General features: G+C 48.8%; 3 protein-coding genes across 8 annotated transcripts; all 3 read right to left on the bottom strand.

Annotated features, from left to right (window-relative positions):
- Positions 1–12,554: 12,554 nt before the first annotated feature.
- LOC132387007 (oxidized low-density lipoprotein receptor 1-like) lies at positions 12,555–43,121 on the bottom strand. 4 transcript variants are annotated; one of them, XM_059959362.1, is made up of 10 exons: positions 42,922–43,121; positions 39,275–39,343; positions 37,808–37,927; positions 31,060–31,170; positions 28,541–28,654; positions 24,024–24,137; positions 22,440–22,811; positions 15,616–15,764; positions 14,071–14,132; positions 12,555–13,256 (listed from the first exon to the last, which is right to left on the bottom strand). In XM_059959362.1, the coding sequence occupies exons 1-10, from the start codon at positions 42,986–42,988 to the stop codon at positions 13,061–13,063; spliced, it is 1,374 nt and encodes a 457-aa protein (XP_059815345.1). In that variant the 5' UTR covers positions 42,989–43,121; the 3' UTR covers positions 12,555–13,060. The 4 variants fall into 4 exon arrangements, with proteins under 4 accessions (XP_059815345.1, XP_059815346.1, XP_059815347.1 ...); XM_059959363.1 differs by lacking the exon at positions 37,808–37,927; XM_059959364.1 differs by lacking the exons at positions 28,541–28,654; positions 31,060–31,170.
- Positions 43,122–47,756: 4,635 nt separating this feature from the next.
- On the bottom strand, positions 47,757–57,218 carry LOC132387006 (C-type lectin domain family 12 member A-like). The gene is made up of 6 exons (XM_059959361.1): positions 57,136–57,218; positions 53,815–53,919; positions 50,720–51,154; positions 49,800–49,942; positions 49,067–49,131; positions 47,757–47,946 (listed from the first exon to the last, which is right to left on the bottom strand). Exons 3-6 carry the CDS (start codon positions 51,081–51,083, stop codon positions 47,757–47,759), a joined length of 762 nt encoding a protein of 253 aa, XP_059815344.1. The 5' UTR covers positions 51,084–51,154; positions 53,815–53,919; positions 57,136–57,218.
- Positions 57,219–65,159: 7,941 nt separating this feature from the next.
- LOC132387008 (oxidized low-density lipoprotein receptor 1-like) lies at positions 65,160–70,377 on the bottom strand. Of its 3 annotated transcripts, none has more exons than XM_059959367.1 (5): positions 69,861–70,377; positions 68,985–69,134; positions 67,591–67,695; positions 66,048–66,190; positions 65,160–65,240 (listed from the first exon to the last, which is right to left on the bottom strand). In XM_059959367.1, exons 1-5 carry the CDS (start codon positions 69,880–69,882, stop codon positions 65,172–65,174), a joined length of 489 nt encoding a protein of 162 aa, XP_059815350.1. In that variant the 5' UTR covers positions 69,883–70,377; the 3' UTR covers positions 65,160–65,171. The 3 variants fall into 3 exon arrangements, with proteins under 3 accessions (XP_059815350.1, XP_059815351.1, XP_059815349.1); XM_059959368.1 differs by having other exon boundaries at positions 69,018–69,134; XM_059959366.1 differs by having other exon boundaries at positions 69,018–69,117.
- Positions 70,378–71,001: the final 624 nt, after the last annotated feature.

Below are 71,001 nucleotides of genomic sequence, written 5' to 3'. Positions count from 1 at the left end.
TCTCCAGTGCACCTATAAAAAGTTAGTGATAGTTTTAGGGGACTGGTCAAACTTCTTCAGCTTTCTCAGGAAGTAAAGGCGCTGGTGGGCCTTCTTGGCAGTCGATTCTGCTTGGTTAGAACAAGTCAGTCCATTTGTGATATTCACCCCGAAGAACTTAAAGCTTTTGACCGGTTCCACCTGCGCACTACCGATTTAGATGGCGTTGTGTGGTCCGCTACTCCTTCTGAAATCAACAACCAATTCGTTCGTCTTACTGACATTGAGGGAGAGGTTATTTTGAACCTAGCTTCCTGTATTCCCTCGTTATACATCCAACCCATGACAATGGTACCCACGAGGAACAGGGCATCACTTGCCCTGCCCTGGGCCTTGGACCTTCAGGACAATAGAAATGCTTACGTCACGCTGCGGTGTATTGGCAACAGCTCAGCGTTCAGCACAGTCATTTCCTCAGTTCTCATCAACAAGCTCCAAAACCTGGGCCTTTGCATCTCCCTCTGCAAAATAATGTTTGACTTCCGCATAGTGAAACCACAGTCCGTGCAGATCGGTCATAACATTTCCGATCTACAGGTAGTGTTGAAGTAGCAGAGAGGCTGCAGGCCTTATATAGATAGGGAAAATGCGAAATGTACTGGCAGATGGAATACAGTGCCTCGAAGTGTACGGTCATGCAATTTTCCAGAAGAAATAAAAGTGTGAACTATTTTCTTAAAAAAAAACAAAACTACCACGCAAAAGAATTTGGGAGTCCTGGTGGAGGATTCCCTCGAAGTTAACTTACTTGGAGTCGGTGGTGAGGAAGACAAATAAAGTGTTTGCATTTATTTCCAGATGACCAGAATATAAGAGAAAGGGTTTATTTTCTATGCTTTACAAGGCACTGGAGAGGTCACATTTGCTGTATTATGAGCAATGTTGGTCCCCTTAGAAAATAATGGATTTGCTGACGTTGGAGATGATACAACCAGATGACATTGCAAATCATAAGGCTATTCAGCCCATCAAATCTGATTTGTCATTCATGGCTAATCACGGATCACACTGAACCGACCATGTCGCCGTATTTTTGATGCCCTAACCAATCAGAAAACTGTCATATTCCGCCTAACTCAATTCACGGGCTTGGACTCCAGCATGGTTTGTGGCAGAGCGTTCCGCATATTCGCTTTCCTCTGACAACAGGTTCTCCTCTTTGCTTCCATTCTGAAAGGACGCCCCCTAATTCTGAGTAGGTTGCCTCATGTTCTGGGTATCCCCACAACAGGAAACATCCCCTCCACATCCACCGTCCCCAGCCCTTTCAACATTCGGTAGGTTCAACAATATCACAAGATTGTTCAAACAATCTATTAGAGTTTTTCGCGGAGGTTGCCAGGAAAGTAGATGAAGAGAAGGCAGTGGATGCTGTCTACATGGACCTCAGTTAGGCCTTTGACAAGGTCCTGCATGGGGGTTTAGTTAGGAAGATACAAGGGCTAGGTATACATGGTAAGGTAGAAAATTAGATTAGGAATTGGCTTATTGGAAGAAGCCAGAGTGTGGTAGTGGAGGATTGCTTCCCTGAGTGAAGGCCTGTGACAAGTGGTGGGCCACAGGGATCAGTGCTGTGCCATTGTTATTTGTCATCTATATTAATGATATGGAGATAATGCGGTAAACTGGATCAGCAGATTTGCTGATGATACAAATTTTGGAGATGAAGTGGACAGTGAGGAAGGTTTTCTAAGCTTAGAGATGGATGTGGATCAGATGGAAAAAGGGGCTGAAAATGCAAGATGGATATTAATACAGACATGTGTGAGGTATTGCACATTGGATGGAAAATCGAAGCTAGAACATACAAGGTAAATGGTAGGGTACTGAGGAGTGCAGTAGAACAGAGGGATATGGTAATACAGATACTGAATTTCCAAAAACTGGCGTCAAAGATAGATAGGGTAGTAAAGAGAGCTATTGGTGCATTGGCCTTTATAAATCAAAGTATTGAGTATAAGAGTTGGATTGTTTTAGGAAGGATATATTAGACAATGGTGAAGGCGAATTTGGAGTTTTGGACACCCAATTAAAGGAAGGATAGTAAAAAGAGTGTAGAGAAGGTTTACAAGGATGTTGCCGGGACTTGAGAAACTGAGTTACAGAGAAAGCTTGAATGGGTTAAGAATTTATTCCCTGGAGCGTAAAAGAATGAGGCGAGAATTGAAGAGCGATATATAATTATGATGGGTATAGATAGAGTGAATGCAAGCACCCTTTTTTTCACTGAGACGAGGGGATAGAAAAAGCACAAAGGACATAGGTTAAGGATGAAGGAGGAACAGTTTAAAGGAAATTTGGGAAGAGGTGTGGTTTCTTCACACAGTGAATGGTGGGAGTGTGGAATGAGCTGTGGGATGACGTAAATTCAGGCTCACTTATAAAAGTTAAGAAAAACTTGGACAGATACATGGATGAGAGATGTATGGAAAGATAAGATTCAGGTGCAGGTCAGCGGGACTAGGCAGAAAAATGGTTCAGCACAGCCAAGAAGGGCCGGAGGTCCTGTTTAGTGCTGTAATGTTCAATGGTTCTATCGTTCTATCACCACGCATTCTTCTAACTTCCAATGCGTACAGGCCCAAAGTTACCGAACGCTTCTCATAGGTTAACCCCTTCATTTCCAGTATTATCCTTGTGAACCTCGCCTGCACTCTCTCCAACGACAACATATCCTTTATGCGATATGGGGAACAGATCTGTTGCCAATACTCCAAGTGCGGCCTTTGTTGTTTCCTTATAAAGCATCAGCATTATATACTTGTTGTTCAGTATTATTATTATTATTATTATTATTATTATTATTATTATTATTATTATTATTATTATTATTATTATTATTATTATTATTATTATTATTATTATTATTTTCCCCTTAAAGTAAATGCCACCATCGCATTTGCCTTCTTAACCCAGACTCAGCCTGCAAATTAAACTTCTGGGATTCTTACTCCAGGGATCTACTCATCATCCTCTAACTTTTGGGAGACTTGAACAAGTGGTCCAATCTTATGCCTCTACACATCCCATTATTCCATTGAGATACTGATACATGTGACTTATGCTTCTCCCTCACAAATTGCAGAATTAATTTAATTATACCTCTTCAGTATACAGACTTCAGGCTTTTGACCCTCGCACTACCAAATACGAAGGATTCGGTTTGAGATATCCCGGACTCTGGCACGCCGAAGGCATCATGCCATCCGGGAATCTCATTCTGTCACAACAAGCCTCCAGTCTGTTAGCCTATCTAACGAATCCCCTATCACCACAGCGTATTTCTTCTTCCTTCTTCCCTTCTGAGTCAAGTGGCAGACTCACTGCAAAACAGCCGACCAATGGGACCCCTCTATTAGTTTGTTTGCACGACTGTATCTAAAGTGTTCTACATTCTACTAATGATGATGACCACAGGGCTACTCTGCACTGGTTCATTAACTGCTTTCCCCTGTCTCGCTGTCACCCAGTTTCCTGTGTCCTCTTCCTTTGGTGTAACTGCCTGCCTTTGTCACATCTGTCACCCGACAAGGCTCTCGTATTATTTGAATATCTCGGATGTTAGCGTCTCACAGGATCTACACAGGGCCCAGAACGTGGACCAGCTGTACTTTGTCACTCTCCACGATACGTCCACAGCGGGTGCAACCTCATTTGCTCTCCACTGGGCCTTGGACCATTGCACAACAGTAATGGTTACGCCAGGCTGCGGTTTATTGTCCGTAGCTCAGCGTTCAGCACAATCATTTCCTCAGTTCTTAAAAACAAGCTCCAAATTCTGGGCCAGGTATATAACGTAGAACGTAGAATGCACAGTACAAGCCCGTAGGCCCACAATGTTGTGTCGACATTTAATCCCTGCATTCTATATCACCCCCCCCCCCCCCAACTAAAATTCCTCAATATACCTGTCTAGTACTCTATTAAATTCCACTAGTGCAACTGCCTCCACCACTGACTCAGGTAGTGCATTCCACGCACCAACAAGTCTCTGAGTAAAAATAAACGTCCTCTCATCCCCCTTAAACTTCCCTCCCCTTAGCTTAAAGACATGTCCTCTTGTACTGTGCCCTGAGGAAGAGGTGCTGCCTGTCCACTTTATCTATTCCTCTTAATATCTTGTACACCTCTATCATATCTCCTGTCATCCTCCTTCTCTCCAGTGAGTAAGGCCCGAGCTCCCTTAATCTCTGACCATAATCCATACTCTCTAAACCAGGCAGCATCCTGGTAAATCTCCTCTGTACCCTTCCCAATGCTTTCGCATCCTTCCAATAGTGAGGCGACCAGAACTGGACACGGTATTCCAAGTGTGGCTGAACCAGAGTTTGATATGGCCGCATCATTACAACTTGAACCTTAAATTCTATCCTTCGTATAATGAAGCTAACACCCCGTGAACTTTCGTTACTGCCCTATCTACCTGTGAGACAAATTTCTGGGATCTGTGGACATCTACCCCCAGATATATCAGCTTCTCCATGGTACCAAGTATCCTGCCATTTACTTAGTACTCCTCCTTGGAGTTTGTCCTGTCAAAGTGCACACCTGACCCCTCTCAGGTTTGAACTCCATCTGCCACTTCTGAGCCCACTTCTGCAATCTTCGATAATCCTCAACACTACCCAAAACAACACAAACTTTGTGTCTCATGCAAACTTTCCAATCCTTCTACCCACACATCCAAGCCGTTAATAAAAATCGCGAAAAGCAGGGAGCCCAGGACCAACATGCTCCAGAATATCAACCTCACTCATATTGTCCTCACTGTCATCAAGTTCCCTCTCATTGGTAAATGCCGAAGAGAAGTATTCATTAAGGATCTCACACACTTCCACAGCCTGCAGGTACACATTCCCACCTTTATCTGTAATCGGTCCTACCTTCACCCCTATCATCCTTTTGCTCTTCACATCATTGAAAGAGGCCTTGGGGTTTTCCTTTACCCTTCTCGCCAAGGCTTTCTCATGCCCCCTACTTGCTCTCCTCAGCCCCTTCTGAACCTTCTTGCTTGCTACCCTATATTCCTTAATAGCTCCATCTGATCCTTGCTTCCTAAACCCCATGTATGCTGCCCTCTACCACCTGACTAGATGTCCACCTCACTTGTCAACCCTGGTTCCATCACCCTACCAGTCTTTATCTTCCTCATTGGGTCGAATTATCCCCAACATCCTGATCCCTAAATTTCGACCACATGTCCATAGTATATTTCACCCCAATTAACACCTGCAAGTTCTAGTCTTATATCTTCATAATTTCAATTTCCCCAATTAAAAATTCTCCTATTCTCTCTGATTCTATTCTTTTCCATGATAATTCCAAAGGCCAACAGAGGAGGTCACTGTCTCTCAGATGCTCACCCACTGAGAGATCTGTGATCTGACCCGGTTCCTTGTCTATTACTAGATTTAGTAGCATTCCCCCTATTCGGCCTGTCAACATACTGTGACAGGAAACCGTCCTGGACACACTAAAGACACTTTGCCCCGTCTAACCCAACGGACGGTTAAAGTGTTATCACCGTCTGCAACAGGATGTTTAATTTCTCATCAGGGAACCACAGTGAGTGCAGTCCAATAATAACATTACCGATCAAGAGGCAATTTTGAGGTAGAAGAGAGGCTGCAGAAGGACTTAAACACATTAGGAAAATGGACAAATGTGCAGCAGATAGAGTACAGTATGGGAGAGTGTATGGCCAGACACTGATAGAAAAATATGATAGTTGACCATTTTCTAAATGCAGAAATATTTACGGTACAAAGGGATCTCGTGCAGGATTCCTTTAAGATTTATTTGCAGGTTCAGTCGGAACTGAGGAAGGAAAATATGATGTTACTTTTTTTTATTGTGGAGGACTGAAATATATAAGCAAGGATGGAATTTTGTGACTTTATAAGGCACAGGTGCGGCTCAGTTTAAGTGTTGTGAGTATCTTGGGGCTCCTGATGGAGGAAAGGATGTCCATACTTTGGACAGGGTTCGCAACAGGTGCACAATACTTATTCTGTGATTGAAAGCCTTGGTATACGGGAAGCTTTCACGGCTCTGGGCCGGAATACACTGGAAATCAAAGGATAAGGGGTGCACAGAGGGCGCCTCTCTATTCTTAGATGTATCCTCTGGTCTTTCACTGCGGGGAAATCATCTCCACATCCACTCGAGCAAAGCCTTTCTCCATTTGAGAGGTTTCGATGAGGTCACAACTTATTGACTTAATCCTGGTGTAGGCCCAGAGTCTTCAAACGATTTTTTATGGAATCAACCTCTTGACTCTCTTTAGAACCCTCTTCAGCTTCAGTACATCCTTTACTAAATAAAAGGCCCACAACCGTTCACAGTACTCCACGAGAGGCCTCACCAATGCTTTGTAAATTCTCAGTATTACATCATTGCTTTTATGTTCCAGCCCTCTTGAAATGAATTCCGATTTTGCATTTACTTTCTTCAACCCGCAAAATAGAGGATCCCATTCATCCTTCGATATTTTTCCGAATTTTCTCTCCATTTAAAGAAGAGGCTCTGCGCTCTCGGCTTCCTGAAAACAGCCTGCCCCTCCACCCATCTTCAAATCCTCTGCAAACGTCGCAACTACGCAATCAGCTCCATCATCCAAATGATTGTCATACAAGGTAGAAAGTATTGCTCCCAACACAGGCCCCTGTGGAAAGTGATGAGCCACCGGCAGCCAAACAAAAAGTCTCCGCTCATTCCCACCCTTTGCCTCCTGTCACTGAAACACCGCTTTGTCCATTATACTCTGGACATTAGAATTCATCACCTCTATTCATCCAGTTCGATGGCGTCTACATTTTACGCTGCAACTCAACCAATTTACTGCGATGTTGCCTCCTCAATAGCCTCTCCTCAGTACACATTCACTCTGTTTGTAAGCCAGTTGCGTCATCTTCAGCACTATTTTCAGCCAAAGCAGTTTATTCTGCATTGAAATGTATACAGCCCAGGAAAATATCTGCACTGATCTCTACCAGCTGATTACCAATTTTACGTGAGTTACTATCACCATCCGCCTCCACAACCTCAGCAATAACTGTTCTGGAACTCTGTCGCCTACTTCTCAGTGGCTATCAGAAACCTCTGTGTGGAGATTGTATAATCTGGTTCTAGACTTGCTTGCACATGGCACTGGTAGCAATATTGGAGATCCTGCCCTTTAACCTAACACCCTGTGTCTTCTCCTCACTTAACCTTCCCATGCCATTGGTAGCCAAATGGAACACGATCAGAGAAGCTCCCCTGCTGGGCCTCGGACCATCTGGATAATTGCAATACCTACAGCAGCCTGCGGTTTACTGACGACAGCTCAGAGTTCAGCACAATCATTTCCTCATTTCTAATCAACAAGCTCCAAATCCCGGGCAGTGCAACTCCCTCTGCAACCGAATGTTTTACTTCATCATCGGGAAACCACAGTCAGTGTAGATCGGCCAAAATATTTCCGATCAACAAACAGTGTTTAAGTAGCAGGCAGGCCACAGAGGGGTTCATACAGATTAGGAAAAACGGGCAAGCTAGTGTCTGATGGGATAACGTGTTTGCAGGTACATGATCATGCAATTTGGTATCAGAAACAAAGGTGTAGACTATTTTCTAAATGTAGAGAAAATTCAGCAGTGTACGGAGAAAAGGGTTTGGGCATCCACGTGCAGGATTCCCTCAAAGTAAGTTACAGGTGCAGTAGTTGGTGAGGAAGGAAAATACACGTCAGCATTCATTTCCAGATGAGGAGAAGAGAAATCAACGATCAAAAACCGACTTAAATACACACTGAAACCTGGTCTCCTTCGGTCTGTGGTAGAGCATTCCACAGATTCACGTCTCGCTGGTTAAAGAAATAATTCCTCCCTACCCCTGTTCTGAGAGGGTGCTCCTCAATTCTGAGGCTGTGTAGTTTAGTTCTATACACCAACCCCAAAGGAAGAGACCTTCCCTATCCACCCTGTCTCTTCTTTCAGCATTGGTTAGGTTTCAATCAGACTTAGCCCACTCCCACTCCCGCTCTTCCGCATTCTTCTAAATTCCAGTGAGTGCAGTCCCCAAGCAGCTAAATGTTATTTAGAGTTTACCCCTTCATTTCCTTAATTACCCTTGATAACCTCCTCTGAACTCTCTTCAATCAGAACCCATCCTTTATTTACAATATGCAATAGATAATAGACAATAGGTGCAGAAGTAGACCATTTGTCCCTTCGAACCTGCACCGCCATTCTGAGATCATGGCTGATCATCTGCTAACAATACCAGGTTCCTGCCTTGTCCCTTCATCCCTTGATTCCCCTATCCATAAGATACCTATCTAGCTCCTACTTGAAAGCATACAGAGAATTGGCCTCCACTTCTTTCTGAGGCAGTGCATTCCATACACCCACAACTCTCTGGGAGAAGAAGTTTTTCCTTAACTCTGTCCAAAATGACCTACCCCTTATTCTCAAACCATGCCCTCTGGTACTGGACTCTCCCAGCATCTGAAACATATTTCCTGCCTCTATCTTGTCCAATCTCTTAATAATCTTATATGTTTCAATCAGATCCCATCTCAATCTCCTTAATTCCAGCGTGTACAAGCACAGACTCTTTACCCTCTCTGCGTAAGACAGTCCAGACATCCAAGAAAATAACCTCGTGTATCGACGCTGGATTTCCTCTACAGCCAGGATGTCCTTCCCTAACCCTGGAGACCAAAACTGTACCCAATACTCCAGGTATGGTCGCACCAGGGCTCTGTACAAATGCAGGATTCCCTTGCTCTTGTACTCAATTCCCTTTGTAATCAAGGCCAACATTCCATTAGCCATATATTATCCGTAGATATATCTCATATCTGGGATATGGGGCCCAGAACCGTTGCGAATACTCGTTTCTGCCTGGTTAGAGCGTTAAGAAGGCTCAGCATTATTGCCCTGTTTTCCCGTTTCATTCCCTTTCACATAAATGGTAACATTCACTTGCCTTCTTTACAACAGACCCAAACTGCAAATAAACTGTCTGGGAACCTTACACGAGGACTCCTAACTCACTCTGCACCTCTGATATTTGAAACTTCCTCCCAACTGATAATTGTCCGCCCTGTTGTGCCTTTTTCCAAAATTCATTTTCATACGTTTCGCAACATTACATTCGCTCTGCCATTTTGCCCATTCTTCCAATTTATCTCTAACCTGCTGTAATCGCATTGCTTCCTCAGCTCGACCTACCCCTTCACCGACCTTTTCATCATCCTCACACTTGGCCATGAATTTATCAATTCAATCTCCTAAATCGTTAACAAACATGGTAAAATTAACTGTCGCAATTCAGACCACTGAGGATCCCCAATAGACACCAACGGCCAATCCGAAAAGCAGCCTTTTATTACCACGCTCTTCCTTCTGCCTGTCAGCCATTCCGCGATCCATGCCAGAATCTCTCCTGTAACGCCATAGGATTTTCCCTTGTTCAGTTGCCTAAAGTGAGGCGCCTTGTCAAATGCCCTCCGAAAAACCACGAGAGTGACAACAACTGCCTGTCCTGCGTCCACTCGGTTTGTTACTCCCTCTGAGACTCTGACAGGCTTGTCCGGGAAGATTCGCACTCACAGACACTCACAGCGACATCCACTGTCCCCCTGTGTCCACTCGGTTTGTTACTCCCTCTGAGAACTCTAACAACTTGTCCGGCAAGATTCGCACTCACAGACACTCACAGTGACATCCACTGTCTCTCCTGTGTCCACTCGGTTTGTTACTCCCTCTGAGAACTCTAACAGGCTTGTCCGGGAAGATTTACACTCACAGACACTCACAGTGACATCCACTGTCCCCCTGGGTCCACTCGGTTTGTTACTCCCTCTGAGAACTCTAACAGGCTTGTCAGGGAAGATTCACACTCACAGACACTCACGTGACACCCACTGTCTCTCCTGTGTCCACTCGGTTTGTTACTCCCTCTGAGAACTCTAACAGGCTTGTCCGGGAAGATTCACACTCACAGACACTCACAGTGACATCCACTGACTCTCCTGTGTCCACTCGGTTTGTTACTCCCTCTGAGAACTCTAACAGGCTTGTCCGGGAAGATTCACACTCACAGACACTCACAGTGACATCCACTGTCTCTCCTGTGTCCACTCGGTTTGTTACTTCCTCTGAAACTCTAACAGGCTTGTCCGGGAAGATTCACACTCACAGACACTCACAGTGACATCCACTGACTCTCCTGTGTCCACTCGGTTTGTTACTCCCTCTGAGAACTCTAACAGGCTTGTCCGGGAAGATTCACACTCACAGACACACACAGTGACATCCACTGACTCTCCTGTGTCCAGTCGGATTGTTACTTCCTCTGAGAACTCTAAAAGGCTTGTCCGGGAAGATTCGCACTCACAGACACTCACAGTGACACCCACTGTCTCTCCTGTGCCCACTCGGTTTGTTACTCCCTCTGAGAACTCTAAAAGGCTTGTCCGGGAAGATTCGCACTCACAGACACTCACAGTGACACCCACTGTCTCTCCTGTGTCCACTCGGTTTGTTACTCCCTCTGAGAACTCTAACAGGCTTGTCCGGGAAGATTCACACTCACAGACACTCACAGTGACATCCACTGTCTCTCCTGTGTCCACTCGGTTTGTTACTCCCTCTGAGAACTCTAACAGGCTTGTCCGGGAAGATTCACACTTACAGACACTCACGTGACACCCACTGTCTCTCCTGTGTCCACTCGGTTTGTTACTTCCTCTGAGACTCTAACAGGCTTGTCCGGGAAGATTCACACTCACAGACACTCACAGTGACATCCACTGTCTCTCCTGTGTCCACTCGGTTTGTTACTCCCTCTGAGAACTCTAACAGGCTTGTCTTGGAAGATTCACACTCACAGACACTCACAGTGACATCCACTGTCTCTCCTGTGTCCACTCGGTTTGTTACTTCCTCTGAGAACTCTAACAGGCTTGTCCGGGAAGATTCACACTCACAGACACTCACAGTGACATCCACTGTCTCTCCTGTGTCCACTCGGTTTGTTACTCCCTCTGAGAACTCTAACAGGCTTGTCCGGCAGGATTCGCACTCACAGACACTCACAGTGACATCCACTGTCCCCCTGTGTCCACTCGGTTTGTTACTCGCTCTGAGACTCTGACAGGCTTGTCCGGCAGGATTCACACTCACAGACACTCACAGTGACATCCACTGTCTCTCCTGTGTCCACTCGGTTTGTTACTCCCTCTGAGAATTCTAACAGGCTTGCCCGGCAAGATTCACACCCACAGACATTCACAGTGTCATCCACTGTCTCTCCTGTGTCCACTCGGTTTGTTACTCCCTCTGAGAACTCTAACAGTCTTGTCCGGGAAGATCCGCACTCACAGACGCCATGCTGACGTTCACTTATTTTCTGATTCCTCTTAAAGGACGACAACCTTCTCCTGAGGAACTGAGACTGATTCTTCCGCAGCCAGTTGAGGCTGTTTTTTTTAAAAAAACTACTTCATCATCCGACTTCACACTCACTATTGCTAACTTACATTAAATTCCGTTGACTTTAATGTAGTCCTTATTATCTCTCGTCAGCCGCGGATGCCATATGAGAACTTCTCTATCTCTGGGGTATATCTATCCTGCGCCTTGTGAACTGTTCCTCGAAACTCTACCCAACACTGCTATGCCGTGGTCGCCCCCAGTAACCTCCTCCAATCCCCCTGGGCAAGCTCCTCTCTCATGCGTCTGTCATTCCCTTCATTCCATTGCGCGAGAAAAATAAAAAGCGTAAAAGTAAAAAGTAAGATTGGACTGAAGTGAAGCGAAGAAAATTCAAGTGTAACGAGAGAAAGATAACATGATTTTAAAAGCACAATGAGTGTTAAGTCACTTTGTCTGAATGCCCGTATTTTTCCAAATAAGTTCGGTGAACGTGTGGCACAAATCACTACAAAAGGGAATGATATAGTGGTCGTTATAGAGACGTGGTTGCAGGGTGCAGAGGATTGGGAATTTAATATCCAAGGATATCAGGCAATATTGAAAGATAAGCAGGAATGTCAAGGAGGTGGATTGGCGTTCGTAATTAAGGTCGAGATTAGACCGACACTGAGAGACAATATACGCTAAGACCTAGAGAGCAGAATGCTGAATCCATCTGGTTACACATAGCTCATTCATTCAAACACGGAGAAGGTGCCATGTTCCCGACTGAACATCCAGCTTTCCCCGAAGTGTGGTTCGCTGTCACTTTCCCTTGAAGGTTCAGACTGCTAATTATTGCCTGTCAGCAATCGTCCCCTCCACCGAGAACATGTTCAAGAAGAAATGCCTCGGGAAGACCACATTCATCACGGAGGAAATGCCGGTGAAATTCCCCGGACTCCCGCCGGGAAATACCCTGTGTTCATCGAAACCATCGGGGAAGGGTACAGGCGTCTTAAAACTCAACCATTTACGAACAGTTGCTTCCCCTCCGTCATCAGATTGCGAACGCTCCCTGAACACTTAAACACTCCATCGGTATTCAACTGTATGCAGTATTTATTAATTTTCCAAATTTATGTTAATTTTACAACTTTTCACCGTGCTGAGCTCACGTTGAAGTTGTACAAGGCGTCACTGAGGCCGCTTTTGGAGGGCGGTGTTCAGTTCCGGTCGCCCTCATGGAGGAAAGATGTCACTGAGCTGGAAAGAGTGTCTGCGGGAGAATTCCGAGGATGTTGCCGGGACTCGAGCGTCTGAGATATGGAGAGAAGACAAGAAGGATGTGTCTATATTCGTTGGAGCGTGGGTATGAAGCCAGGAGGGGCACAGATAGGGTGAATGTGCACAGTCTTTTTTCCCCTTGGTTGAGAGTGTGTATAGAGAACGGTGAGAGGAGAGGCAGAGACTGGGGTTCGGTCGGGAGAGGAGGGGTGGAAAGGGAATGATTTAGAGAGATGAAGGGTAAAAAGAGAAAAAAAAACAGTAGAAAGGGGGAGATGTAGAAATGGTTTGAGAGTGGGGCAGATTGAATGGCGAGAAGTGAGGTGCAGTCAGTTGATTGAACTCGGCCCCACGGGCTGTTGACAGAAACCTTTGATCTCTTCAGGAATATCCGTGTCTAAATGTGCCGACTTCTCGCAGATGAATCTGTGTTTCCATTTGCAATTATAACTCCCGTACGAGCCGCAGTTACTGCAGCTGGTCGACCCATAGGATATCTTGTACAGAAGATCAGAGGCCACATTTCTATCAAAGAGGGTTAGACAATTTCAATAGAGACACAACAGTAGACAACCGGAGACGTCGCCAAACTAATAGCTCTGATCTGCGTTCTCCCCACAGCCCCCTGTCAGCCTCGGAACTAATCCCATGATACCGCGCTCTCCCCACAGCCCCCTGTCAGCCTCGGAACTAATCCCATGATACCGCGCTCTGCCCACAGTCCCCTGTCAGCCTCGGAACTAATCCCATGATACCGCGCTCTCCCCACAGCCCCCTGTCAGCCTCGGAACTAATCCCATGATACCGCGCTCTCCCCACAGCCCCCTGTCAGCCTCGGAACTAATCCCATGATACCGCGCTCTCCCCACAGCCCCCTGTCAGCCTCGGAACTAATCCCATGATACCGCGCTCTCCCCACAGCGCCCTGTCAGCCTCGGAACTAATCCCATGATACCGCGCTCTCCCCACAGCCCACAGTCAGCCTCGGAACTAATCCCATGATACCGCGCTCTCCCCACAGCTCCAGGTCCATGGCCGAACGAATCTCATTATACCGCGCTCCGCTAAAATCCCGAATAATCTCCCAAATTAATCCCACTTCCTCACCCTCTCGGGACAACACTCTGTCAGTCAACAAACTAATCCCGCGGTTCCACTCTCAAAACAACACCGAGCCTTTGTCCAAGCTGATCTCACTGACTCCCTCTCTGCCCATAGATCTGTGTCAGAACTCAAACTAATCCCACTGCCCGACTCTATCCACACGACCTCGTTTCATTCTCCAAACTAACCCACTGTCCCAATCCAACACCACAGACCGGCAACAGTACAAACTCACCTGTTTGCGCATTTTCCGATCCAGTATGATACAGATTGATAGACAGCATTAGAAACAAAATTCTGTGAAATGAAATCATTTCAGATAATGTTTAGAAACAGACTCTCTCATTGCATATCCATGTGAAGGGACGGAACAGAGAGGGAAACACCCATTGACTGAGCTCGGGAGTGTGGAGGGAGATTCACTCTGTGTTTGACCCCGGGAGTGTGTGATGGGATGGTGTGGAGGAAGATTAACTCTGTGTCAGACCACGGGAGTGTGTGATGGGATGGTGTGGAGGGGATACACTCTGTGACTGACCCCGGGAGTGTGTGATGGGACGGTGTGGAGTCAGCGTCACTCTGTGTCTGAACCCGGGAGTGTGTGATGGGACGGTGTGGAGGGAGATTCACTCTGTGTCTGATCCCGGGAGTGTGTGATGGGCGGTGTAGAGGGAGATTCACTCTGTGTCTGACCCCGGGAGTGTGTGATGGGACGGTGTGGAGTGAGATTCACTCTCTGTCTGACCCCGGGAGTGTGTGATGGGACGGTGTGGAGTCAGCGTCACTCTGTGTCTGAAACCGGGAGTGTGTGATGGGACGGTGTGGAGGGAGATTCACTCTCTGTCTGACCCCGGGAGTGTGTGATGGGACGGTGTGGAGGGAGATTCACTCTCTGTCTGAACCCGGGAGTGTGTGATGGGACGGTGTGGAGGGAGATTCACTCTGTGTCTGAACCCGGGGGTGTGTGATGGGACGGTCTGGAGGGACATTCACTGTGTCTGACCCCGGAAGTGTGTGATGGGACGGTCCGGAGGGAGATTCACTCTGTGTCCGACCCCGGGAGTGTGTGATGGGACGGTGTGGAGGGAGATTCTCTCTGTGTCTGACCCCGGGAGTGTGTGATGGGGCGGTGTGGAGGGAGATTCACTCTCTGTCTGACCCCGGGAGTGTGTGATGGGACGGTGTGGAGGGAGATTCACTCTCTGTCTGACCCCGGGAGTGTGTGATGGGACGGTGTGGAGGGAGATTCACTCTGTGTCTGAACCCGGGGGTGTGTGATGGGACGGTCTGGAGGGACATTCACTATGTCTGACCCCGGAAGTGTGTGATGGGACGGTCCGGAGGGAGATTCACTCTGTGTCCGACCCCGGGAGTGTGTGATGGGACGGTGTGGAGGGAGATTCTCTCTGTGTCTGACCCCGGGAGTGTGTGATGGGGCGGTGTGGAGGGAGATTCACTCTGTGTCTGACCCCGGGATTGTGTGATGAGACGGTGTGGAGGGAGATTCACTCTGTGTCTGCCACCGGGAGTGTGTGATGGGACGGTGCGGAGGGAGATTCTCTCTGTGTTTGACCCCGGGAGTGTGTGATGAGACGCTGTGGAGGGAGATTCACTCTGTGTCTGACCCCGGGAGTGTGCGCCGGGACATTGTGGAAGGATCTTCCCAGGAGTGTGGGGGGTGGGGCGGTGGCCGGATTAGGATTGTGTGGGCGGAGAATCACTGTTTGTCTCATCCCGGGATCTCCTGATTACTGATATCTCTTCTCAGGGCAAGACATACCTTTTCCTTGTTTGAATTTATTTCGAGGAGCCCTGAATCAAATTCTGAACAATGTTGCCTCGCTCCATCATAAGTATTTGCGATCTTGGATATGAAATAACACCGGTCTTCATTTTTGATCCAGATTTGCGGACACGTTTGTTCTGCAACTAAGAAAAAAGGAACCATATATCTCCCTCCATAATTCCCGTCGCATCAACTGGGATCAGTAAAAAGTTAGCCTCCCTCCACACCGTCCCATCTCTCCCTCCCTCCGCACCGTCCCATCTCTCACTCCCTCCGCACCGTCCCATCACACACCAACGGGGTCTGACACAGAGTGAATCTCCCTCTACACCGTCCCATCTTACACTCTCGGTGTCAGACACAGAGTGAATCTCCCTCTACACCGTCCCATCAAAAACTGCCGAGCTCAGACACAGTGTGACGCTCCCTCCACACCGTCCCATCACACAACCCCGTGGTCAGACACACAGTGAATCTCCCTCCACACCGTCCATCACACACTCACGGGACCAGGCATAAAGTGAACCTCCCTCCACACCGTCCTATCAGACATACCGTGGGTCAGACACAGAGTGAATCTCCCTCCACACCGTCTGATCACAAATTCCCTGGGTCAGACACAGAGAGAATCTCCCTCTACACGGACAAATCACACACTCCCGGGGTCAGACACAGAGTCAAGCTCCCTCCACACCGTCCCATCACACTCTCCCGAGGCCAGAAACAGAATGTATCTCCCTCCACATCGTCCCATCACAGACGCCGCGGTCAGACACAGAATGAATCTCCCTCCACACCGTTCCAGCAAACACTCCCAGGGTCAGACACAGAGTGAATCTCCCGCCACACCGTTTCGTCACACACCCCCGGGGTCGATGTGAATCTCCCTCCACATCATTCAATCACATTCTTGATTGGATCAGACGCGGAGCGAAGCTCACTCCGCCCAGTCACGTCACTCATTCTAGCAGTCAAACATAGAGCAAAACCTGCTTCTTCCGAGCTATCACAGAATGTCTATCGCAGAGAGAAGGTCCTGATGCATCATCTCTTCACAAAGTCAGGGTCAGAATCAAAGTGATGTAATACAGTACCGACCAGCCGAATCTCACAATCCCGGCATCAGACACTAGGTGTCGCGGTTTGCACAACGTCCCCTCACACTTTCCAGGGTCAGGTACAGAACGATGCTCCCATGGATTCTCCACCTTCCAGTAATTCCCTCCCCTTCCGTACTAGCATCCCAGTTTCACTCTTCCTCCTCCTCCAGCACCCTGTCACCTCCACCATGCTTCTACCTACTACAACTACCCATGGAGCTTTCCTCTTACCTTCGTTAGAACCACAGACCACAACAGCACAATGCAGGCCCTTCAGCCCTCCATGCTGTGCCGTCCCATATAAATCTTAAAAACATGTACTAAACCCACACTACCCAGTAACACTCCATTATTCTTTCAAATATGTGCCTGTCCAAAAGACTTTTAAATGCCCCTAATGTTTTAGCCTCCACCACCATCGCTGGCAAGTCATTCCAGCCGCTCACAAACCCTCTGACTAAAAAGTCATAACCCTGTGGTTTCCAATAAACTTCCCTCCCTTACTGTTTACATATGCCCTCTGTTGTTTGCTGTTGGTGCCCTACAAAACAGGTACTGTCTATCCTCCCTATCTATGCCTCTCATAATTCTGAACACCTCTATCAAGTCCCGTCTCATTCTTCTACGCTCCAAACAGAAAATTCCCAGCTCTGTTAACCTTGCTTCATACGACTTGATCTCCACATCAGGCAACATCCATAGGGGAGGCTTCCTTACCTTTCCTGCCTATCCACTAGCTGCTACCCATAACCCACAGCTTCATTTTTCCCTTCACTGGCTTTTCACCTAGCACCTACCATCCTTAACCTTCCCACCCTTCCCCCACGTTCTCTATAGTGCCCCTGCCCTACCCCTCAGTCCTGAGGAAGGGTCACGAGCATAAAACATTGACTGTTCCTTTCCACGGAAGCTGCCCGACCTGCTAAGTTCATCAAGCATGTTGTTTGTGTTGCCTTGACCGCATCATGTGCAGAGTACTTTGTGTTTAATTTCCCTCCATACCATTCTATAACACACTCCCGGGCTCAGACACTAGATGTCGCTCATTCCACACGGCCCAATCACATTTTCCAGGGTCAAACACAGAGTGAAAATCTCTCCGCACTGTCCCATCACACACTACCGGGGTCAGACACAGAGTGAATCTCCCTCCACACCGCCTGATCACACACTCCCGTGGTCAGACACAGAGTGAATCTCCCTCCACAAAGTCCTATCACTCACTCCCTGGTTCAGACACAGAGGAATTCTCCCTCCACACCGTGCCATCACACACTCCCGGGGTCAGTCACAGAGTGAAACACCCTCTACACCGTCCCATCTCACACATAGCCGGGGACGCTGTGAAACTCCCTCCACATAGTTCTGTCACATTCTTTTGAGATCAGACGTGGAGTGAAGCCCACTCCGCACAGTCACGTCACTCATTCAGGTAGTCAAACGGAGAGCAAAAGCCGCTTCTTCCGAGCTATCACAGAGATGTCAAACGCAGAGAGAAGGTCCTGATCCATCATCTCTTCACACAGTCAGGGTCAGAGGCAAAGTAATGTAATACAGTACCCGACCTGCTGCATTACACAGTCCCGGCATCAGACAGTAGGTGTCGCTGTTTTGCACATCGTCGCTTCTCACTTTCCAGTGTCAGACACAGAACGAAGCTCCCTTGAACTTTCCAGCTTCCAGTAATTCCTTCCCCCTACCTGCCCACATCCCAGTTTTAATCACTGGAATTTAGAAGATAAGGGGGGATCTTATTGAAACATATAAAATTCGAAAGGAATTGGATAGGCTAAATGCTGGAAGGTTGTGTCCGACGTTGGGGAAGTCCGGAACAAGGTGTCACAGTTCTAGTCTAAAGGGGAAGCCTTTTAGGAAAAGGAAACACATATGAGGAAAAACTTCTTCAGACAGAGAGTGGTGAATCTGTGGAATTCTCTGCCACAAGAAACAGTTGAGGCCGGTTCATTGGCTATATTTATGAGGAAGTTAGATATGACCCTTTTGGCTAAAGGGATCGGGGGTATGGAGAGAAAGCAGGTACAGGGTTCTGAGTTGGATGATCAGCCATGACCATACTGAATGGCGGTGCAGGCTCGAAAGGCCGAATAGCCTACTCCTTCACCTATTTTCTGTGTTTCTTTGTTCCCTCCTCCTCCAGCTCCCTATCAGTTCCCTCATGGTACCGCTTCCTTCGACTATCTATCGTGCTTTTCTATTACATTCCTTAGAACCATTGAACACCACAGCACAATGCAGGCACCTCAGCCCTCCATGTTGTGCCAACCAATGTAATCTTTGCAAAATGTACTAAACCCACGCTACCCTATAACCTTCCATGTTTCTTTCATTAATGTGCTTGTCAAAGAGGCTCTAAAATACCCTGAATGTTTTAGCCTATTGGCGCTCTGGGAAACAGGTACTGACTCTCCATCCTATCTATGCCTCTCTTAATCTTGTAGAGCTCTATCAAGTCCCCTCTCAGTCTTCTACGCTCCAAAGAAAAAAGTCCCAGCTCTGCTAACCTTGCTTCATATGACTTGATCTCCAAACCCGGCAGCATCCATAGGGGAGCTTTCTTTACCTTCCCTGCTACCCATAACTCTCACCTTGATCTTCCCTCTTACCGGTTTCTCATCCAGCACCTACCATACTTATCCTTCCCACCTTTCTCCCATGTTCTCGATAGTGCCCCTGCTCCCACCGCTCAGTCCTGACGAAGGGTCGCAGCCATAAAACGTTGACTGTTCCTTTCCACGGAATCCTCCCGACCTGCTGAGTGCATCAATCGTGATGTGCGTGTTGCTTTACCCGCAGCATGTGCAGAATATTTTGTGTTTAAGCTCCCTCCACTTCGTCCTATAACACACTCCCGGGCTCGGAAATCAGATGTCGGTCATTCCACATGGTCCCATCACATTGTCCAGGATCAAACAGAGTGAAATTCCCTCCACACTGTCCCGTCGCACACTCCTTGGTTCAGACACAGAGTGAATCTTCCTCCACACCGTCCCATCACACACTCCCCTGGTCAGACACAGAGTGAATCTCCCTCCACACCATCCCTTCACACACTCCCGGGGTCAGACACAGAGTGAATCTCCCTCCACACCATCCCATCACACACTCCCGGGGTCAGAGACAGAGTGAGCCTCCCTCCACACCGTCCCATCACACACTCCCGGGTCAGTCACAGAGTGAATCTCCCTCCACACCATCCCATCACAAATTCCCGGGGTCAGACGCAGAGTGAATATCCCTCCGTACCGTCCCATCACACACTCCCGGGGTCAGTCACAGAGTGAATCTCCCTCCGCACCGTCCCATCACACACACCAGGGGTCAGACACAGAGTGAATCTCCCCCCACACCGTCCCATCACACATACCAGAGGTCAGACACAGAGTGAAACTCCCTCCACACCGTCCCATCACACACTCCCGGGGTCAGACATAGAGTGAAACTCCCTGCACACCGTCCCATCACCCACACCCGGGGTAGATATGAAACACCCTCCACATCGTCCTGTCACATTCCTTTGGGATCAGACGTGGAGCGAAGCTCACTCCGCCAGTGACGTCACTCATTCTAGCAGTCAAACATAGAGCAAAACCCGCTTGTCCCGAGCTATCACCGAGACGTCAATCGCAGAGAGAGTGTCCTGATGCATCATCTCTTCACACAGTCAGGGTCAGACGCAAAGTGATGCAATACAGTTCCCGTCCTGTCGAATCACGCATTCCCGGCATCAGACAGTAGGTGTCGCTGGTTGCACACCGTCCCTACACACTATCCAGTGTCAGACACAGATGGAAGCTGCCTTGAATTCTCCAACTTCGAGTAATTCCCTCCAGCTCCCTTCCTCTTCCCACTTTCACTCTTCCTCCTCCTCCAGCTCACTCTCACCTCCCTCATGGTTTTTCCTTCTTCCACTACATATAATGTTTTTCCCTTACATTCCTTCGAACAATAAAACACAAGTGGCACAATCCTTTAAAAAAATTACTAAAGCCACACTACACCATTACCCTCCATTTTTCTTTCAACCCCGTGCCTGTCCAAGAGGCTCGTAAATGTCCCTAAAGTTTTAGCCTCCACCACCATCCTTGGCAAGTCATTCCAGGCGCTCACAACCGTCTATGTAAAAACCTTACCCCTGATATCTCCCCTAAACTTCCCTCCCTGACGTTTTACATATGCCGCCTGGTGTTTGCTATTGGTGCCCTGCAAAACAGGTACTGACTATCCACCCTATCAATGCCTCTCATAATCTTGTAGACCATATCGTCCCCTCTCATTCTTCTACGTTCCAAATAGAAAAGTCCCAGCTCTGCTAACCTTGATTCATACGACTTGATCTCCACATCAGGCAACATCCATAGGGGAAGCTTCTTTACCTTTCCTGCCTATCCCCTCGCTGCTTCCCATTACACTCATCTTGATCTCAACCCTCACTTGTTTTTCACCAAGCACCGACCATCGTTAACCTTCCCAAACTTCCCCCATGTTCTCTATAGAGTCCCTGGCCCACCCCTCAGTCCTGGCGAAGGGTCACAGCTATAACACGTTGACTGTTCCTTTCCACGGAAGCTGCCCGACCTGTTAAATTCATCAATCGTATTGTGTGTGTTGCTTTGACCGCAACATCTGCAGAGTACTTTGTGTTTAAGCTTCTTACACACCGCCCCATCACACACTCCCGGGCTCAGATACTAGATGTATCTGCCTCCACACCGTCCCATCACACACTCCCGGGGTCAGATACTAGATGTATCTGCCTCCACACCGTCCCATCACAAACTCACGAGATCAGACACAGAGTGAATCTCCCTCCACACCATCCCATCACAAACTCACGAGATCAGACACAGAGTGAATCTCCCTCCACACCATCCCATCACACACTCCCGGGTTAGACACAGAGTGAATCTCCCTCCACACCGTCCCGTCACAAACTCACGAGATCAGACACAGAGTGAATCTCCCTCCACACCGTCCCATCACACACTCCCGGTATCAGATATACAGAGAAACCCCCTCCACACCGTCCCATCACACACTCCCGGGGTCAGGCGCAGAGTAAATTTCGGTCCACAACGTCACAATTCACATCCCGGGGTCAGGCACAGAGTGAATCTCTCTCCACACAGTCCCACCACACACTCCCGGGCTCAGATACTATATGTATCTGCCTCCACACCGTCCCGTCACAAACTCACGAGATCAGACACAGAGTGAATCTCCCTCCACACCATCCCATCACACACTCCCGGGGTCAGGCGCAGAGTAAATTTCGGTCCACAACGTCACATCACACATCCCGGGGTCAGGCACAGAGTGAATCTCCCTCCACACAGTCCCATCACACACTCCCGGTATCAGATATACAGAGAAACCCCCTCCACACCGTCCCATCACACACTCCCAGGGTCAGACACACAGCGAAACTCCCTCCACACCGTTCCATAACGCACTCTCCGGGTCAGAGACAGAGTGAATCTTCCTCCACACCGTCCGATCACACACTCCCGGGGTCAGAGACAGAGTGAAACTCCCTCCACACCGTCCCATCACACACTCCCGGTGTCAGACACAGAGTGAATCTCCCTCCACACTGTCCCATCGCATACTCCCGGGGTAAGTGATGCAGTGAAACTCTCCACATCTTCCATTCTCACCCCCTGTTATATGGAGCAGTTGAAACGGAGGATGTCGTCTCACCTGTTCTCCTAATAAGGTATTGGCAAATCTGAGCTTTGTTTTCGGTGATGTTTCTGTACTTCATTTCGAGCTGATTGAACTGATAACGGAGATCGTTGTGCGTTCGATTCAGCTCCGAGAGATCCGAGTTGAGGACGGAAATGTTGTTTTCGAGGATAGTCAGGTTGTTGTTCATGGCGGAAAGACTATTCAGGCAGGTTCTCTGAGAGAGATCCAGGAGGGAGTTCTCGGATGTCCTGGATTCAAGGGTTGTGTTCAACTCATGGACATGCTGTTGATATTGGCGCTGGGTCCTGTTCATCTCCTGATGTTGTTCCCAAAGTCTCCGGTAGTTTCGGTCGGCGGTGATCAGAGACTGTCGAGTCTGCGATACTGAGAGGGATAGTAAAGTATGTGTCAGTGACACGGTATGAGGTGTGTCGGTGTCAGATGAGGGGAGTGTCTGTGTCACAGTGAGAGGTCTCGATGTGACGAGGTCTGAGGAGTGTCGATGTCACTGTGTGGGGAGTGTCGATGTCGCACTGAGGTGCGTGTCTATGTCACAGTGAGGGATGTGTGACTGTTATAGTGAGGGGCCTGTCGGTGTCACAATGAGAGATGTGTCGGTGTCACACTGAGCAGTGTGTCTGTGTCACAGTGAGGTGTGTGACGACGTCACAGTGATATGTCTGTTTGTGTCACAGTGATTGACCTCTCTGTGACACAATATTGGGAATGATGGTGTCACAGAGAGGAGCCTGTCGATGTCACGATGTGGGGTGTGTTGCTTTCACGCAGAAGGTTGCATCATTGTTACGGAGAAGTTTGTGCCGGTGTCACAGTGAGGAGAGTGTTGGTGTCACGGTGAGCGAAGTGGTGGTGTCACTGTGAGGGGGGTGTCAATGTTGCGGTGTGGGGAGTGTAAGTGTCACGGTGAAAGGGAGTGTCGGTGTAAGGGTGTCACAGTTCTCCGTCTCGGTGTCACGTTCAGGGGAGTAGCGGTGTCACATTAAAGGGAGAGTCGGTGTCACGGTGTGGAGAGTGTCCGGATCACTGTGCTGGAAGTGTCAGTATTACAGTGAGACGGAGTGTCCATGTCACAGTGAGGGGGAAGTCCATGACATGGTAAGGGGCGTTACGATGTCCCGAAGTGGGGTCTGAAAGGTGTCACGGTTGAGGGACGTGACAGTGTCAGCGTTACGATGTGAGGTAAAAGTCACGGTTAGGGGAGTGTTGGTGTAATGGTGTGGACTGGACGGTGGCACGGTGTTGGGAGTGTCGGGAATGCTGGTGTCATGGATAGGGGAGTGTCGATGTCACAGAGAAGGGTGTGCAGATCTCACGGTGAAGGCTGTGGCAGTGTAGCGGTGAGAGATGTGTCGGTGTCACGGCAAGTGTACTGTCGTGCACGGTGTGAGGGTACTATCGTAATAATGGTAAGGGTCTTCTCTATGCTATGTTGAGGGTAACGTCTGTGTCACGGCGAGGGTCTTGCCGCTGTCACGGTGAGGAACGTGTCGGTGTCAGAGTGAGCTTTTTGCGCTAACATTTAATTTGACTCTGTTTGTTTACGGTATGACTACAACCGGAGCCTGTCCCACTCACCATAGATCGAAAGCCCGGCCACCATCGCGACGCCGATCGTAACGAGACAGAGTAGGGAGATCTTACGGACGGATCGATTTCCGATGTTCTGCTTCGGCTCCTGTTTCTGCGCACCTGTCGAGAGCCCATTCAGAGTGTGTGTGAAATCAGCCGTGTCCCCCACTGGGTCTCCCTTCCACCCACCATCCGCGCCCTATCCCACCATCACGATCACCCCTCCCTCTCACAATCCCATCTACTTTCAGCCGTCATCGCCGAGAGTCCAAATTCCTTGACTTGACAAAGGCTGACAGGTGTCTGACGGATTCCAGAGATCAGTCTGATCTCCCCTGAGCCTCCTCGGCTCCAGAGGAAGCGACCCAGGTGTCCGACCTCTCCTTGTAACACATGCCACCGAATCCCGTCAGAGTCCTGTTAAACCTCTCCGGAAGCTCCCCAACGCCCTGACATCCTTCCGATAATGGGGTGACCAGAACTGTATACAATACGCCTGATTCAGCCTAACCAGTGATTTTTGTTTTTATGAAGTTGCATTATAACAGCCGAAGTTTTAAACTCAGTGCCCCAACTGATATAAGCTTGGTATAACTGATAATGGTAAGAATGATATAAGCCTTCTTCGTCATCCTCTCAGAATGGATGAACCAATGCATAGGTCTACAGGACCCCGGTGCTGAACAACACACTTGAAGGTTCTGAATTTAATAGTCCGCTATCTCTGGATATTTGACCTACCAAGGTGCGACAGTTTAAGATTGTCCGGGTTAAACAGCTTTTAACATTTCTCCATCACAAATCAGAAACTGATCCATGTCTTTACAGGTCCTCTAAGCGATCCACAAGACCCATCAGCCTAACATCTAGAAACAGAACAAACTACCCACCTATACTTTCATTCAGATCGTTTATATACATCACAGACAGGGGAGATCCCACCCACGTCCATAGTTACAGGTCACCTCATTGGAGGAGAACAAGGTTACTCGATCTTAGAATGCAGAATAAAGTATCAACGTTACTGAGAAATTGCAGTCCAGGCAGTCTATAAGGTTGAAGAGCCACGAAGAGGAGGATTTGAGGTCAACAGTACATCTTATCGTATTAGGTGTCCGTTCAGTAGTCTGATTACTGTCGTGTACAAACTGTCCTTGAACCACCTTATACATGATTTCCCATTTTCACTCCGATGGGAGGGTGCAGAGGAGAAACTGTTCGGGGTGGCTGGAACCATTTATTTGATGATGCTGACTGTATTCCCGAGGCAGCAGGAAGTGCAGTCAGAGTTCATGGAGGGGAAGCTGGTTGCGGAGCTGGGCTCAGCTCTTTCCACAACGCTCTGCAGTTTCTTGCGGTCATGGGCGGAGCAGTGATTATATTTTTAGTGAGGAACCAGGACGTTTCATGAGAACAGTGTAGTAGACATGGTGAAAAGGGAAGACAATATTTTGTTTTTCACTTTGTAGACGACTCTGCAGAATTTTGTGGATCTCAGTGTCATAAGGTTGGGTGGGCGTTGATGCAGGACACAGACACTAAAGCACTAAGAACAAGACGGGACAGAACTAACGGACGGGACAGGTCGCAGACTAGCTAGGAGAGCAGGACCAGGACGAGGGACTGTGGGCAAGGAGCCTGGGCGTGGACCCCGAGCCCGTGACTGGACAAGGACCGAGTCTTGACTTGGGTTCGGACCCCAAACCAGGCGTAGACGTGACGAGGCCTGGGTTCTTGGAGCTTGAGATTGGGATTCGTGGAGTTCGGGGCTTGAGATTGGGATTCTTGGTTCTCGAGGCTTGAGATTGGGATTCTTGGTTCTCGAGGCTTGAGATTGGGATTCTTGGTTCTCGAGGCTTGAGATTGGGATTCTTGGTTCTCGAGGCTTGAGATTGGGATTCTTGGTTCTCGAGGTTTGAGGTTGGGGTTCTTAGAGTTCGAGGCTTGAGGCTGGAGTTCTTGGAGCTCGAGGCTTGAGGCTGGGATTCTTGTTTATCGAGGCTTGAGGCTGGAGTTCTTGGAGCTCGAGGCTTGAGGCTGGGATTCTTGGTTCTCTAGGCTTGAGGCTGCGGTTCTTGGAGATCGAGCTTTGGGCTTTGGTTCTTGAAGAGCTTGGCGCTTGAATAACTCGGAGGCTGGAGCTTGGAGGCAGACTAGGAACTGTACCTCAACAAAGAGCCGGGACTTATCCTTCGACAAGTCGGGACTCCTCTTTAACAAGACACTGACATGGACAGCACGTAGACATGCAGCCGGGAGTTATCCTTCAACAAGCCGGGACTCAACTGTTACTCCACATCAAGGTTTGGCAGGACCATCCATCGGGTAATGGCAGAACGGACTGAATTACCCGACGGAGGCAAAGACAATACAAGACAGATTTCCCCGCAAGGCATCAGCAGAACGGCCTGATTTAGCCCACGGAGGCGAGGACAAGATCCCAGGGAAGATTGACAAGATGACCACCCCCCAACCACACTCAATCCCAGGGCCACTTATATTCCCAGCTACAAGATGAGGATCAAGTGCTATGATTAAGTTCAACCGAAATAAGGGACAGTCCGAGGACCCGAGTCCGGAGGCTGCAGACCGGACCATGAACTGGAATGCGGACCTCGGAACGGACCGTGACACCCAGGAGAATTTGACTCGCTGATACGTCCAAATTGGTCGCTATAACGGACCCTTGACAAGTCCCGTATCAAGACCCCAGATGGTAGATCACTCTGGGAGATGGGAAACAGGAATGTACAGAGAGACCGAGAAGGAATGGAGCCGTGAGAATGGGAGGGAGAGGGAAAGATAAGGAGAGTATAGGAGAGAAGGATGAAGGAGATGACAGGTGGCGAGAAACCCAGGGGGAATTCCCGGGCGGATCTGACTGTGAAGGACAGAATAGGAATTGATAGCAGATGTACCATACTGTGGCTTGAACAAGGCTATTAACAAGAGCTCAGACTGGTCTGGAGATGGGGTGACAGATCTGTCTGACCAATTTGATTGCGGAGGACTGATCAGGTCGAGGTGCAGGATGTAATGTACACAGATTTTAAAAAGTCCCAAAACGGCATACCGCTCTGGGAGACGGTGTGCGACGCAGGGAGGAATGGCTGATTAGGTATACAATTGGCTCGGCGATAGCGGACACGCTTAAGGGTTGCAGTTCATTTCTCAGTCTGGAAGCCTGTCAGTAGCGACGTCAACTGGGGGGTCGGTGGTGGTTTGTCAACTACGGCAGATTACACAATACGCGGTAGGTGAGCTTGCAGATGACATTAACGCCGACGGCGTTTTAGGCAGTGGAGACATTTATCTCTTACAGTGGGACCTCGATCAGCCGGAGAAGTTGGCCGAGCAGGAGCACATACATTTTATTTTGAGCTATTTCATTTCAGGTAGACAAACAACAGGGTGGGACTTCCACGGTTAACGAGTGGAAACTTGGGAGATGTTAAAGAACGGAGGGCTACAAATGCATGGTTACGTGAAACTGACGTCGCCGGCAGGCAGGGCCGTGGAGAGTATTGTAGAACAGAGGGTCCCAGAGGCAAAGGGACATTGTTTCCTGCAATTGGGATCACGGCTAGTCAGGAACCCTGGGAAATGTTGTAGAACAGAGGGACCTAGGGGTACAGGGACACGATTCCCTGAAGATGAAGTCACGGGCAGTCAAGGACCCTGGGGCGTGTTGTAGAACAGTGGGACCAAGGAGTGCAGGGACACGATACCCTGAAGATGGAGTCACGGGTAGACAGGGACCCTGAGGAGTGTCGTAGAACAGAGGGACCAAAGGTTACAGGGACACGGTTCTCTGAAGATGGAGTCACGGGCAGACCTGGACCGTGGGGTGTTGTAGAACAGAGGGACCGAGGGCGCTTCAGGTACCCAGTTGAAGAAAGCTTCTGCCGCGCCGCCCTTCAACCGTCAGGACAATGAGTACAGGGGATGGGAGGTCACGTTGGAAATGGACAGACTTCAGCGAAGCCACACTTGGGGTAGAGTGTTCCTTTTCCCTCGTTCTCCACTGGATAAGATGCCACTGAGCTGGAGACAGTGACAGTGAGATTAAGAGTACGGTACGGACTAGGAGGGCCGGGATGGCCTGTTTCCGTGCTGTGATTGTTATATGGTTATATAGTACAGAGGAGATTTACGAACATTCAGGGACTTCAGAGACTGAGTTAAGGAAATAATTCAGGCAGTTTGTGATCATATGCCTCGGAGCGCAGAGGTGACCGGACAGGGTTGTATAAAACCACACGGGGCATAGACAAGGTGAACGCAGAGTCATTTTTCTCTTGGCTTGGAGACTCAAGGACCAAAACGCTCCGGGATATGGTGATAGCTGTAGGTGATGTAACTGGGGAGAAGAGTGACAACATTTTTTTTTTTTACCCAGACAGTGGTCCGTCTGTGGGAAGAGCTGCCAGAGGAAGTCGTCGATGCAAATGCATCAGAACTTGAACACTTTTGTCTAAAGCACGTGATCCCTTCAGAGTGATGTCATTATTGTGAACTCTGACCTGTCTCTGCAGCCACTGACACTTCGGCATGTCCCGAGGCAATGGGATGGTTATCATCGATGTGAAGTTCGTCTTCCGGTAGTTTTAGCACTGAGTAGGTGGAGTTCAGACCGTCTGAGAGAGAATGAGAGAGAGAAAGAGCAATAGAAGGAGGAGAGTCCGGTAGAGAATGTACTTTGCCGATCGGCGGCAGTTATTTCCAAAGGGAGCTCTGAGAGTGTTAGTCCATTGTGCGTGGCCTGTCAGTGGCTCTAGCCGGAGCACCAGTCGTGCGCTGGACAGCGGGGAAGGTTCAGGCATAAAAGGGAGACACTGCCTAGAGGAGCGGTCATCAAAGGAGTGATCTAAGGCAGAGCAGTCGGGCTTTGGCTGGAGCTACTTGGGGACCGGGTTAGGGAACTGGAGATGCAGCCCGATGACCTTCATCTCGTCATGGAAAGTAAGGAAGTGATAGACAGGTGGTATATGCAAATGTTATCGAATATACGGTTCTCAGAAAGTGGAGTCACAGGTGGACGGTGGTGAAGAAAGCGCCCGTCTCGCCGCCCTTCATCCGTCAGGGCAATGAGTCCAGGAGTAGGGTGGTCAAGTTGGAATTGTACAAGACGTCAGTGAAGCCACACTTTGAGTAGAGTGTTCCGTTTCCCTCGTCCTCCTCTGGATAAGATGGCACTGAGCTGCAGACAGTGCAGAGGAGATGTACGACGACATTCAGGTACTCGAGTGATTGAGTTATGGAAATAATTTAGCTCATCCTCTCAAGCTTTTTTTATTTTATCTAAAAGTCTTGTCTAGAATCAATCAACAAGTTATAGATACCGGTAATAGAACCATTAACAAAAAGGTTTTAAATTTAAAAGGTCATCCAATATTTTTTTTATCAGGACCTGTTGGAAAAGTAAGAAATAGGGAACGTAAGAAATCTCTAATTTGAAGGTATCTGTAAAACTGTGTTTTTGGCAGTGCCAAGTTAGTCGACAATTGGTCAAATGAAGCAAGAGATCCTGCGGTAAAAAGGTCCCAAAAACATTTATTGCCTTGCTCATCCCAACCCTTAACGACTTTGTCAGTCATGGAAGGGATAAAAAAATAATTAAGGAGAATGGGAGAAGATAATGAAATATTCGCTAAACGAAAAAAAATCCAAATTGAGACGAGATCTTTAAACTTTGCTTAACAATTATGTTATCTGTTGCTTTATTTGCTGAAAAAGAAGACTATTATCCAAGAAACGAGACAATAGAGAGAAATAAAAAAAAGCTTGGGAGGATGACCTAAATTGTCAGATTTCTGATGAAAGATGGATTAAAATTCTAAACGGGTTAATAAATCATCTTTCTGTGCCCGTCATTTTCTTTCTACAATTTTAAGTGGATCATAGAACTTACATTTCAAAATAGAAGCTGTCCAGTTTTTATCCAAAGGTTTCTCCACTTTATGATGAATGAAACTCTGCTGATGCCTCTTTAATTCATATGTTTTGCTTTTGCCCTAAAATTGAAAAGTTTTAGCGGGCAGTATTCTATACCTTCTCACAAATTTTTAGGGTCCAATTTGACCCAAATCCCTTTACTGCCTTGTTTGGTATTATTGCAAAAGAAGATATGTCTTTAAATACTCCGAACCTACAGGTTTTAGTTTTTACCTCTCTTTTAGCAAGGAGAGCAATCTTGCTTAAATGGAAGGAGTCTACCCCTCCTACACATCTTCAATGGCTACGTGATATTATGCCTTATTTAAATTTAGAGAAGATCCGCTGCTCAGACTTAAATTCGAAACAATCTTTTTATGAGATCTGGGGAGCTTGCCTAAATTACTTTTCCAACTTACAAAGTTTAACAGTGCACAGACTTTTATGTATATTTCTATCTTCCCTTCTTAAGCGAATATGTTTTTTTTAATCTAATTATCTATTATCATCCATTAGTTTTTTTCTTTGGTAGTTAGTAGGGAGTCGAATTTTTTATATAAAAAATTATTTGATGATGTGTGACATATCTTTACATTTTTGATTACAGAGTGGCATACCTTTATGTGTTATGCTATAACATTTTGATAAATTTTATTACAGTATATGAATGTACACAACTTATGTTGAGATGAATCTGTGTTGCACTCTGTAAATGTTTTTTTCTTTTTTTTCCTTCTGAATAAAAATATAGTAAAAAGAAAGAGTTATGGAAATAAGTCAGGCAGATTGAGCCTATATACCTGGGAGCGCAGAGGTGACCTTACAGAGTTGTATAAAACCACATGGGGAATAGACTAGGTGAATGCACAGAGTCATTTTTTTCTCTATGCATTGAGAATCGAGGACCAAAGCGCTCATGGATAAGGTGATAGCAGTAGATGATGCAACTGGGGAGAAGAGTAACCACGTTTTTTTTTTACTCAGACAGTGGTCCGTCTACGGGTCGGGCTGCCAGAAGAAATGGTTGAAGCAGATGCATTATAACTTGAACAGGTGTGCATAAAGCACGTGACCCCTTCGCAGTGATGTCATTATTGTAAACTCTGACCTGTCTGTGACATTTCGGCGGGTCCGGAGGCAATGGGAGGAACGTCATAATCATCGATGTGAAGTTCGTCTTCCGGTCGTTTCACCACTGAGTAGATGGAGTTCAGACCGTCTGAGAGATTGAGAGAGAGAAATAGAAGGAGGAGAGGCCGGCAGAGAATATACGTTGTCTATCGGCGGCAGTTATTTCCAAAGGGAGCTCTGAGAGTGTTAGTCCATTGTACGTGGTCTGTCTGTGGCTCTAACCGGAGCACCAGTTGTGAGTTGGACAGCAAGGAAGGTTCAGGCATAAAAGGGAGACACTGCCTAGCGGAGCGGTCATAAAGGAGCGGTTTTCAATGGAGTCATCTGACACAGAGCGGTCGGGCTTTGGCTGCAGCTCCTTGGGGACCGGGTAAGGAACTGGAGATGAAGCTCGATGACCTTCTAATGGTCATGGAATGTGCGGAGGTAATAGAGAGGAGCTATAGGCAAGTAGACACACCAGGGCTTGAGAGCCAGATAAATGGGCAACAGTCAGGAGAGGGAAGAGCAGGAGTCACACACTAGAGAGTACCCCAGTGGCTGTCCCTCTTAAGAATAAGTACTCCTGTTTGAGTACTGTTAGGGAGGGAGTGTTGGGTGACGGTATTCCTATGGGATACAACTATGGCCGCTTCTCTGGCATAGCGTCTGGCCCTGTGGTTCAGAAGGGTAGGGAAGGGAAGAGGACGACAGCAGTAATAGGGGACTCTATAGTGAGGGGGTTCAGACAGGCGACTCTGTGGACGCTGGAAAGAAACGCGGATGGGAGCTTGCCTCACAGGTGCCAGATCGTGTGTAACGAGCTTCCAGTTGAAGTGGTAGAGGCAGGTTCGGTATTGTCATTTGAAGTAAAATTGGATAGGCATATGGACAGGAAAGGAATGGAGCGCCACGGGCTGAGTGCAGGTCGGTGACAATAGGTGAGAGTAAGCGGTCTGCGCGGACTGTAAGGGCCGAGATGGCTTGTTTCCGTGCTGTAATTGCTGCATGGTTATACGGTTATACAGATTCTCTTCTGGTCCTCAACACGATCCACAACACCACCGTATCATCTGCAAACGTACCAAACCACTCATCTAAAATGTCATCCGGGTCATTGCCACACATCACAGAGAGGAGAGGTGCCAGTTACATCCAGAGATACCGATCACTTCATGTTGTGGAGCAACGTAAATCAATCACAGAATGCAGAATAAAGCGTCACAGTTACAGAGAACGTGCGGTGCAGGCAGATAATAAGCTGAAACGGCAAAAGGGAAGCAGATTGCGAGGTCAAGAGTACACTTTGCATGGTAGAGGACGGTTCAATAGTCTGATAACTCTGGGGTGGAAGCTGTCCTTGAGCCCAATGAGACAGGCCTTCGCATCTTCCTACCGACAGTAAGGTGCAGAAGACAGAATGACCGGCGTGACTGGAGGTGATTCTGTAATGCTGCTGGCTGCTTCATCGAGGCGTCGGCATCTGTGGAAAGAGTTCATGGAAGGGAAGCTGGTTTCCGAGAAAGGCTCAGCTCTTTCCACAACGCTCAGCATTTTCTTTCGGTCACGAGTGAAACTGTTTTTATATTTTTAGTGAGGAACCAGGGCGGTTCATGAGAACAGGGAAGCAGACTTGATGAATAGGGAACTCTATAACGGATTTAACATTTCTAGTCGGTGGGCTACTCTGTAAAATGTTGGGAGGCACAGCGAAATTTGTCTGACTGATTTGTGCGCATTGGCAGACATAATGTACGCTGGCTGACAAGTCCCCAGATTGTTTATCCCACTGGAAGGTGGAAGGAAGGGACATCGGTAGGGACGGAGAAGCAATGGAGCAGTTAGACAGGGAGGGCGAGGGGAAGATATGGAGTGTGGAAGATAGTGGGGGAATGGAGATATTAGATTGCGTGAGACCTAGTGAGAGTTGTCGGATAATTTGACAGGGAGGACAGAACAAGCACGGGTAGTAGGTATATCGTACGTCGAGTTGAAAAGGGCGAACGACAAGTATTCAGACAGTAGACTGCTCTTGAGAATGATGTGGAACCAAAGGAGATTGGTCTCATTAATTTGACTGCGGAGGACTGCTCCAGTCAGCTTGGTAGACGTAATATTCACAGATTTAACAAGGTCCCAGATGAAAGTTGGTGTACCACCAACGGAGGGATGGCTGACAGGATATAACATTGGCTCGGCGGTCGTAGCAAAGTTTTGAGTGTTGAACTTGGTTTCTCAGACTGGAATCTGGTCACTAGACATGTTTGCCAGAATGTCGCTAGTCGGACCAAGGATCTTAGTCAATTATATAGACCATTTGCAATAGATTACACAATAAGCAGTTGACAAGCTTGCAGATTGCTAGAATGGTTCGGGGTGGTTTAAACTAATTTGCAAGGGGGATGGAACCCAGAGCGATAGAGCAGTGAAAGAAGTGCATGGGGTAAAGCCGGATTTAACATATAGAGATGCTTTGAGGAACGAGGAGCAGAATAAAGGGTGTAAGGCTAGTAAGGTAGAAGGGTTATAGTGTGTGTAAGAATGCAAGAAGCATCAGGAACAAAGGTGATGAACTGATAGCTGGGATACATACATGGAATTATGATGTAGTGGCCATTCCGGAGACCTGGCTGGCACCAGGGCAGGAATGGATTCTCCATATTCCGGGATTTCATTTCCTTAAAAAGGATGGGGGATGTGGAGGAGGCGTGGTATTACTGGTCAGGGATACTATTACTGCTACAGAAAAGGGTGGGTAGTATAGCAGGATCCTCTTTTGAGTCAGTATGGGTGGATGTCAGGAACAGGAAGGGAGCAGTTACTCTACTGGGGGTATTCTATAGGCACCCTGGTGGCAGCAGAAATACCGAGGAGCAGATTGGGAGGCAGATTTTGGAAAGGTGCAAAAATAACATGGTTATTGTCATGGTTGACTTTAATTTCCCTAATATTGATTGGCAATTGATTAGTTCCAAGGGTTTAGTTTGTTAAGTGTGTCCAGGAAGGATTCCTGTCACAGTGTGTTGACAGGCCAACTAGGAGGAATGCCATACTAGATCTAGTATTAGGTAACAAACTGGTTCAAGTCATAGATCTGTCAGTGGGTGAGCATCTGGGGGACAGTGATCACTGCTCCCTGACCTTTAGCATTATCATGGAAAAGGAAAGAATCAAAGAGAACAGGGAAATATTTAATTGGGAAAGGACAAATAATGAGGCTATAAGGCTAGAACTTGTGGGTGTGAATTGTCATGATGTTTTCGCAGGAAAATGTACTATGGACATGTGGTCTTTGCTAAAGGATCTCGTCCAGGATGTTAGGGATAAATATGTCCAGGTGAGGAAGATAAAGAATGGTAGGGTGAAGAAACCATGGGTGGCAAGTGAGGTAGAAAATCTAGTCATGAGGCTTAGGAAGCAAGGTTGAGATGGGTCTATTGATGAATATAGGGTAGCAAGATAGCAGTTTAAGAAAGGGCTGAGAAGAGCAAGAAGGGGGCATGAGAAGGCCCTGGCGAGTAGGGTAAAGGAAAACTCCAGGCATTTTTCAATATGTGAAGAACAAAAGGATGACAGGAGTGAACGTAGGACCCATTAGAGATAAAAGTGGGAAGAGGTGGCTGGAGGCTGTGGAAGTGAACGAGGTCCTCAATGAATACTTCCTTTCGGTATTCACCAAAGAGAGGTAACTTGATGACGGAGAGGACAATATGAGTGAGGCTGATGTCCTGGAGCACGTTGCTATTAAGGGAGAAGAGGTGTTGGAGTTGTTAAAATACATTAGTACGGATAGGTCCTCAGGACCTGACGGAATATTCCCCAGGCTGCTCCACAAGGCGAGGGAAGAGATTGCTGAGACTCTGGCTAGGTTCATTGTGTCCTCTTTATCCGAAGGAATGGTACTGGAGATTTTGGAGGGAGGCGAATGTTGTCCCCTTGTACAGAAAAGGTAGTAGGGATAGCCCGGGTAATTATAGACAAGTGAGTCTTACGTCTGTGGTGGGAAAGCTGTTGGAAAAGATTCTTAGAGATAAGATCTATGGGCATTTAGAGATTTATGGTCTGATCAGGGACAGACGGTATGGCTTTGTGAGGGCAGATCATCTCTAACTAGCCTGATGTAGTACTTTGAGGAGGTGACCAGGCATATAGATGGGGATAGTGCAGTGGATGTGACCGACATGGATTTCAGTAAGGCATTTGAGAAGGTTCCGCACGATAGGCTTATTCAGAAAGTCAGAAGGCATGGGATGAAGGGAATGTTGGCCATGTAGATTCAGAATCCGCTTGCCTGTAGAAGGCAGAGAGTCGTGGTGGAGGGAGTACATTCAGATTGGAGGGTTCGACTAGTGGTGTTCCACAAGGATCTGTTCTGGGACCTCTAATTTTCGTGATTTTTATTAACGACCTGTATGTGGTGGTAGAAGAGTGGTTTGGCAAGTTTTCAATGGGCACAAAGATTGGTGGTGTGGTTGATAGTGTAGAGGATTGTCGAAGATTGCAGAGATACATTGATAGGATGCAGAAGTGGGCTGAGAAGTGGAAGATGGATTTCAACCCGGAGAAGTGTGAGGTGGTACACTTTGGAAGTTCAAACTCCAAGGCAGAGTACAAGGTTAATGGCCGGATACGTGGTGGTGTGGAGGAGGAGAGGGATCTGGTGGTGCATGTCATCTGATCCCTGAAAGTTGCCTCACATGTAGATAGGGTAGTTAAGAAAGCTTATTGGATGTTAGCTTTCAAAAGTAAAGGGATAGAGTTTAAAAGACGCGATGTATTGATGCAGGTCGATAAAACTCTGGACAGGCCACACTTGGAGCACTGTGTCCATTTCTGGTTGTCTCAGTATAGGAAGGATGTGGAAGCATTGGGAAGGGTACAGAGGAGACTTACCAGGGTGCTGCCTTGTGTGGGTACTATGGATTACAATAAGAGATCAGGGGAGTTAGGGCTTTACTCTTTGGAGAGAAGGAGGATGAGAGAGATATGATAGGGGAGTACAAGATATTAAGAGCGATAGAGTGGATAGCCATTGTCTCGTCCCCAGGGCATCACTGCTCAGTACAAGAGGACATGGCTTTAAGGTGTAAAGGGGGTTTCTTCATTATCATTGTTACTGAGTATGTTCATCAAAATGGCTTTGTTTGTTAAAAGTAGGAATGCTGCATTGTTGCGAGAGAGTGCAGGAAGCTTGTTTGGGTTAAAATTTACTGATAAGTAGAATTGTATTCCTTTGTAAACCAATTGGGATTAATGTTGTTCTTTCTTCTGAGTCTATAAGCTATTGTTGGGGTGATTGGCGCGAGGGGGTGAGAGAGATAGGACGCGATGCTGTAAACTGGACGAGGAACAGACACCAAGACGAAGATAGATGTGCTTGGTTGACCACTTCGGGTGGTCCTGAACTGCGAGTCGAGGAGTTCGGAGGGGATCGAATGGTGGCCAGAAGTCTTCAGTAATTGAGCTCCAACGGTTGTGCACGAAGTGGTTTATACTTTGTTAAGTTTGACACCTTTTCTTTATTTTCTTTTCCTTCAGAAGTACCGTATCGTTATTAATCACTTAGTTATAGTAACCTTTATAAATTGTACTCATTTAATCGCATATTGTGTACTGTTTGTTTTCTTTTTGGGCGAGTCGGGGACATCACACAGCATCCACACCAGCTGATTACCCAGATTGGCGGGGCCGAATGCTGCTCCCCCTGGAGAAGAAAGAGCTGAGCGAGCCTGAGGCGACCCAGGGGGTTAAAGGGTTAAGGGGAGTGAAGCTCAAGGGGGTTATTAGAAGAAGTTTTTTGACTCAGAGAGTGGTTGTTGCGTGGAACGCACTGCCCGAGTCAGTGGTGGAGGCAGAATCACTAGTGATGCTTAAGAGACTGCTAGACAGGTATATGGAGGAATTTAAGGTCGCGGGGAGAGATATATGGGAGGCAGGGTTTGAGGTTCGGCGCAACATTGAGGACCGAGGGGCCTGTAATGTGCTGTACTATTCTATGTTATTGATATGAGAAACAGTGAAGAAAGTTTCCGCTTCCAGTGGGATCTCGATTAGTAGGGAAATAAGGCCGAGCAGAAGCAAATTCAATTTATTTCGGGTAGCTGCAGCTGTCGAATTTCAGGAAGACAAGCCAGGGTGTGACAGTCACAGTAGGAGCCCTGGGAAGTGTTATAAACTAGACGGACCCAGGTCTACGGGAAAACGGTTCCCAGAAATTGAGGTCAAGGATAGACAGGGCAGAAAAGATTGCATCTTTATGAATCAGTACAAGAGTCGAGAGGTCACTTTGCAGTTGTACAGGATGTAGGGTACGCCGACCTTGGAGTATAGCGTTCAGTTTTTGTCCACCTGCTGCAGGTGAAATGCCACTGGGCAGCAAATATTGCACAGGGAGCTTTACGGGCATACTCGAGGGACTGAGTTATTCAGATAATTCAGGCAGGTTAGGATTTTATACCTTGGAGTTCATGGGTGACCTTACAGAGGTTTATAAAACCACGTGGGGCACAAACAAGGTGAACGCGCAGAGTCATTTTCTATAGAATTGGAGAATCGAGGATCAGTGTGCACAACTCTGAAGTGACAGCAGAAAGAGATTTAACAGCGGACCTGAGTGACAATTTTTTTTTAACCGGACGGTGCTCCGTCTTTGGAAGGAACTTCCAGGGAAAAGGTCGATGCAGATACATTAGCACTTGTACACTTGTGCTTATATCACGTGACCCCTTCCAAAAGTGAACTCTGACCTGCCTGAGCAGTCATTGGCATTTTTCCTGGTCTCGAAGCAATAGGAGGATCTTCTTCCTTCGCGATGAGAAGATCATTGTGAAGAAGGTTCAGCTGAGAGTAGGTGGGGTCCAGTCCATCTGGGAGCGAATGGAAGAGAATGTGAGAGAGGGACAAATAAAAGGGCAAGGGACAGGTAGAGAATGGGAGGGGGGTGAGAGACAGGGAGAAAATATGAGGGAGGTTAGGAAGTGAGTAGAGAAAGTCGTGGAGACAGAGCAGTAGAGAGAGGGATTGTCTCAGTGCCAGAAGCAAACGTTTAATGTTGCATTTCTGAGCAGTCACGAGCAGACCCATCAGTAGCAGAAGCAAATGCAATTTAAATCGGATAAGTGTGCGCTATCGTATGTCTGTCAGATAGCCCAGAGTTGGACATTCACAGCTTTCCGGAGGAACATTGAGGTGTATTGGAGAACAGAAGGACCCGCGGTCCAGGAACACGGTTCCCAGAATGTGAAGTCACAGATAGACAGGGTGTTGAATGCGAATGAACGCAGACCTTCATCAGAATGTCACTGAGTACAGGAATCAGGTGAACATGTTGCAGTTGTACAGTACGTCGGTGAGGTCACACGTGGAGTACGGTGTCCTCTCATGTCAAGTCAGGTCAAGTCATTTATATTGCCATTTCGACCATAACTGCTGGCACAGTGCATAGTAAAAATGAGAGAACGTTTTTCAGGATCGTGGTGTTACATGACACAATACAAAAACTGGACTGAACTGCTTAAAAAAAACAACACAGGGAAAGCTACACTAGACTACAGACCTACGCAGGACTGCATACAGTGCACAAAAACATTGCAGGCTTCACAATAAGTAATAAACAGGACAACAGGGCAGTAAGGTGTTAATCCAGGCTTCGGGTATTGAGGAGCCTGATAGATTGGGGGAATAAACTGCTACATAATCCATTCTTGAGAGCCGGAAATGCTTCGGGGCCTTTTCCCTGACGGCAGGAGGGAGAAGAGATTGCATGAGGGGTGCATGGGGTTCTTCATAATGCTATTTGCTTTGCGGATCCTTTCTGGAAAAGACGCCATCAAACTGGAAATGAGTGCACGGGGAGATTTACGAGTACGTTGCCGGGACTCCAGGGACTGAGGTTGGGTTGATTGCGAAGTTTTTCCTTGTAGCGCAGGGATGACCTTTCAGCGGTATATAAAGCCACGAGGAGCACAGACAGAGTGAATGGGCGCTATTAGTTCCCCTTAACCTGGACTATGGAGGACCAGAGCGCACAGGTATAAGGACAGAGGGGAAACAGATTTAACTGGTGAGCCGATTGACAAGCCTTTGTTACCCTGATGGTGGTCAGTCTGCGGAACGAGCTGCCAGGGAATTGGAGACGACTGCATTACACACTTGAGCATTTGGGAGTATGACATGTGAGCCCTCCAGAATGACGTCTTTGTTGCATCACTGACCTGTTTGTGTATTGGGGAAGCGTTCGACTTTCCGAATGTTCAGCTCGGTGTAGGTGGAGTTCAGATAGTCTGCGAGAGAGAGATAGACAAGGAAGAGTGAGAGCGATAGAAAATCGGGGACAGTGAGGTGCAGAGGGAAGGGATGAGATATCGAGAGAGGAGGAGTGAGGGCTGTCGGGAGGGAGGCAAGAGGGGGAAGCGAGACAGGGATTGCAAAAACAGAGAGGGTGAAATGAATGGATGGAGTGGTTGAGAAAGGGGTGATCGAAAAGGGGCGATGGGCGGGAAAATGGAAGAGAATGGGGGACACAGAACAAGGAGAGACAGGGAATGTTAGAATGTTACCTGGGTTTCAGCACCTAAGTTACAAGTGAACAAGTTAGGTCTTTATACCTTGCAGCGTAGAAGGTTGAAGTGGGGACTTGATAGAGGTAATTAGCGTTATGGTGGGTACAGATAGAGCTGATGTGGATAGGCTTTTTCCATTGAGAGTAGGGAGATTCAAACAAGAGGACATGAGTTGAGAGATAGGGGGCAAATGTTTAAGGTAGCAGGAGGGGAGCGTTATGAGCTAAGTGCAGATCAGTGGGACTAGCTGACAGTAAGCGTTCGGCATGGTCTAGAAGGGTCGAGATGGCCAGTTTCCGTGCTAAAATTGTTATATGGTTATATGTAAAAAATAGGGGATAAAGTGAGGTGAAGGTAGTGAGATAGTGAGCGCGGAGAGTAGGATTGAGAGGTGAGACAAAGGGGTGAAAGGTGGGAGAGAGAGGGTGGAAGAGATAAACGGAGTGAGCGAGTGAGGGAAAGAGTACAGAAGGGAGAGAGAGTGGGAGACAGGGAGACGTTGACAGGGAAGAGGATTAAGAAAGTGAGCAAAGAGAGGGGAAGAGTTAATGGGGAAGAAGGAGTAGAGAGATGCTGGGAGATAGTTAGAGAGCGAGCAGAATGAAGGTGTCAAGAGGGAAAAGGAAGCAGAGTGAGGACAAGAGAAGGGAGAGTGGATGAGATGGGAAAAGAGGGATTGTGGTGAGTAGGGAGGGGAAACAGAAGAATGAGCGTGAGGGAAAGGGAGAGAGAAGGGGGAAGGGATAAGGCTTGTGCAGAGTGAGAGAAGGGAGAGGACAGCGAAGGGGAAAGAGGGCATTAAAATAAACTTTATAGCGCGCCCTCATCACCGCATCTCTTCCTGCCCTCTCTAAACACAACCCTACAGCTGCCTTATTCAGCTGCCATCCCACCTCCCTCCTTTCGCCCTGTCAGCGCTCCCCCCTCAGTCACCCTTCCAACCGACCGCCCCGACCACGACACTCCCACAACAATGCCCCACCCATGACATTCCGTCCTCCCACACCGCTCTCTCCCCACTCCGTTCCACGATGCTGCTTCTATACCGCCCTCCTATGCCGGTCGCTCCACGCCTCCCTTCCCAAAGTGTGCCATGGTCACGCCCCCACCCCGTGACGTTGCTTTCTCCTCGTCGCCTCTCCTGTGCGCTCCCTCCGACACAGTCAAACAGCGAATCATTCGGGTCAGCTGTCAGTTTGCCCTGAGGTTTCACGACAGGAATGGACACATTACATGACCACAGTCAAGGCAAAAAAAGATTAAACTGACTTTCACCTCTACGGACCTGGGGCTCCACGTACTGGACATCAGGTTCAGCTGGGAGCGATACAGGGAGGTTCGGAAATGGGCTGAGGGAACCTCATCATCGACCCAGCACAAACACACGAAATCAAACACAGAGTGACCCACGCTCCACACCGTCCCATCACACTCTCCCGGGGTGAGACACAGAGTGAATCTCCCTCCACATCGTCCCATCACACACTCCCGGGGTCAGACACAGAGTGAATCTCCCTCCACACCGTCCCATCACACACTCCCGGGGTCAGACACAGAGTGAATCTCCCTCCACATCGTCCCATCACACACTCCCGGGGTCAGACACAGAGTGAATCTCCCTCCACACCTTCCATCCCACACTCCCGGGGTCAGACACAGAGTGAATCTCCCTCCACACCGTCCCATTACACAATCCCGTGGTCAAACAGAGTGAATCTCCTTCCACACCGTCCGTTTATTCACTCCCGGGGTCAGACACAGAGTGAATCTCCCTCCACACCGTCCCATCACACACTCCCAGGGTCAGACACAGAGTGAATCTCCCTCCACACCCTCCCATCACACACTCCCGGGGTCAGACACAGAGTGAATCTCCCTCCACACCGTCCCATCACACTCTCCCGGGGTGAGACACAGAGTGAATCTCCCTCCACATCGTCCCATCACACACTCCCGGGGTCAGACACAGAGTGAATCTCCCTCCACACCTTCCCAACCCACACTCCCGGGGTCAGACACAGAGTGAATCTCCCTCCACACCGTCCCATCACACACTCCCGGGGTCAGACACAGAGTGAATCTCCCTCCACACCGTCCCATCACACACTCCCGGGGTCAGACACAGAGTGAATCTCCCTCCACATCGTCCCATCACACACTCCCGGGGTCAGACACAGAGTGAATCTCCCTCCACACCTTCCATCCCACACTCCCGGGGTCAGACACAGAGTGAATCTCCCTCCACACCGTCCCATTACACAATCCCGTGGTCAAACAGAGTGAATCTCCTTCCACACCGTCCGTTTATTCACTCCCGGGGTCAGACACAGAGTGAATCTCCCTCCACACCGTCCCATCACACACTCCCAGGGTCAGACACAGAGTGAATCTCCCTCCACACCCTCCCATCACACACTCCCGGGGTCAGACACAGAGTGAATCTCCCTCCACACCGTCCCATCACACACTCCCGGGGACAGACACAGACTGAATCTCCCGCCACACCGTTCCATCACACACTCCCGGGGTCAGACACAGACTGAATCTCCCTCCACACCGTCCCATTACACACTCCCGTGGTCAAACACAGAGTAAATCTCCCTCCACACCTTCCCAACCCACACTCCCGGGGTCAGACACAGAGTGAATCTCCCTCCATACCGTCCCATCACACACTCCCGGGGTCAGACACAGACTGAATCTCCCTCCACACCGTCCCATCACACACTCCCGGGGTCAGACACAGACTGAATCTCCCTCCACACCGTCCCATTACACAATCCCGTGGTCAAACAGAGTGAATCTCCTTCCACACCGTCCGTTTATTCACTCCCGGGGTCAGACACAGAGAGAATCTCCCTCCATACCGTCCCATCACACACTCCCGGGGTCAGACACAGACTGAATCTCCCTCCACACCGTCCCATCACACACTCCCGGGGTCAGACACAGAGTGAATCTCCCTCCACACCGTCCCATTACACAATCCCGTGGTCAAACAGAGTGAATCTCCTTCCACACCGTCCGTTTATTCACTCCCGGGGTCAGACACAGAGAGAATCTCCTTCCACACCGTCCCATCACAAACTGCCGGGATCCAACACAGAGTTAATCTCCCACCACAGCGTCTCACAGGCCTGGGCTAAGACACAGAATGAAGCTCCCTCCCTGCTGTGCGATTACATACCCCCGGGGTCAAACGCAGAGCTAGTTTCCATGCAGACTGTCCACCACACGCTCTCGGAGTCTGACTCATATTGAATCCCCCTCCCTCCCTCCCGTCTTTCTGCCCCTCTCACCTCGGGAAGGAGCCTGTATGTCAGTTTTTGTGGGTTTCTTATTCATGTAGGTCTCGTTGTCGTCCATCCCGTCGAGGATCCTCTGCGTCTCTGAGCTCAGAAAGGAGAAGTAACCGTTGTCAGAGGAAGCCTGTTTTGACAAGTGAGTCAGACCGACACCAACAAACACGAGATCAGCAGCTGATAAAGAGGAACCGAGAGGAGGGGCTGGGGAAGGTGCCGTGTAGAGGGATTGAGAGTCTGCGAGAGGGTGACCCACAGAGATAAGAGTGGAGCAAGGAAGAGTAGTGATAGTGAGGAGGAGTGAGAGAGGGGGATATAGAGTGTGGGCTGAGAGAGAAGTATGGATAGTGGACTGTGAATAGTGGAGTAGAGAGGTGATGGGTGAGAGGTTGGAGTGAAAGGAATGTAAGAGTGACGGAGATGGCGAAAACGGGAGGTGATGAGGAAGATGTGTAGATAAATTGAGGGGGAGGAGATTGGCAGAGAGAGGGAGAAATGTCGGCGCGTTTAAAGTGAAGAAAAGAGAGAAAGACAGAATGATAGGAGCGGTGAGTAGAATAGAAAGAAGAGAGGGAGGTACAGAGAAGAAAGAGGAGAGCAGGATAGGGAGGGATGAGGGAGAAGGAATGTGGACGATGAGGGAGAGAGTAGTCGAATGAGGAGAGACTAAAGGAATGGAAGGATTCTCTATCCTTTTCAACCTCTCTCTCCCCCACAGTTACATCTGCATCTGTCACACACCCTCCCTCTACAACCGTCTCTAACTTACTCTTACCCCTCCATGTTACACCCTTCGTCATCTCGCTCCCCACATTCCTTACTCTCTCCCGACTCTCTTATACGCCGCTACCCCGTTCTTAACACTGCCCGTGCCTTTCCCCACTCCCTGTCTCTTTCCCACACTCTTCCTCCCCCCAACCTCCTTCCTTTCACCCCCCTCCTCCCTCTCCCACTCTCTTTCTCAAGTTCCCTGCCTTCCCTCTCAATCGGAGACACTTTCTCTCGGTCTAAACATATTATGCGATTCTGTCTCTGCATCCCCGTCACTAACCCCCTCTTTATCCTCCATGAATATCCCAAATCTGCTTCAATTTTGCTCTTCTGTCCAGATTGCTCCCGCACTCTACCCACTCTCTCCCCATCCCTATCTTTCTCACTGTGCTCTTCACTCAGCCCTCTCTTTCACTCTCCATTCTCCCTTTCTCCAGCATCCTCGCTCTCATACTTTCTGTCTTCCCAAATTTGTTTCGCCCGCACTGAACACGCAACTGTCGGATATCCGATAACAAAGCGGTCCACTGTTCCGTTTTCTGGAAAGGCGCCCCCCGCTGTACAAGTACGTCCTCGTCACCATTTTTCTCACCGCAATCGGGATCGGTCACACTCTCCATTGTAAGACAGGTGCGCGGGGAAAGGAGAACGTATCTTTGGAAATGATGGACTTGTAGAGAGGGAGCAGGTGGGGATTGTCCGGACCGGCGCAGAGAGAGTGAGAGGGAGACAGAAAGAGTGACACGGAGAACCTCATCAATGCCCATACACACATTCCGGGGGTCAGACACAGAGTGAATCTCCCTATACACCGTCACATCACATACTCCCGAGGTCAGACACAGAGTGAATCTCCCTACACACCATCCCATCAAACATACCCGGGGTCAGACACAGAGTGAAGTTCCCACCCCACCGCCCTAAAACACACTCCCGCGGTCACATACCGAGTGAATATCCCTCCGCACCGACCAATCACACACTCCCGGGATCACACACAGAGTGAGTCTCCCTACACACCGTCCCATTACGCACTGTTGGATCAGAAACAGAGAGAAGCTTCCTCTCTGCCCGCACTCCCCTCTCAGCAATCAACAGCGCTTCAGCCTTCCTGTGGTCTTGAATTCTGTCTCTGCCTCAGAGATAATATGTGTGTGTCACCAACTGTAGGGCAGAGGGACAGGGAGGGTAGAGGAGGAGAGGGGAGGGCAGTGAAGGAATGTTGAGTTTTCAGTCACTGGTCGGGAGTGATGAGGAACCATACGTCCGGCCTGCCCTCACGGAGAGGTAGAGAGGCTCAAATCCGAGAGATCGATACCTGGTGGACGGGGAGCATGATAACACCAGACGTTAACACTCCGCCATTATACCTGCAGTTCCCTGTGAAAACAGACAGAGAGGCGTTTGAGCCGGCATGACTAAGCCGTGGTGCAGTAGGGGAAGGGGCGCGTTTCGGGGAATGAGGATCTAGAAGGCAGTGGGTGACAGAGAAATACAGGGCTGTAGGTGACACAGGGCCTGGCGGAGTCAGGGAGGCGTGAATTTAAGGGTCAAGGTGACGGAGGACTGTAGAGGAGGGTGGAGAGTCCGAGACGATCGTCAACCTCCCTATGCTTCAGTAGGAATTTCCCACCTGCTTCAAAAGGGGACAATCACACCAGTGCCCGGGAAGAGTATGGAGATCTGCCTCAACAACAATTGCCCAGTGACACTCACAGATACTGTGATTGAATGTTTAGAGAGGCTGGCCATACCGAAAGTCAACCCCTTTTCCAGCAAGGACAAGGCCGCTATATTTTGACGAACTCCACTATCGGTCTACTGCGGATACAATCTCATTTGCTTTCCCCTGGACAATGGACCACCTGCACAATACAACACCAACGTCAGGATGCTGTTGACTGACAACAGCTCGGCGTGCAGCATTATCAACCCCTCAGATCCTGGGCCAGTGAACCTCCCTCTGTAACTGGGTGATGGACATCCTCATCGGGAAACCTCAGTCAGCGCAGATCGGCAGTGACGTCACCGATCGACAATTGGTTTTGAGGAAGCAGAGAGGCTACAGAAGGGTGCAGAGAGATTGAGCGAATGGGCAAAGAAGCGGCGGGTGGATCACAGTGTCGGGATGTGTATGACCATGCCTTTTGGTGGAAGGAATGAAGGCACAGACTGTTTAATAAATGGTGAAAAATTCAAAGATCTGATGTGCAAAGGGACCTGATAGACATCGTGCAGGATTCCCTAAAGGATCATTTTCAGGTGGAGTCGCTGGCGAGGAAACCAAATACAATATTCGCATTCTTGTCGAGATGATTAGATTATGAAAACAAGGATGTAGCGTTGAGACATTATAAAGCACTGGTGAGGTCTGACTTGGCAATACGGTGAGCGGTTCAGGGTCCCTTATCTACACCGGCCAGAGGAGCTTGCATTGCAAAGGGTTGAAAGGAAGATCACGGGAATGATTCCGGGATCGAAACGCTTATCAGATCTGGAGCGTTTGATGGCCGAAACTCAGAAGAATGAGGGGGCGGCGGGGAGAGGGTTGTTGTTGAAATCGATCGAATGATCAAAGGCTTCGACAGAGTAGATGTGGAGAGAAGGTTCCCCGTGGCGAGACCGGTGGAGCCACATCGCAATGGAGATCCGTCCTTTTAGAACGGAAATTGGGGGGAATGTATTCAGCCAGAGTATGGTAAATAGGTTACACAGGCGGCTGTGGATTCCCACAGTGGGTGTATTGAAGTCAGAGGTGGACAGATTCTTGATTACACAGGGCATGAAGGAATACGGTAAAAAGGCAGGAGATTGTGGCTGAGGGGGACCTGGATCAGAAATGATGAAATGGCGCAGCAGACTCGATGGCCTTAATCTGCTCCGATATCTCATGGTCTGATTTTAGGTTCCTGTGTTTCCGGGTGTCAGCGTCTCAGTGGATCTGTCCTGGGACCAACAGATTCATGCAAACACGGAGAACGTGTCATGTTCCAGACTGTACAGCGCCAGGCTTCCAAATGCCGGCACGCCCATTCCCCAAAATGTGATGAGATGTCACTTTCCCTTTAAGGCTCAGGCTGACAATTATTGCCCCTCAACATTGCTTCATGGAAAGTCTGTCGTTGACGTCCCCGTGCTGAGCACTCAGTGCTCAAAGTTAGGAGATCCATTTCAAGAACTATTCTTTGTAACAGAAACTTTGGGTGCCTTTACTGCCGTCCAGTTTATTTCGTGTCTGAGTAACAGTGTACTTCAGACCACACTCTACATTTCCCATCGCCACCATAGATCTCTCGTTGCAGAAGGAATTACAACGTGAGCAGTTTGAGCGGATTCTGTCTTTCATTGAAGACCAGCCCATGTGATTGCTGGGAATGATGGCACCGCCGCCTGGTGTCGACGCTGCAACACAACAAGGTCGCCAGAGGCGTCAGATAAGCGGTGACTCAACCAGCTCCATGACGGGCACAGCCTTCCCCAACATCGAGCACATCGTCAAGATGCGATGCCTCGACAATGCATCCATCACTGAGGCCGCTCACCCAGGGAAAAGCTCCCTGTTCATTTCTACCATTGGGGAAGAGGCACAGGAAAAATAAATCTCAAAGATTCAGGAACACCTTCTGCACTTCTGGTATCATATTTTTGAATGTATGAGCAACGCCTCGACATATTTGCAGTATTTATTATCTTTTTGCATCTTAGGTTAATTTTGCATTCTTGTGACGTACTGATCATGCAAAGATACAAAGCTCAGGGCGGAAACGACACAGATAATGAGTCAGACGGTACAGATCCTGTACAGTCCTTTCATACTGGGAGCGGGAGGCAAGAATTTGTGGGATGACAGAATGGGGATGAAATAGAAGGAGATGGCAGGGGAGGAGTTATGAGAGAGAGCGAGTTTGGAGGTCCGAGTGGAAAGAGGGAGCGAGATGCCGAGCAACTGTGCCACAGTTAGAGAGAGAGAGGAACAGGGCAGGGCCGAGGGGAAGAGAGGATGGGTTTGTCAAAGTCTGGGAGAGAGATAGAAATAGGGTAAGAGAATGATGTCACTAGATTTAAGTCCCCTCCACGGCATTTCGACAGAGAACCCGGATCTTTTCAGGAATATCCGGGACCAAAGCTGCGGGCTTCTCACAAATGAAACGGTGTTGATCACTTTTGCAACTGCCAAGCCAACCGGATTTACATTCACTGCATTCGAACTTTCCAGAGGTCACCTTGTACACGACGTTAGAGGCGACTTTCCTGTCAAAGAAGGGTAAAATTTCAAAAGGGACAACACAACTCTAGCAGGCTGTCCTGTGACAGTCAGAAAATACTCCCAGTGACTCAATTTCGCAAAATATTCCCACTGACCCCTTCTCTCTCCTCACACCAGTTTCAGTTTCCAAAATACTCCAACTGACCCATTCTCCGCAACCCTGTGTCAGTCCCCGATTAATCCCTTGTCCAACACTCTACACACAGAGCTGTGCAAGTCCCCCAAAACAAACCCACAAAAACACCTTCTCCCCAGCGCACCCTGTCAGTCCTCAAATTACTCCCAGAGCCTCAGCCTCTCCCCACGACCCCGGGTCCGCCCCGAAGATACTCCCATAGCCCCACTCTCTACCCACTGAACCGTGTCAGTCCCCAAACTAATCCTATTGCTCCCCTCTCCATACAGCCCTGTCTCATTTCCAAAAATACTCCCAGTGACGCACTCCCTTTCCAAAGGACGTGTGTCTGCCCCGAAAATACGTACACTTCCTACTTTCACCCACCAGACCCGTACCTGTCCCTAATATGATCCCACTGTCAAACCTTCTCCCGACAAGACCTGTGTCAATCACCAAAACACTCACTTCCCATCCCTTCCGACAGTCAGTCAGCCCACAGAATAATCCAACTGTCCGCCCTCTAACAAGAAGCCAGTGTCGATTCCCAAAGTAATCGTATTGTCTAATTGCACCCCACAGACCCGTGTTAGTCCCAGATTAAACGCTCTACCCCAGTCTCCATCCACATCGTCCGTCCCCAAATACTCTCACCGACGCATGGTCTCCCCACAGACCTACATCAGTCCCCGAATTACTCCCCCTTCCAACTTTCCTCCCACCGACAGCGTCGGTCAGCAAATCAATCGCACTGCCCAGTCTCTTCCTCCGGGGATGCCAGGCCACAGAATACTCCCACTGCCTTCCTCTCTGCCGTCAGGCCTGTTTCTATCCCCGAAGTATCCCCAAAGACCCAACTCTCACCATTGAATTGTGGTAGCCCCCAAAAGCTCTCCGATCCCCACCTACCCCACAGACGTGTGTCTGGCCCCAAAATTAATTCCACTGCACAGTCTCACTAGGAACACCGACATGACCCCAAATCTCACCCCGCTTTGCATGTTCCAATCCAGTAAGAAATGTCTTCACCGAGGACAGCGTTGTTAACAAACTTCTGTGAAAATAAATTGCTGTCATTAATGACTGGAATCGAGCACAATTTAAGGACCGTCACTCTTTGTGTGTCGACGGTAATGTGTGATGGGACGGTGTGGAGGGGTATTCATTCTGTCACAGATCCCGGGACTGTGTGAAAGGGACGGTGTGCAGGGAGATTCACTCTGTGTCTGACCCCGGGAGACTGTGATGGGACGATGTGGAGGGAGATTCATTCTCTGTCTGACCCCGGGAGTGTGTGATGGGACGTTGTGGAGGGATATTGCCTCAGTGTCTGACCCCGGGAGTGTTTGATGGGGCAATGCGAAGGGATATTCACGCTGTGCCTGACCCCAGGACTGCGTGTTGAGACAGTGTGGAGGGAGATTCCCTCAGTGCCTGAACCCGGGAGTGTGTGATGGGACGGTTTGCAGGGAGATTCACTCTGTGTCTGACCCCGTGAGTGTGTGATGGGACGGTGTGGATGGATATTCACTCTGTGCCTGACCCCCGGAGAAAATAATTCAGCGATGTGGAGGGAACCTAGCTTTGTCTACAGTTGAAATGTGTGATGGGACGTTGTGGAGAAAGTTTCATTCTATGTCTGACCCCGGGAATTTATGATTGTACGGTGTGGAAGGAGCTTCACTCTGATGTGGATATATCTTCCTTCCAACTGACACATACCTCTTCCTCGTATGTATTTATTTCAAGAAACTTTGATTCAGAGATAGAACAGAGCTGCTTCGCCCCCTCGTAAGAACTTTCAAACGTGGAAATGAAATAACACAGGTCTTCATTTCTGATCCAGTCCTTGGAACACGCTTTCTCTGGAAATCAGGAACAAGGAACAGTAAATCTCACTCCTATTGTCCATTACGTCCGCTAAGAGTCAGATACAGAAAGTGCATCACTCCACACCATCCCATCTCATAACCGTAGGCTCCGAAACAGAGTGAATCTCCCTCCATACCATCCCTGACACACTCAAGTGTTCAGGCATCTGCTGCGCATTGTCCTATCACACACACACCTGTTTCAGACACAGAGCGCAACACCCCTGTCACCGTCCCATCTCACACTCCCGTGGTTAGACAGAGTGCAACTGCCTCGTCACCGTCCCATCACGCCCTCCCGCGGACACACAGAGTAAAGCTCTGATGGGTGTCCCATCAGAGACACCCGTGGTCACATAGACTGAAACTGCCTCCACACCGTTCAATTATAGACTGTCGGGTCGGCCTCAGACCGAATTTCTATCGACTCTGTAACACATACTCGTGGTCAGAGAGAGACCGCAGGTTCTAACAGAAACACCCGGTGTCAAACGCAAAGTGACATTCGCTATGCAGCAATGCCAGACGCTGTGAGAAGCTACTTCTGTGGCGCTGTATCATGCACTCCCGGGTACAGACACTAGATGCCGATCTTTACACACTGTCCATGCACTCCCGGAGGTGGACGATGGGTGTCGTTCCACCCACGCCGTCTCATCACATACACCCGGAGTCACACTGTGAGTGTCTCTCCAATCGCACCTTCTCACTGCACATTCCCGAGATCGGCCACAGAGTATACGAGCGGGAGAACGGCGGATGTTCTCTCACCTTTTCTGCTGCTCAGCATCTGGCAGATTTTAGCCTTGGTTTCGTTGAGAGTTCTACACTTCAGTTCGAGGTGACAGAAGTTCTGACGGAGATCGGTTTGCGTTTGATGCTGGTCAGAGAGATCGGTGCTCATGACCGAGAGGTTGCTTTCCAGGACGAACAATTTGTTTTCAAGGATGGAGATGTTTCTTTCGAGGATAAACAATGTATGTTCGAGGATGGAGACGTTGTTGCTTGGGACGGAAACGTTCTTTAGACAGGTGCTCTGGGAGAGATCCAAGCCGGAATTCTCTGATGTCATTGATTCCAGGGTTGAGTTCGGTTCGTGGATTTGTACTGGACACTGGCACTGGGTCCTGTTCATCTCCTGATGTTGCTCCCAAAGTCTCAGGTACTTTTGGTCAGAGGCGAGCAGAGACTGACGGATCTGTAACACTGAGAGAAATGGTGAGGTGTGTGTCTGTGTCACGGCAATTCGTGGGTCGGTCGTACAGTGAGGGAAGTGTGGTTATCGCGTTGTGGGTTGTGTCCATGTCGTTGTCAGTGACGTGTCGATGTCACGCTGAGGGCAGTGTCCGTGTCTTGCAGAGGGGTGCGTCCTCGGTATGGAGAGGAGCGTGTCAGTGTCACAGTAAAGGCTGTTTCCGTGTTCCTGTGAGGGGTGTGTTATTGTCACGGTGAGAGGTGACCGTCGTCATTGATGTGATGGTGAAGGACGTGTTGGTGTCACAGTGAAGTAGGTGTAAGTGTCACGCTGAGAGATCTGTCGGTGCCTGAAGCGTTGTTGCGGGGGCCGATGTTTAGATCTCTTATCAGCTGGATTATTAATGAACCGCAACACCCCGGGTTTGTCCTGCACTCTCACATAACGGCCGCCCCGGTTAACTCTATCTACTCTTTGTTAGCAATCGCAAATTGCCTAATGACGGAAGACTGCAAAGAAATCGCAAAGGGTCCGCCCACTTGTTAAACCTCTTGCTGGCTCTCCTCAAAACAAGCGACTGCTCGCGATGACTGAATCCCGCCGACAAGTCCCATCGGGCCCCATGCACATCTTAAATCTCTTGCAGGCTCAGGACCGATCAGCCGGCAAAGTATTTACTGACTCTCCTTGATTCACCCATATGTTTTCACCTCCTTTGAGAAGACAACTATCATCACAGAACTCAGATTTCAGTTTGAGATCATTCTGGTTAATCAGACAGATTTCTGGCAAGGCGACAATCGTCAGTAAGACGAAAGAGCTTATTCTGGACTTCAGGAAGGGTAAGACGAATGAACACATCCCAATATTCAAAGGGGCTCAGAACTGCAGAGAGCGAGCAGTTCCTATGCGTCAAGATCTTTGAGCATCCATCTGGTCCCAAAATATCATAGTGGTTATGAAGGCAAGACAGCGGCTATAATTTATTCGGAATTTGAAGGGATTGGGTATGTCAACAGCTGCAATCAAAAACGTCTATAGTTGTACCCTGGAGAGCTTTCTGACAGGCTGCATCACTGTCTGGTATGGAGGGCCTACTGTATAGGACCGAAAGTAGCAGCAGAATTTTCTGAGGCTTGTCAGCTTACAAAGTACCCAGGACAGTATTAGTGAGCGTTTTCCCAGAAAGGCAGCGCCTATTATTAAGGACCTCCAGCAGCCAGGTATGCCCACTTCTCACTCGTACCATCAGGAAGGAGGAACAGGAGCCGAAATGCACACACTCAGTGGTTCAGGAACAGCTCCTTCCCCTCCGCCGTCCGATTTCTAAAAGGATACTGAACCCTTGGACACTACCTCACTTGTTAATATATCGAATTTCTGTTTTGCTTGATTTATCTATTCTATATATGTATACAAAAATGTATCTATCTGTCAATTTATATTTATTTATTTGTTTGTTTGTTTGTTTATGTATTTATTTATTTATTTATTTATTATTTTCTTCTATGCTATGTATTACCTTGTAGCAGAAAGCAAGTTTTTTTAGGCTGAGAGAGCGGCTTGGCATTGTTGGTAAAAAGAAAAATAAAATCAAACCATCGGAAGGAATTGACAGAGGATCGTTAGGTGCAGAATCGTTGTGGATCGAGTCAAGGAACTGCAATGTTAAAAAGCCAAATATATCAAAGTGGAAATCAAATTATTCTTCGGATACATAACGTATAAAAGAGAGTCGACAGTAGATATTGGGCCACTGGAAAATGATAGTAATGGGCGACAGGAAGATGGTGAAGGAACATAATAAATTTTTGCTTCAGTATTTACTGAGAAAGGCAACAGCAGTAGGTTTGAGCTTCGAGACTGTCTGAGGGCAGAAGTGAGTAACGGTGCCATAAGTTTAGAGAAGGTGCTTGAGAAACTGAGAGGTCTGAAGTTAGATTAGTCATTTTAAATAGATTATCTACACACAGGGTTCTGAAGGAGGTAGCTGAAGAAATTGTGAATCATTGCTCATGTTTCTTCAAGAAGAACTGGATTCTGCCCTGGTTCCGGAGACTCGGAAGTTGCAGGTGCCCCTCTACCCTTTAACAACGGGAGAGGCAGAGTTCTCTGAAGGTGAATATGCTGGTTGAGTCTGTGGTGAGGAAGGAAAATAAAACGCTAGCATTGATTTCGAGCGGACTAGAGCACAAAAGCAAGGATCTCATATTGAACATTTATAAAGCCCTGGCGAGGCCTCAGGTGGAGTATTATGAGCAGCTGTGGGCCCCCTTATTTAAGAATGGATGTTTTGACATTGGAGATAATTCAAAGGCGAATCACCAAAATGAATTCAAGCTTGTCGAATGAAGAGCATTTCAAAGCTCTGGGCCTGGACTCACTGAATGTCAAAAAGGTGAAGTGGGAATCTCAATGAAACCCATCGGTGACACGAGGCTTCAGTGTCCGCTGCCGTGTCTCTGTAAGGGTGCTATTGTTGTCACGTTGATTGGCGAGTTGGATTCAGCATGAAGGGGGCGTTGGTGAGGGGTGTATCCGTGTCACGGTGATGAGCGTGTTGGTGTCAAAAGTGCGGGTTGTGTCAGCGTCACTGTGAGATTTTACGTGGTGACCTGAATCCACTCCGTTTCATTGCTGTCTGACTCCACGCGCAGCCTGTTTGACTCACCATGGATCGAGAGCCCGGCAACTATCGCGACGAGGACGGACGTAACGAGGCAGAGTAGGCAGATCTTACGGCACGGTCTATGTCTCGGCTCCTGTTCATGCGCAGCTGTGGAGAGACCATCCAGCGTGTGCGTGAATTCAGCCGTGTCCCCGGTGGTATTCCCTTCCACCCGCCACCCGCGCTCTCTCCTTCCACCATGATCACCCTCTCCTGCCTCTCTCAATCTCACCCACTTTCCAGCCGTCGTATTTGACAGTCCCAAATCCTGTACTCGGCAAAGACTGTCTCATGTCTGATTGACTTTTCCTAGTTGTAAGTTGTTCAGAGATTGGTAAATATTTGAGTAATGATTTGATGATAAATGTATTTTGAATACTAAGCTTTTGACTTTGAGTTGACCTGCCCACACCAGCCAGAGGATGTGGCGCACGGGACTTATTCTCGCTCGTGGTCTGAGACTAATCGTGTTCCGCAGTGACCTGCCCGGGACCTCTGGTATTTTTGATGTATCGGATTGACAAGGATGAAAATGGAGCTGGGTGGGTTGTAATCTTGCGAATCGCCCAAAGTTTGGTGACATTGTGGACTGTGTGGAAGATCGCCCACGGATTCACTGGGATATCGATCAGTTGTAAATGTGGTTGGGGAAAAGGGAGAAAGAGGTTAACCCGGGTAAGTGTGAGGTTTTGAGCTTTGCCAAGTCAAATGTAAAGGGGCAGCACAGAGGTGACGGCAGGAATCTTAAATGTCGACCTACAAAGTGACCTTGGGTCGACAGTGCATGTTAGTGAGTGGTAAAGAGTTGACTTCTGACGGGCCTTTGACAACATCCCTCTCATGGGAGATTCATTCACAAGTTTGCGATGCATGGGATCCACTGTGAGTTATCTATTTCGAATCCTAATCCACAGAATACAGAGTGCGGAGACCGCTGGTTGGACGTCAGTGATAAGTGGAAAAACCCGGAAGAAAACCGGGATGATAATCTAGGCTTTGTGTGTTCAGGACATTATGCCTGGTAAATTTGGAACTTGGTTTATTATTGTCACAGAGAGAAGACAGAGCAAGCAGATCAACACAAAACAGACCCACAGTGTTTTCCCGAGTACATTCCCTCTGGTACTAGACATTTCTACTTTAGGTGGAAAAAAGGTTCTGTCAGTCTACTCTGTCCATGTCTCAGATAATCTGTCCTATCTCCCCTCTTCTTCCGCCGCTCCAGGCAAAACAGCCCACGGGTCCGACCGACCTCTCGTTGTAACACACGTCATCGAAACCGGGCGGCGTCCTGTTGACCCTCTCTGGAGGCTCTCCAAAGCCCCGACATCCTTCCGATAATGTGGTGAACGGAACTCCACACAATCTGCCTGATACAGCCCAGTCTGAGCATTATAATGTTGCAGTATAACCTCCTGACTTGCTGACATAACGCCCCGACTAATAAAGGCAACCATGGCATTCGACATCTCAATCATCCTATCAAACTGTGTAGCCACGAGCAATGACACTGGGCCCCAAGATCCCACTGCTCTGGGCGTTGGCTTTAATAGTGTGAATTCTCATCGCATTTGGCATACCAAAAAACAAAAAATTACGGTTTTACTGGGTTAACCTTCATCTGCCCTTTCTCCAACCTATATCTGTAACTGATCCATAACCCAGTGAATATCTCAGTTTTGGGCTCCTTATTTAACAAAGGGTGTGCTGACATAGGAGAGGGTTCAGAGAAGATTCACTAGAATGATTCTGGGAATGAGAGCGTTAACATATGAGGAACGTTTGACCGCACTTGGACTGTACAGCGTGGAGTTTACAAGAATGAGGGGGGACCTCATAGAAACATTTCGAATGCTGAAAGACATGGACAGAGTGGGTGAGGCAAAGTTGTTTCCCATGGCGGAGGAGTCTATTACGAGAGGACATGAGTTGAGAATTATAGGGCGCCCATTCAGAACAAGGATTGCGATTTTTTTGGCCAGAGGGTGCTGAATCTCTTGAAATTGTTGCCACGTATGGCAGTGGAGGCTAAGTCATTGGGTGTATTTAAGGCAGAATTTGATAGGTATCTGAGGAGTCAGTGCATCAAATGTTATGGTGAGAAGCCGGGGAATGGGACTAAAGGGGAGATCAGATCAGCGCATGATGAAACGGCGGAGCAGAACCGAAGGGCCGAATGGCCGACTTCTTCTCCTTTGTCTTATGGTCTGGAATATTTTCCACAGCACCACATACTTTCGGCCCATCTGCAAATCTACTAACCCACTGATCTACATTGTCTCCGGATTATTTACATCACAGACAGGAGAGGTCCCAGTGACATTCACAGATACAGGTCACTTTATTGGAGAGCAAGGCAAATCAATCACAGAGTGCAGAATAAAGTGCCACGCGTAAAGAGGAAAGGTGGTGCCGGTCCACACCGTCCCAACACACACTCCCGGGGTCAGACACAGAGTGAATCCCCCTCCACACCGTCCCATCACACACCCACGGGGTCAGACACAGAGTAAATATCCCTCCACACCGTCCCATCACACACTCCCGGGGTAAGACACAGAGTGAATCTCCGTCCACACCGTCTGATCACACACACCCGGTATCGGACATAGATTGAATCTCGCTCAACGGCGTCCCATCACACACTCCCGGGGTCAGACACAGAGTGAATCTCCCTCCACACCGTCCCATCGCACACTTTCGGGGTCCGACACAGAGTAAATCTCCCTCCACACCGTTCCAGCAAACACTCCAGGACTCAGACAGAGAGCGAAACTCCCTGAACACCGTCCCATCACAGACGCCGGGGTCAGACACAGAATGAATCTCACTGCACACCGTTCCAGCAAACACTCCCAGGGTCAGACACAGAGGGAATCTCCCTCCACACCGTCCCATCACAAACTCCCGGTGTCAAACACAGAGTGAAAATCCCTCCACACCGTCTGATCACACACACCCGGTATCGGACATAGATTGAATCTCGCTCAACGGCGTCCCATCACACACTCCCGGGGTCAGACACAGTGTGAATCTCCCTCCACACCGTCCCATCGCACACTTTCGGGGTCCGACACAGAGTAAATCTCCCTCCACACCGTTCCAGCAAACACTCCAGGACTCAGACAGAGAGCGAAACTCCCTCCACACCGTCCCATCACACACTCCCGGGGTCAGACACAGAGTAAATCTCCCTCCACACCGTTCCAGTAAACACTCCAGGACTCAGACAGAGAGCGAAACTCACTCCTCCTGTGCGATCAAACGCATCCGTGATCAGACAATTAATGGAGGTCCCTCCCTTCATCATTCCGCCCCACTCACCTCTGGAAAGAGACCGTGATTCCGTCTTGGCATTGATGGAAGAATCGCTCAGTTCTCCTGTCGAGGTTCCTCTGTGTCTCTCAGCTCAGCGAGAGGAAGTAGCCGTTGTCAGAGGAAGCCTGTGTTGATAAGGGGATCAGAACGACACAAACAAATACCGGATGAGCGGGGGAGGAGAGAGATTGTAGATGTTGGGGAGGGTGATCGAGTGAGTCGAGGGTGGCGGGGCAAGGGATAGTGAGAGTCGGGAGATGGGGGGGAGCAAGAGAGATTGGTTTTGCCGGAGAGAGAGAAGTGGCTAACGGGGGCTGTCTGGTTAGAGAGAAAGAGAAGGGGGAGTCTGAGGCGTGACCTGAGAAAGTAAGAGATGGAGACGGCAAACGTGAGGATAGGGAGACTTGGTGAGGGACTGAGAGACAGAAGGGGTAAAGAGAGGGCGAGCAAACGGGGGAAACATTGAGTAAGAGATGGAATGTGAGGAACGGAGAGGAGAAGGGGGACGAGAGGAAGAGCGGGAAGGGTGAAGGGTTCATGGAAGTGAGGAGTGAAGGGGAGAGAATGACGATGGTTGAAGAGAGTTCTCGAATGAGCGGGAGAAAGACGAAATAATTTAAGCGAGGGTAGTGGGGAGGGAAGGGAGTAGAGAGAGAGGACAGGCTCAAGGCGGTGGAATTGGAAGGAGTCTCGGAGGGATTTGTGTCACTAATGCAGAGAATCCATTTCGACTATTGTTACAGTTCTGGTCACCGAATTATAGGAAAGATGTCAACAAAATAGAGAGAGTACAGAGGAGATTTGGTAGAATGTTACCTGGGTTTCAGCTCCTAAGTTACAGGGAAAGGTTGAGCAAGTTAACTCTTCACTCTTTGGAGCGTAGAAGGTTGATGGTGGGGGGGGGGACTTGATAGAGGTATTTAAAATTATGAGCGGGATAGAGTTGACGTTGATAGGCATTTTCCATTGAGAGTAGCGGAGATTCAAACCAGAGGACATGAGGACATGATTTGATAGTTTGGGTGTAAAAGTTTAGGGGTAACACAAGGGGGAATTTCTTTACTCAGAGAGTGGTAGCTGTTTGGAACGAGCTTCCAGTAGAAGTGGTAGATGAAGGTTCTATATTTTCATTAAACATCAATAGGTATATGGTCATTAATGGAATGGAGGTTTATGGGCTGAGTGCAGGTCGTTGGGACTAGGTGATATTAAGCGTTCGGCACGGACTAGAAGCACCGAGATGGCCCGTTTCCATGCTGTAATTGTTATGGTGTTAAACTCCATGATGCAGAAACCTTCACAGAAAGCATCAGCTGGGTGGATGAAAACATCAAATCTACACCGGACGCGTCGAGAACAATGGACTGCCTTTTTTAGACTGTGGAGTCCTTATCAAAGGAAATGGAGATCTGGATATTGAAGTCCACAGGAAACCAACACGGACACCATCTACGGTTTGACTCTGATCACCCATTAGAACATAATTGTGGGTTTTCAGAACACGACATCACGGCGCCGAGTGTAAGCCCACCAATATTACAGCTAAAGTCAGGGAGCGCAGGTATTTGAGAGAAGTCTTGAAGGCGAGCGGCTACCCGGACTGGCCCTTCGTCAAGACAGCAACAACAATTAAACAGCAGGGACGTCAGCCCAGCAGACAGCTGGAAGGAGCAAAGTAAACGGAAAAATAGAGACTTGCCATCCGAAGCTGGAGCTTCAGAGAAACTCAGAATGGTTTTCAACAACCACCCCTCCCTCTCCACTCCCCCTCCCTCCATCCCACACCCTTCTCTTTATCACCGTCCCTATATATCTTTTCAACCCTCTACCTCTCCCTATATGACCTCTCTCTCCAAGTCCAGCTATCACGTTGACTGTCCTGTTCTCTCCCTCTCCAGCTCGTTCCGTCTCTCTACTCTCTCTATCCATCTGCGTTTCCATCTCACTGCATTCCTCACTGGGCCGTCGCTGAATATCTCCCCTCTCCCTTTCTCCCGTATCCTTTCAACACTCATTTGTCTCTTCCCTTTCTCTCCCATTCCCACAGAATTTTCACCTGACGGAAATCTGACGGCTGAAACTCATTCCCTGCCTCAGAGACAGTGTGACGCTCCCTCAAGACGGCACCATCACACACTCTCGGGATGAGAGACAGGGTTAAGTCCCTGCACCTAAAATATCACACATTTAATATGGTCCCATCCAGTGTGCAGCTCCCCCCACACCGTCTAATCACACACTTCCAGGCAAGACACTAGGTGGCGCTTCGTCCGCACCGTCCAATCACACAATCCGTGTGCCAGACACTCAGTGAAGTTCGCTTCGCTCTCTGCCATAATAAAGTAACGGAGTCAGATAGTCTGTGAATCCCTTTCTCTCCAACCACTCTCCCCTCTCACCAATCCCCAGCACTTCCGCGTTCCTGTAGACCTGAATTCTGAGTCTGTTTCAGAGATGGTATGTGTGTGTGACCGGACGCAGCGCCGAAGCAAAAGGGGGAGAGGCAGGGCATTGAAGATGTGGTGAGGTTGCAGTTACTGACAGGAAACCGTGTTGAACACGGTCAGCTCTCCGCCATTCTCCCCACAATTCCCTCTGATCACAGAGCGGGAAGCGTTTGGATGCGAGTGGGTAGTAACGGACACGTTGGGGCTGTTGGAGATGAGGTCGTCAACGGAAAATGGGCATCAGGGTGGGTGGGCATGGCAGAGAAGCGGAGGGGTGTAGATCCCACAATGTCGCAAAAACAAAGGGGCTGTTTGTGGACTATAGCGGACTGGAGACAGGCTGAGCTCTGTTGACAACAGTGGATTTTCGGTTGAGAGGTGGCCAGCTTTACGTTCCTCAACAGACACATCACCCAGGATCTAACGCGGACTGTACATAGCAGCTGTGCGGCGAAAAATGAACAACAGCGCCTCTTTCAACTCAGACAGTAGACCAAGTTTGGTATGGGTCCCCGAAACATTAGCACTTTCCACAGGGACACAACAGGGAGCATCCTGAGTGGATACATCACTGCCTGGTATGGGAATCTTATCCCCTCAATCGCAGGACTCTTCAGAGAGTGGTGTTGACAGCCCAGCGCATCTGTAGATGTGAACTTCCAACGATTCAGAACATTTACAGAGACAGGCGTGAAAAAGGGGCGTGAAGGATTTTCGGGGACCCGAGTCGCCCCAATAACCAACAGTTGCAGCTGCTACCATCCGAGATCGTGTACCGCAGCAAATAAATAAACAAATAAATACATGAGTGAGTGAATGAATGATTGAATGAATGAATGAATGAATGAATGAATGAATGAATGAATGAATGAATGAATGAATGAATGAATGAATGAATGAATGAATGAATGAATGAATGAATAAATAAACAAACAAACAAACAAACAAACAAACAAACAAACAATCAAGCAGTACCATCGTGCTCCGGGAGAGCGTCTTCGGCCAGGCCATCAGACGGACTAATTCACGCTGATAGAATTTAATTTCTCTGTTATATTAACAGTTCTCTTGCAGCTAATCTTTATTACATATTGCTATAAATTGCAAATTCCACATTTAAACGTAACATAAAGATTTTTACTCCTCATGAAAATGAAGCATGCAAGTACAACGTCAATTCAAATCAATTGACGGAGACGGTCAGGGGTGTAGATGAGGGATAAGGTGACGGAGACGGGGAGGAGTGTAGATGAGGGATAAGGTGACGGAGACGGGGAGGGGGGTAGATGAGCGATAAGGTGACGGAGACGGGGAGGGGTATAGATGAGGGATAAGGTGACGGAGATGGGGAGGGGTGTAGATGAGGGACAAGGTGACGGAGACGGGAGGGGTGTAGATGAGGGACAAGGTGACGGAGACGGGGAGGGGTGTAGATGAGGGACAAGGTGGCGGAGATGGGTAGGACTGTCGAGTGGACTGGAGTTGCCGAGGATATCTTCAATCTTACACTGTTGCAGACGGAATTTACCCCCTACTTGAAAATGCGGAAAATGACAGCATGCCCGAGAAGAGTAGGGTGAGCTTCCTCAACTACACTCGCCCAGTGACACTCACAACTGCTGTGACTAAGTGCTTTGAGAGTCGGGTCACACCCAGAGTTAACCTCTGCTCCAGCAAGGACGTGGACGCGCTGCACCCTGACGATGAGCACAATAGGTCTACATCCGATACGACCCTGTTCGCTCCCCACTGGTCACTGGGCCACTTGGACAATACAACACCGGGCAGCTGTCCTCCTCATCGGGAAACCTCAGTCAGTGCAGTTCGGCAGTGAAATCCCCGATCTACAGATAGTGTTGAGGAAGCAGAGAGGCTACAGAATGTTCCAGAGAGATTGAGAGAATGGGGAAAGAAGGGGCGGATGGATCACAGCGTCGGGATGTGTATGGTCATGCACTTTGGTGGAGGAAATAAAGGCACAGACTGTTTTATAAACGGGGAGAGAATTTAAACACTTGAGGTACAAAGAGACTTGGGAGTCCTTGTGCTGTATTCCCTGAAGATGAATTTGCAGGCGGAGTCGGTGGCGAGGAAGCCAAATGCAATGTCACATTCAAGTCGAGAGGATTAGAGTGGAACAGCAGGGGTGTAACGTTGAGGCTTTGTAAAGCACTGGTGAGGTCTCAACGAAGATTGTCAGCAGTTCCGGGTCCTTTACCTCATCCGGCCGGATGTGTTTGAATTGGAAAGGGTTGAAAGGAAGTTCACGGAAATGATTCCGGGATTGAACAGATTAATTAATATGGGGCGTTTTATGGCTGGAGCTCTGAAGAATGGTGGGGTCGTGGGAGGTGGGAGGGTGGTGGTTGGTGTTGTTGAAACCGATCAAATGCTTGAAGTCCTCGATAAAATCAACGTGGAGATAAGTTTCCCTATGGTGGGAGAGTCTAAGGCCAGAAGGCCCACCTGGAATAGCGGACCGTCATTTTAAAACGCAGATGAGGAGAATTTCGTTTGCCTTTCTGGGATGAACCTATGGAATCTGTTGCCACAGCAGGCTGCGAATGATACGACCTGAAGTTTAAGGGAGATGCTGAGAGAATCTTGATTAGTCAGGCCACGCAGAGGTACAGGGAGACTGCGGGAGACTGGAGCTGAGAGGGAAATGGATCGGCCATCATGAAATGACGGAGTAGACCCGATTTGCCAAAGAGCTTAATTCTGCCTCTCTATCCTATGATCATATTTGAAGTTCCTGTGTTGCTGAGTGTCAGCATCGCAAAGGATCTACACTGGGCATGTAAACATGAAGAAAGTGTCTGCATCGTCAGGCATCCAAGATTCGGAACCTCCATTACCCGGAGTGTGGTTAGCTGTCACTTTCCCTTTAAGCTTCTGAGCGCCAATGATTGTCCGGCAGAATTAAAGGGCTCGTGCTGTATTAGCTATTCTAATGCTACAGATTGTGATCTAATCTTTGATTTTCGTCATTGTCGTTTTGTTTATTTCGCGAAGTCTGAGAGTATTCCGGACCATTCTCTACACTTGCCGTCAACGCCACGCATACCTCTCCCATTACAGAAAGTGTGACAACGTCAGGCGTCTGAGAAGATTTGGCCTTTCACTGAAGACAAGGAAATGTCTGCAGACGGACATTGGGAGCATTCTGACTTGGAGCATCGCCGCCTGGTGTGGAGGCCGCAAGGGACAGGGTCACCGGAGGCTGCAGAGGGGTGTAGACTCAACCAGCGTCAAGGGCACCACCTTCCCCAGCATCGAGGATATCTTCAAGAGGCGATGCCTCGAGAAGGGGGCATCCATCAGGGAGGGACCTCATCCGGGGACAAGCTCCCTTGTCAATACACCATCGGGGAATGGGTACAAAAGCCTGAGCTCCAAACTGTTCAGAGACACCTTCTTCCCCTTCAGCACCACGTTTTCGAACGCATGTTCAACGCCTCCACATTTTACCGATTTTTTATTATCTTTTTTTTTTGGTAATTTACATTGATCCTACATCTTTGCGCCGTATCGATACGGCAAAGCAACAAATTCCAGGTTTTATGAGTTTCAGATAATAATTGAAATAGCGATTCTTGTCGAAAACATCCGATGGGGTGGACAGGATACTTTGCCCGCTGGTCTTCACCAGTCACACTGAGTACAGGAGTCGGGAGGTCACGTTGCCGTGGGACAAGACGTAGGTGAGGCCGCCCTGCTTAAGTAAAAATGCCGCTGAACTGGATATATTGTACAGTGAGTTCTAGGGGATGTGGCCGAAACTCGGAGCACTGAGCTATGGTGGGAGCGAGGGAAAGTTGGGGCTTTAGTCCCCGGAGAGTAGTTGTAAATTTACAGATTTCCATAAACCCAAGTGGGGCACAGGCAGAGAGAATAGGCATAAGCTTTTCCACAGGGTTGGGCACCAGACGGCACAGGATTGATTTGAAAGTGGATGGAAAGCAGAGAGAGAGAGAGAGAGAGAGAGAGAGGGGGAGAGAGAGAGAGAGAGAGAGAGAGAGAGAGAGAGAGAGAGAGAGAGAGAGAGAGAGAGAGAGAGAGAGAGAGAGAGAGAGAGAGAGATCAGGGAGACAGAGGGCTTAGAGAGAGAACGGGAGAACGGGGACGGGAGGTACAGAGTCCCTGGGGAGGGAAGGGGAGAGAGGTGTAACAGATCTGCGGAGGATGCAGAGAAAGAGTGGGTTGAGTAAGTTAAGTAAGTTAGAGGAAATTTGAGGAGGTGACGGGGCAGAGAGAAAGGTAGACAGAGCTTGGAAGAGCGGGACGGTGGGAATGGCGAGAAAGAAAGGGATAGACGGCGGGACGGGTTTGTCGGTGTCTGGTGTAGAGAATCTGCTTGCGATAAGAGGAAATGGAGTAGGAGGGTGGGGCAGAGAGGGTAGGGAGCAAATTTAGAAATGATTTAGGAGTGAGAGTGATAGAGAGAGAAGGGAAAAATGGGAGTAGTAACTTCATTCACGTCGCCTCCTCTGGCTGTTGGCAGAGACTCTGGATCTCTTCAGGAATATCCGGGAACAAAGGTGCCGACTTCTCGCAGATGAAACGCCGATCTCTATCACAAGGGTAACTCCCTAAGTACGCCTCGCAGTCTCTGCAGTTGGACGTCCACGGGGACACATTGTACAAGAGGGTCATGCCCACAATCCTGTCCAAGAGGGTTAAACAATTTCAACAGAGACAAAACAGCTCCAGCAGAGAATCCGAGCCGAGACCGTCCCCAAGCTAATCTCATGGATTCGCTCTCTGCTAACACCCTGTGTCATTCCCCAAACCCATCCCACTCAACCGCTCTCTCCCCACCGCTCCGTGTCAGTACTCGGACAGATACCACGGTCCCAATGTCTCACCACAATCCCGTATCCCCCAAACTAATCCCACCGAACCGCTTCCTCACCAGAGTCCTGTCAGTCCCCATACGAATCGAACAGGCCCACCCTCTCCCTTCTGATCTGTTTCATTCCCAAAACAAACCCCACTGTCCCATCGACTCACCACAGAACAATGGCTGTCCCGAAAGGAATCCCACTGATCCACACTCTTCCTTCAGCCCTGTGCCGGTCCCAGATTAATCCCGTTGCCTCACCCTCTACCCAGAGCTTCGTGTCTGTCCACTAACATATCCCACAACACCGCGCTCTCCCCATAGTCTCTGGTCCGCCTCCAGTCTTATACCACTGGCACCCTCTCCCCCACATCCTTGCCTCAGATCGCAAAATAATCCCGTTCACCCACTGTGTGACTATCACCCTATATCGTCTCCAAATTAATCGTTTTCTTATGCTCGCCCTCAGATCCATTTCATTCACCAAACTAATCTTACTGTTGCTTTCTCTAGTCACAGCCAGGCGATATGCGTCAGTGCCAAAATAATCCCTGTGCCCACTGTCCCCTGGCAGTTTCCGAAATATTCCCACTGCCCTTCCCTTCCCCGACAGACACCTGTCGGTCCCAAAATGTTCCCACAGTACCGCACGCTCCCGACAACCTCGTACAGTCTAATCGTAAACTAATCCAATTTTCTTCCGTCAGGACTATGTCATTGTCCAACTCTTTCACCACGTATCAGTACAAATCTCACCCGTTTTCGCATTTTCCAATCCAGAGTGCAATGTTTCGGTACAACAGTTTGTTGGATGCAAAGCTCTGGGAAATTAAATTTACTTGATCAATGCCAATAATTGAAAACAATCTACGTAGCTTCTCTCTGTTCATTACAAAACAAATCTGTGATAGGACGGTGTGGAGGGAGATTCACTCTGTGTCTGACCCCGGGAGTGAGTGATGGGACGGTGTGGAGGGGGATTCACTCTGTGTCTGACGGCGGGAGTGAGTGATGGGACGGTGTGGAGGGGGATTCACTCTGTGTCTGACCCCGGGAGTGAGTGATGGGACGGTGTGGAGGGGGATTCACTCTGTGTCTGACGGCGGGAGTGTGTGATGGACGGTGTGTTGGGAGATTCACTCTGGGTCTGACCCCGTGAGTGTGTGATGGGACGGTGTAGAGGGAGATTCACTCTGTGTCTGACCCCAGGAGGCTGTGACGGGACGGTGTGGAGGGAGATTCTCTCTGTGTCTGACCCCGGGAGTGTGTGATGGGACGATGTGGAGGGAGATTCACTCTGTGACTGACCCCGGGAGTGTGTGATGGGACGGTGTGGAGGGAGATTCACTCTGTGTCTGACCCCCGGGAGTGTGTGATGGGACGATTTGGAGGGAGATTCACTCTGTGTCTGACCCCGGGAGTGTGTGATAGGACGGTGTGGAGGGAGACTCAGTCTGTGTCTGACCCCGGGAGTGTGTGATGGGACGGTGTGGAGGGAGATTCACTCTGTGTCTATCCCCGGGTGTGTGTGCTGGGAGTGTATGTTGTGTGTTCAATCTGTGACTGAATCCGCGAGTGTGTGATGATTCCTTTGTTACTGTGAGACCTTCCCGTGCTGTGACACATACCGCTTCATCCCTTGAATTGATTTCCAGCAGCCTTGAGTCACGGTTTGAACATTCTTCCATCGCTTGGCGGAAAGATGCTTCAAACGTGGATACGTAATAACACCGGTCTTTATTTTTCATCCAGTCCTTGGAACACGTTTGCTCTGGAAATCAGGAACAAGGAACAGTGAGACACAGAGCGAATCTCCCTGCACGCGGTCCCATCACGCACAGCTGAAGCCAAGCACAGAGTGAATCCCCTCCCCCCACTCCCCACACCGGCACATCACATTAACAAGGATCAGGTACAGTGAGGTTCCCTCCACACTGTCCATCACACACTCCAGGGGTCAAGCCTCAGAGTGAATCTAGGACCACACTGTCCCATCGCACACGCCCAGGGAGGGACACAGAACGATGTTCCCTTCAGAACGTCCCGTCACAGATTCATAGGATGAGGCACAGAGTGAAGTTCCCTCCGCATCATTCATCACAGTCTCTCCAATCAGGCACACATTGAGGCTACATCTACCACCTCCCCACACCGTCCCATCACATTAACAAGGATCAGGTAAAGTGAAGTTCCCACCACACCGTCCCCTCACACACTCCCGGGGTCAGACACAGAGTGATTCTCCTACCACACTGTCCCATCAGACACGACCGGGGTCAGTCTCACACTGAGGCTTTCTCTCCACCACATTATCACACACTCCTTGGGTCAAACATAGAGTGGAGTTCGCTGCACACTACCGCCCGTGATCAGATAAAAAAAAATGAAACACTCTGCACCATCCCCCCGCATACTTCCATGGTCAGACACAGTATGATGCTCCTTCTACCCGCTGACATCACACAACACAGTGGTCTGAAAGCGAGAGAAGCCCCCTCCGCACCGTCCTATCACAGACCCCTGGTTTCAAACACAGAGCGAAACGCTATCCAGGCACGCATCACTGTTCCTGGTGTCAGACGCACACACAACGCCCCCCCCCCCCAAACGCACTCACACACTTCACCACACTTCCCATCACAGCTTCTCATCACACGCACACACTGTCAAACACAGGTTCCAATTATATACCCAAGGTGTGAGACACGGGTTTAAGCTCCCTGCAGATCGCCCGATTACACTCTTCCGAGCTCCGAAACAGAGTGAATCTAATTCCACTCCGTCCCGTCAGAGAACAGAATTTAGATCCGTCCAGAAAGTCCAATCACATCCAGCCTTGGTCAGACACAGTGTGAATCCCTCTCTCCACGGCCCCATCACACACTCCAGCAGTCAGACACAGAAATAAGCTGTAAAGTTACGTCTCACAATCTCGTGGTCAGACACAGAGAATCCTTCTCCACAACGACCCATCACACTCTCCTGGATTCAGTGATAAAATGAAACTTACTCCACGCAGTCCCATCACACATTCACCGGGTCAAACACAGAGTGAATCACCCTCCATACCATCTCTTCACACACTCCCGATGTCAAGCACAGAGTGACGCTTCCTCTCCCCATGCCTGCCCTGTTAAGAGGAGCGGGTGAAAGAGGGGGATGATGCCTCACCTCTTCTGCTGGTCAACAATTCACAGATTTGAGCCTTGGTTTCGTTGACAGATCTGTACTTCGTTTCCATCTCAGTGAACTGGTGACGGAGATCGCTGTGCATTCCTTTAAGAAAAGACAGATTAGAGTTGAGCGAGGAAAGTTTAACTCATGGTAGTTTCGGTCAGAGGTGACCTTAGACTGACGCATCTGTAATTCTGAGAGAGATGGTGAAGGATGTTTAGCTTTTACAGTGACACGTGAGTCAACATCACGCCACCGAATAGGTCACGAAAAGTGTTGTGTCAGTGTCACCGTGAAGGTTGTCACAGTGAAGGATGTACTGGTGGCACAGTGAGAGGCGTCGGCGGAAGCATAGGGGCGTGTTTGTGTCACTGAGACGTTCGCAGTGCCCTGGTGAACGTTCTGTTGTTTTTACAGTGGGGTCTGTGTTAGCATGGTGGTGATGATCGATTCCCTGTCTCAGCTCGGGGCCGGTTCGAGTTGTTCTGAGCGACGTGTCGGTGTCACTGTAATAGGAGTTTCTGTGCCCCGGAGAGAGGTGTACCGGGACACAATGAAGTGTATCTGGACGTTACGGCGAGGGAAATGTCAAGAGTTCGGGATCTGGTATATCCCGGTGGGTGGGGTATATGTGTAATGTGTGTGTGCTGGTCTCATTCAGATGGGTTTGTCTGTGTCACCGTGAGAGGCATGACATGACCACGGCGTGTATGAGATTGTCACGCTGAGGTGTGTGTCGCTGAGATGGAGAGGACTATGTCGGTGTCATTGTGAATTTAGGTGTCGGTATTACCGTAAAGGGTGTTCCTGTGTCAGGGTGAGGTGTGGGTAATTGCCTCAGTGAGAGGTGCATCGGTGTTAGTTGAGGGGCAATACTGTCTCGGGAAGTGGTGTTACATTGACCTGTGAGTTTTTGTCACGATGCGCTGCGGAGCGGATCACGCTGAGGAGCGTGAAAATGTCACGGGGTACGGTACACCAGTGTCACAGAGAAGATCGTGTCGCTGTCACTGTGAGGTGTGTTTCGGTGTCGCCTTGAGGAGTGTATCAATGACACGGTCAGGGGCATGTCGATGTTACAATGAGGGTTGTGTTGCGGTCAGTGTGACTGCCATGTGTTTATCACCGCGATGGTCGTGTCAGTGTCGCGGTTAGGAGATCATTTGTGTCCCGTTGAATGTCGTGACCGTGACAGCGTTGATAATATTATGGTGAATGGCGTGACTGTGTCAGGAAGAGTCTTGATTTTGTTACGCTGAAGACCGTATTTTTATCACGGTTAGGGATGTTTCCTTGTCATGGTGATGGGTTTAATCGGTGTGACGGTAAGCGGCGTGTCGGTGTCACTGTTGTGTTTTACAATAACAATTTATTCCACTCTCTTTATTTACGGTCTGACTGCACTCGGAGACCGTTCCACTCACCATGGATCGAGAGTCCGACCACTATCACGATGAGGGCGGATGTAACTAGGCAGAGTAGGCAGATCAGACGGTACGGTCTATTTCCGATCTTCACTTTCGACTGTTGTTCATGCGCAGCTGTGGAGAGACCGCAAGACCACGGGAACATAAGATATAGTAGCAGAAGTAGGACATTCGGGCCATCGCGTCTCCTCCGTCTTTCAATCGTGGCCTGAAACAATTTTTCCAGTCAACCATGCTCACGTGCATTCTCCCCATGCCCCTGAAGCCCTGGCTAATCAATAACTTATCAATCTCTACCTAAAATGCACCCAATGATTTGGCTTCACAGCCGCTCGTTTCAACAATTTCCACAGATTTACCACGGTCTGACTAAAGTAATTTCTCTGCGTCTCCGTTCTAAATGGACATTCTTTAATCCTGAGTTTGTGTCTTCTTGCCCTAGATTACACTACTATTGAAATTAACTTTGCCGTATCTAATCTGTTAAGGTGTTTTAACATTCGGAATGTTTCCATGAGATCCCCCCCCCCATTCTCCTGAACTCCAGGGAACACAGCACCAGAGATGTGGGTACCCTGTAGAGACGGTGTGAATACGCAGAGTCATTTTCTCTCGTCTTGGAGAACCCAGGGCCAGAGATCACAGGTCTGAGCTGAGAGGAGAAAGAAGGAAACACATTTAACTGGGGAGCCGAGTGACAACCCGTTGTTGCCCAGATGGTGGTCAGTCCACGGCACAAACTGCCAGAGGTAGTGCTCGAGGCAGATGCATTAGAAACATGGACACTTGGGATTTCACACGTGATCCCTTCAGAATGGCGCCACAACTGTGAACTCTGACCTGTCTGTACAGTGACTCGCATCTCGCCGTGTCCCGAGGCAATTGGAGGGTCCTCACGCTCATCGCTGAGAGGTTCATCTATCCCAAAGTTCAGCTCTGTGTCGGTGGAGGTCTGACGGTCTGAGGTTGAAAGTGTGAGAATGAGAGAGAGAGAAATGAAAGGAGGAGAGACCCGTAAATAATGGGGGAAGGGCGAGCACAGAGAGAGACAAATAAATATAGAGTGCGGAAAGAGAGGGCAGAGAGGTAGGGATTGGAAGTGAAGGAGAGATGGAAGTGAGGGGAGAGAGCCAAAGAGACAGAGCAGGAGAGTGAGGAGTGAGCGATTGCAGCGATGGGCGAGAAAATGGGAGTGGATGGGGGCGAGAAAGGGGAAAGACAGGGAGAGCGAATAAATAAAGTGAGTGAGGTGGTGCCGGAAGGGGAGTGAGACTAGAAAGAGGGATAGCGAAAGCGAAGATGAAAGTGAGGATTGGGATGATAAATTTGGGAGGCAGAGGGGTGAGAGACAAAGGGAGCGATAGAGAAAGGGAGTAGGTTAAGGAGAGAGGGTTAACAGCGAGGGTTGAGAGAGTGTGGAGTGGTAGTGGATCGGAAAATTGGGGGAGAGCGAAACGGGATGTACGTGAAGAGAGACGACAGGAGGGTGCAGAAGTGGAGGGACGAAGTGTCTTGTACACTTGTGAGTATAGCACGTGACACATTGAGAGTGACGTCAGTAATATGACCTCCGACCTGCTTGCGCAGGCACAATAATCTGATGAAAGCGTGTTGAGTCTATCTTTGAGCCTGACGAAGCTTGTTTTCGTATCTTCCCCCGATGTGGGGGAGTATGTGTGGAGAGGGGGTGGGTTGTAAGCCAATTATCCAGGATGGGCCGGAGTGGTTTGAAACGGGACTGGTGCTGGAAGACTGGCGTATTGCTCATGTAGTTCCATTGTTTAAAAACGGTTCTAACAGTAAACCTAGCTATTATATGCCTGTCGGTTGGACGTCAGTGGTGGGACAATTAATAGAAGTATTCTTAGAGATGGTATATATTATTATCTGGATAGACCGGGTCTGATTAGGAACAGTCAGCATGGGTTTTTCATTGTGGAAGGTCTTGTTTGACAAATCGTATTGAATTTTGGAAGAGGTC

The sequence above is a fragment of the Hypanus sabinus genome, unplaced genomic scaffold (assembly GCF_030144855.1).
Source record: "Hypanus sabinus isolate sHypSab1 unplaced genomic scaffold, sHypSab1.hap1 scaffold_1476, whole genome shotgun sequence".
In the NCBI taxonomy this organism is placed as follows: domain Eukaryota; kingdom Metazoa; phylum Chordata; class Chondrichthyes; order Myliobatiformes; family Dasyatidae; genus Hypanus; species Hypanus sabinus.
Note: the sequence above shows the minus strand (reverse complement) of the source record. Positions and strands in the feature narration are given on the sequence as shown.

Bases quoted from the DNA above. Each gene is read 5' to 3' on its own strand.
- LOC132387006 (XM_059959361.1), bottom strand. From the start codon at position 51,083: ATGAACAGGACCCAGTGCCAGTGTCCAGTACAAATCCACGAACCGAAC. The intron at 49,943-50,719 runs GTGAGAGAACAT...CCTGATTTCCAG, and splicing joins GATGCTGAGCAGCAGAAAAG to AGAAAGCGTGTTCCAAGGAC. The intron at 47,947-49,066 runs GTGAGATTTGGG...CTTCTTTGACAG, and splicing joins ATTGGAACATGCAAAGCGGG to GAAAGTCGCCTCTAACGTCG.
- LOC132387008 (XM_059959366.1), bottom strand. From the start codon at position 69,938: ATGAACCTCTCAGCGATGAGCGTGAGGACCCTCCAATTGCCTCGGGAC. The intron at 67,696-69,017 runs GTGAGTGGAACG...CTTTTCTTAAAG, and splicing joins GGTCGGACTCTCGATCCATG to GAATGCACAGCGATCTCCGT. The intron at 65,241-66,047 runs GTATGTGTCACA...TTAATTTCCCAG, and splicing joins TCAATTCAAGGGATGAAGCG to AGCTTTGCATCCAACAAACT.
- LOC132387007 (XM_059959362.1), bottom strand. From the start codon at position 42,988: ATGGACGACAACGAGACCTACATGAATAAGAAACCCACAAAAACTGAC. The intron at 39,344-42,921 runs GTGAGAGGGGCA...TCTCTCTCGCAG, and splicing joins CATACAGGCTCCTTCCCGAG to ACTATCTGAACTCCACCTAC. The intron at 14,133-15,615 runs GTATGTCTTGCC...TTCATTTCACAG, and splicing joins TAAATTCAAACAAGGAAAAG to AATTTTGTTTCTAATGCTGT.